Consider the following 72,089-nt stretch of genomic DNA (forward strand, 5'->3'; position numbering starts at 1 on the left):
AAACATGTGGACCCGAAGCCTAAGTGTACAGTGACCATAAAAAACTTTATCTGTTGAAAAAATCTCAAACGCTCACTTATTTATACTAAAAATGACTATTTTTGACAATATTTTGAGAAGAAAAAAAGTTTGCAGGACATTTTTACATTGTTCGATTTTTGAAAAAAAAGGTGTTGTTGGAAGCCTCTTGGGTTTAGGCCAAAGAAACAAAAGGAATTTTTGACATATGTATTTCAGATTTTTTTTTATAGCTGTTTCCGTTTTACAACTTAACCTTTCGTTGCACCAGTGCAACGGATGTTTTACATTGAGCTTGGGAAAAATGCAAAAAAATCAATATTGTGATTTTTTTTTTAGGGTATGTGATATATAAAATTAAGCCTTTTGTTATGTTGATTCTCAAGCCGCAAACGTTTTTTAAAAAAAATGTACCCTGACTCATTTATATGCAACTTTCTCAGGAGATGTTTTATGTAAGTGGTAAAATGCGGAAATTTGGGAATTTATTTTTTGTAAAGTAAAACATTGGTTTGACTTGTTTTCACATTAGGCTGCATAAACAGATGCAAAAACACCTCTATGTGTCATTTTCACTTTTTTATGGCACATTTTCTTATTACACATAAGCTAAAAGCTGCATAGGTGTAACAAGTCTTTTTCAATGAGGATTTTTAAGGTAAAAAAAACATGGTTTAGAATGCATTTTCATCTATTGTTCAATTGTAGCTCATTATAGACATGATAAGGATTAATGTGATGCATTATGAGCGTAATAGCATAAAAACTCACTTGATTATAAACAAAATTAGTTTCTATAGGGTGACCAGATGGCCGGAGATGTAAAATCGCCCAGTATGGAGTCAATGTTAGTTTTATGTACTTCCTCTACATCCTAAAGGCATGTAATTTGGCATCCTGCAGTGGGATATTCTATAGTATGTGTTGCATTTGCAAATGAAGCTCTATCTAGTATGGATCATGAATTATGACACAATATACGTGAAATATTTGAAATAAATTGAGAGTTTTTTGTATTTAAAACATGCATTTAATCACTGAATGATTCTCACCACTTCTAAACATGGCACAAGCATGAAAATGGACACAGAACAGTGGCATGATGTTAGCATTATGCTGCACTTTGAATTGAGGATCCAGATTGTATGGTTTCAGAATTATGGGCCAAAATGTACGGCATACTTTTTCGAACTTGTGATGTAATTGAAAAACATCATACATTCAACTTCACATTTTGACTACTATCCAATATGCCACATACATGATAATTCACATGGGTAAGTAGCACAAGACTAGGAACAATGTGTTGTTTAAATTATGTCTCTATCATATATAGATTGTGAATTATAGCCAAAAGCAAAAAGAGTTCTTCAACATACATGAAGGTGAAAAAGAAAAACCAACCTGAAGGTTACACTTGATTTGTACCTTGTCCCTATAAGCCACAAACATCAGAGTTGCCACTATAAAGTGTACATGTCTTAGCTACATACTGCAATTCGCCCATGTCGAAAAAAAAAATCGTGCTCAATCATCATATTTCGACGCCCTCTTTCATATGCACCCCCCTTTTTTCAGAAAAAAATATTCGGGCGTGCCTTTTTTCAGAGAGCTACACCAGTGCAGCTTTTTGAAAAAATATATTTTTTTTAGGTCAACCAAAAAATTGAAAACATGTGGACCCGAAGCCTAAGTGTACAGTGACCATAAAAAACTTTATCTGTTGAAAAAATCTCAAACGCTCACTTATTTATACTAAAAATGACTATTTTTGACAATATTTTGAGAAGAAAAAAAGTTCGCAGGACATTTTTACATTGTTCGATTTTTGAAAAAAAAGGTGTTGTTGGAAGCCTCTTGGGTTTAGGCCAAAGAAACAAAAGGAATTTTTGACATATGTATTTCAGATTTTTTTTATAGCTGTTTCCGTTTTACAACTTAACCTTTCGTTGCACCAGTGCAACGGATGTTTTACATTGAGCTTGGGAAAAATGCAAAAAAATCAATATTGTGATTTTTTTTTTAGGGTATGTGATATATAAAATTAAGCCTTTTGTCATGTTGATTCTCAAGCCGGAAACGTTTTTAAAAAAAATGTACCCTGACTCATTTATATGCAACTTTCTCAGGAGATGTTTTATGTAAGTGGTAAAATGCGGAAATTTGGGAATTTATTTTTTGTAAAGTAAAACATTGGTTTGACTTGTTTTCACATTAGGCTGCATAAACAGATGCAAAAACACCTCTATGTGTCATTTTCACTTTTTTATGGCACATTTTCTTATTACACATAAGCTAAAAGCTGCATAGGTGTAACAAGTCTTTTTCAATGAGGATTTTTAAGGTAAAAAAAAACATGGTTTAGAATGCATTTTCATCTATTGTTCAATTGTAGCTCATTATAGACATGATAAGGATTAATGTGATGCATTATGAGCGTAATAGCATAAAAACTCACTTGATTATAAACAAAATTTGTTTCTATAGGGTGACCAGATGGCCGGAGATGTAAAATCGCCCAGTATGGAGTCAATGTTAGTTTTATGTACTTTCTCTACATCCTAGAGGCATGTAATTTGGCATCCTGCAGTGGGATATTCTATAGCATGTGTTGCATATGCAAATGAAGCTGTATCTAGTATGGATCATGAATTATGACACAATATACGTGAAATATTTGAAATAAATTGAGATTTTTTGTATTTAAAACATGCATTTAATCACTGAAAGATTCTCACCACTTCTAAGCATGGCACAAGCATGAAAATGGACACAGAACAGTGGCATGATGTTGGCGTTATGCTGCACTTTGAATTGAGGATCCAGATTGTATGGTTTCAGAATTATGGGCCAAAATGTAAGGCATACTTTTTCGAACTGTGACGTAATTGAAAAAAATCATACATTCAACTTCACATTTTGACTACTATCCAATATGCCACATACATGATAATTCACATGGGTAAGTAGCACAAGACTAGGAACAATGTGTTGTTTAATTTATGTCTCTATCATATATAGATTGTGAATTATAGCCAAAAGCAAAAAGAGTTCTTCAACATACATGAAGGTGAAAAAGAAAAACCAACCTGAAGGTTACACTTGATTTGTTCCTTGTCCCTATAAGCCACAAACATGAGAGTTGCCACTATAAAGTGTACATGTCTTAGCTACATACTGCAATTTGCCCATGTCGGAAAAAAAAATCGTGCTCAATCATAATATTTCGACGCCCTCTTTCATATGCACCCTCCTTTTTTCAGAAAAAAATATTCGGGCGTGCCTTTTTTCAGAGAGCTACACCAGTGCAGCTTTTTGAAAAAAGAATTTTTTTTCTGGGTCAACCAAAAAATTGAAAACATGTGGACCCGAAGCCTAAGTGTACAGTGACCATAAAAAACTTTATCTGGTGAAAAAATCTCAAACGCTCACTTATTTACACTAGAAATGACCATTTTTGACAATATTTTCAGAAGAAAAAAAGTTCGCAGGACATTTTTACATTGTTCGATTTTTTAAACAAAAGGTGTTGTTGGAAGCCTCTTGGGTTTAGGCCAAAGAAACAAAAGGAATTTTTGACATATATATTTCAGATTTTTTTTTATAGCTGTTTTTGTTTTTCGACTTAACCTTTCGTTGCACTAGTGCAACGGATGTTTTACATTGAGCTTGGGAAAAATGCAAAAAAATCAATATTGTGATTTTTTTTTTAGGGTATGCGATATATCAAATTAAGCCTTTTGTTATGTTGATTCTCAAGCCGGAAACGTTTTAAAAAAAAAATGTACCCTGACTCATTTATATGCAACTTTCTCAGGAGATGTTTTATGTAAGTGGTAAAATGCGGAAATTTGGGAATTTATTTTTTGTAAAGTAAAACATTGGTTTGACTTGTTTTCACATTAGGCTGCATAAACAGATGCAAAAACACCTCTATGTGTCATTTTCACTTTTTTATGGCACATTTTCTTATTACACATAAGCTAAAAGCTGCATAGGTGTAACAAGTCTATTTCAATGAGGATTTTTAAGGTTAAAAAAAAATGGTTTAGAATGCATTTTCATCTATTGTTCAATTGTAGCTCATTATAGACATGATAAGGATTAATGTGATGCATTATGAGTGTAATAGCATAAAAACTCACTTGATTATAAACAAAATTAGTTTCTATAGGGTGACCAGATGGCCGGAGATGTAAAATCGCCCAGTATGGAGTCAATGTTAGTTTTATGTACTTTCTCTACATCCTAAAGGCATGTAATTTGGCATCCTGCAGTGGGATATTCTATAGTATGTGTTGCATTTGCAAATGAAGCTCTATCTAGTATGGAGCATGAATTATGACACAATATACGTGAAATATTTGAAATAAATTGAGATTTTTTGTATTTAAAACATGCATTTAATCACTGAATGATTCTCACCACTTCTAAGCATGGCACAAGCATGAAAATGGACACAGAACAGTGGCATGATGTTAGCTTTATGCTGCACTTTGAATTGAGGATCCAGATTGTATGGTTTCAGGATTATGGGCCAAAATGTAAGGCATATTTTTTCGAACTTGTAACGTAATTGAAAAACATCATACATTCAACTTCACATTTTGACTACTATCCAATATGCCACATACATGATAATTCACATGGGTAAGTAGCACAAGACTAGGAACAATGTGTTGTTTAAATTATGTCTCTATCATATATAGGTTGTGAATTATAGCCAAAAGCAAAAAGAGTTCGTCAACATACATGAAGGTGAAAAAGAAAAACCAACCTGAAGGTTACACTTGATTTGTACCTTGTCCCTATAAGCCACAAACATCAGAGTTGCCACTATAAAGTGTACATGTCTTAGCTACATACTGCAATTCGCCCATGTCAAAAAAAAAATCGTGCTCAATCATAATATTTTGATGCCCTCTTTCATATGCACCCCCCTTTTTTCAGAAAAAAATATTCGGGCGTGCCTTTTTTCAGAGAGCTACACCGGTGCAGCTTTTTGAAAAAAGAATTTTTTTTTCTGGTTCAACCAAAAAATTGAAAACATGTGGACCCGAAGCCTAAGTGTACAGTGACCATAAAAAACTTTATCTGGTGAAAAAATCTCAAACGCTCACTTATTTATACTGAAAATGACTATTTTTGACAATATTTTGAGAAGAAAAAAAGTTCGCAGGACATTTTTACATTGTTCGATTTTTGAAAAAAAAGGTGTTGTTGGAAGCCTCTTGGGTTTAGGCCAAAGAAACAAAAGGAATTTTCGACATATGTATTTCAGAGTTTTTTTTATAGCTGTTTCCGTTTTTCGACTTAACCTTTCGTTGCAGTAGTGCAACGGATGTTTTACATTGAGCTTGGGAAAAATGCAAAAAAATCAATATTGTGATTTCGTTTTTAGGGTATGTGATATATCAAATTAAGCCTTTTGTTATGTTGATTCTCAAGCCGGAAACGTTTTTTAAAAAAAATGTACCCTGACTCATTTATATGCAACTTACTCAGGAGATGTTTTATGTAAGTGGTAAAATGCGGAAATTTGGGAATTTATTTTTTGTAAAGTAAAACATTGGTTTGACTTGTTTTCACATTAGGCTGCATAAACAGATGCAAAAACACCTCTATGTGTCATTTTCACTTTTTTATGGCACATTTTCTTATTACACATAAGCTAAAAGCTGCATAGGTGTAACAAGTCTATTTCAATGAGGATTTTTAAGGTAAAAAAAAACATGGTTTAGAATGCATTTTCATCTATTGTTCAATTGTAGCTCATTATAGACATGATAAGGATTAATGTGATGCATTATGAGCGTAATAGCATAAAAACTCACTTGATTATAAACAAAATTTGTTTCTATAGGGTGACCAGATGGCCGGAGATGTAAAATCGCCCAGTATGGAGTCAATGTTAGTTTTATGTACTTTCTCTACATCCTAGAGGCATGTAATTTGGTATCCTGCAGTGGGATATTCTATAGCATGTGTTGCATATGCAAATGAAGCTGTATCTAGTATTGATCATGAATTATGACACAATATACGTGAAATATTTGAAATAAATTGAGATTTTTTGTATTTAAAACATGCATTTAATCACTGAAAGATTCTCACCACTTCTAAGCATGGCACAAGCATGAAAATGGACACAGAACAGTGGCATGATGTTAGCTTTATGCTGCACTTTGAATTGAGGATCCAGAGTGTATGGTTTCACAATTATGGGCCAAAATGTAAGGCATACTTTTTCGAACTGTGACGTAATTGAAAAACATCATACATTCAACTTCACATTTTGACTACTATCCAATATGCCACATACATGATAATTCAAATGGGTAAGTAGCACAAGACTAGGAACAATGTGTTGTTTAAATTATGTCTCTATCATATATAGATTGTGAATTATAGCCAAAAGCAAAAAGAGTTCTTCAACATACATGAAGGTGAAAAAGAAAAACCAACCTGAAGGTTACACTTGATTTGTACCTTGTCCCTATAAGCCACAAACATCAGAGTTGCCACTATAAAGTGTACATGTCTTAGCTACATACTGCAATTTGCCCATGTCGAAAAAAAAAATCGTGCTCAATCATCATATTTCGACGCCCTCTTTCATATGCACCCCCCTTTTTTCAGAAAAAAATATTCGGGCGTGCCTTTTTTCAGAGAGCTACACCAGTGCAGCTTTTTGAAAAAATATTTTTTTTTTTAGGTCAACCAAAAAATTGAAAACATGTGGACCCGAAGCCTAAGTGTACAGTGACCATAAAAAACTTTATCTGTTGAAAAAATCTCAAACGCTCACTTATTTATACTAAAAATGACTATTTTTGACAATATTTTGAGAAGAAAAAAAGTTCGCAGGACATTTTTACATTGTTCGATTTTTGAAAAAAAAGGTGTTGTTGGAAGCCTCTTGGGTTTAGGCCAAAGAAACAAAAGGAATTTTTGACATATGTATTTCAGATTTTTTTTTATAGCTGTTTCCGTTTTACAACTTAACCTTTCGTTGCACCAGTGCAACGGATGTTTTACATTGAGCTTGGGAAAAATGCAAAAAAATCAATATTGTGATTTTTTTTTTTTAGGGTATGTGATATATAAAATTAAGCCTTTTGTTATGTTGAGGTGTAACAAGTCTATTTCAATGAGGATTTTTAAGGTTAAAAAAAAATGGTTTAGAATGCATTTTCATCTATTGTTCAATTGTAGCTCATTATAGACATGATAAGGATTAATGTGATGCATTATGAGTGTAATAGCATAAAAACTCACTTGATTATAAACAAAATTAGTTTCTATAGGGTGACCAGATGGCCGGAGATGTAAAATCGCCCAGTATGGAGTCAATGTTAGTTTTATGTACTTTCTCTACATCCTAAAGGCATGTAATTTGGCATCCTGCAGTGGGATATTCTATAGTATGTGTTGCATTTGCAAATGAAGCTCTATCTAGTATGGATCATGAATTATGACACAATATACGTGAAATATTTGAAATAAATTGAGATTTTTTGTATTTAAAACATGCATTTAATCACTGAATGATTCTCACCACTTCTAAGCATGGCACAAGCATGAAAATGGACACAGAACAGTGGCATGATGTTAGCTTTATGCTGCACTTTGAATTGAGGATCCAGATTGTATGGTTTCAGGATTATGGGCCAAAATGTAAGGCATACTTTTTCGAACTTGTAACGTAATTGAAAAACATCATACATTCAACTTCACATTTTGACTACTATCCAATATGCCACATACATGATAATTCACATGGGTAAGTAAAGAGTTCGTCAACATACATGAAGGTGAAAAAGAAAAACCAACCTGAAGGTTACACTTGATTTGTACCTTGTCCCTATAAGCCACAAACATCAGAGTTGCCACTATAAAGTGTACATGTCTTAGCTACATACTGCAATTCGCCCATGTCAAAAAAAAAATCGTGCTCAATGATAATATTTTGATGCCCTCTTTCATATGCACCCCCCTTTTTTCAGAAAAAAATATTCGGGCGTGCCTTTTTTCAGAGAGCTACACCGGTGCAGCTTTTTGAAAAAAGAATTTTTTTTTCTGGTTCAACCAAAAAATTGAAAACATGTGGACCCGAAGCCTAAGTGTACAGTGACCATAAAAAACTTTATCTGGTGAAAAAATCTCAAACGCTCACTTATTTATACTGAAAATGACTATTTTTGACAATATTTTGAGAAGAAAAAAAGTTCGCAGGACATTTTTACATTGTTCGATTTTTGAAAAAAAAGGTGTTGTTGGAAGCCTCTTGGGTTTAGGCCAAAGAAACAAAAGGAATTTTTGACATATGTATTTCAGAGTTTTTTTTATAGCTGTTTCCGTTTTTCGACTTAACCTTTCGTTGCAGTAGTGCAACGGATGTTTTACATTGAGCTTGGGAAAAATGCAAAAAAATCAATATTGTGATTTTGTTTTTAGGGTATGTGATATATCAAATTAAGCCTTTTGTTATGTTGATTCTCAAGCCGGAAACGTTTTTTAAAAAAAATGTACCCTGACTCATTTATATGCAACTTACTCAGGAGATGTTTTATGTAAGTGGTAAAATGCGGAAATTTGGGAATTTATTTTTTGTAAAGTAAAACATTGGTTTGACTTGTTTTCACATTAGGCTGCATAAACAGATGCAAAAATACCTCTATGTGTCATTTTCACTTTTTTATGGCACATTTTCTTATTACACATAAGCTAAAAGCTGCATAGGTGTAAGAAGTCTATTTCAATGAGGATTTTTAAGGTAAAAAAAACATGGTTTAGAATGCATTTTCATCTATTGTTCAATTGTAGCTCATTATAGACATGATAAGGATTAATGTGATGCATTATGAGCGTAATAGCATAAAAACTCACTTGATTATAAACAAAATTTGTTTCTATAGGGTGACCAGATGGCCGGAGATGTAAAATCGCCCAGTATGGAGTCAATGTTAGTTTTATGTACTTTCTCTACATCCTAGAGGCATGTAATTTGGCATCCTGCAGTGGGATATTCTATAGCATGTGTTGCATATGCAAATGAAGCTGTATCTAGTATTGATCATGAATTATGACACAATATACGTGAAATATTTGAAATAAATTGAGATTTTTTGTATTTAAAACATGCATTTAATCACTGAAAGATTCTCACCACTTCTAAGCATGGCACAAGCATGAAAATGGACACAGAACAGTGGCATGATGTTAGCTTTATGCTGCACTTTGAATTGAGGATCCAGAGTGTATGGTTTCACAATTATGGGCCAAAATGTAAGGCATACTTTTTCGAACTGTGACGTAATTGAAAAACATCATACATTCAACTTCACATTTTGACTACTATCCAATATGCCACATACATGATAATTCAAATGGGTAAGTAGCACAAGACTAGGAACAATGTGTTGTTTAAATTATGTCTCTATCATATATAGATTGTGAATTATAGCCAAAAGCAAAAAGAGTTCTTCAACATACATGAAGGTGAAAAAGAAAAACCAACCTGAAGGTTACACTTGATTTGTACCTTGTCCCTATAAGCCACAAACATCAGAGTTGCCACTATAAAGTGTACATGTCTTAGCTACATACTGCAATTTGCCCATGTCGAAAAAAAAAAATTGTGCTCAATCATCATATTTCGACGCCCTCTTTCATATGCACCCCCCTTTTTTCAGAAAAAAATATTCGGGCGTGCCTTTTTTCAGAGAGCTACACCAGTGCAGCTTTTTGAAAAAATATTTTTTTTTTTAGGTCAACCAAAAAATTGAAAACATGTGGACCCGAAGCCTAAGTGTACAGTGACCATAAAAAACTTTATCTGTTGAAAAAATCTCAAACGCTCACTTATTTATACTAAAAATGACTATTTTTGACAATATTTTGAGAAGAAAAAAAGTTCGCAGGACATTTTTACATTGTTCGATTTTTGAAAAAAAAGGTGTTGTTGGAAGCCTCTTGGGTTTAGGCCAAAGAAACAAAAGGAATTTTTGACATATGTATTTCAGATTTTTTTTTATAGCTGTTTCCGTTTTACAACTTAACCTTTCGTTGCACCAGTGCAACGGATGTTTTACATTGAGCTTGGGAAAAATGCAAAAAAATCAATATTGTGATTTTTTTTTTAGGGTATGTGATATATAAAATTAAGCCTTTTGTTATGTTGATTCTCAAGCCGGAAATGTTTTTTAAAAAAAATGTACCCTGACTCATTTATATGCAACTTTCTCAGGAGATGTTTTATGTAAGTGGTAAAATGAGGAAATTTGGGAATTTATTTTTTGTAAAGTAAAACATTGGTTTGACTTGTTTTCACATTAGGCTGCATAAACAGATGCAAAAACACCTCTATGTGTCATTTTCACTTTTTTATGGCACATTTTCTTATTACACATAAGCTAAAAGCTGCATAGGTGTAACAAGTCTTTTTCAATGAGGATTTTTAAGGTAAAAAAAACATGGTTTAGAATGCATTTTCATCTATTGTTCAATTGTAGCTCATTATAGACATGATAAGGATTAATGTGATGCATTATGAGCGTAATAGCATAAAAACTCACTTGATTATAAACAAAATTAGTTTCTATAGGGTGACCAGATGGCCGGAGATGTAAAATCGCCCAGTATGGAGTCAATGTTAGTTTTATGTACTTTCTCTACATCCTAAAGGCATGTAATTTGGCATCCTGCAGTGGGATATTCTATAGTATGTGTTGCATTTGCAAATGAAGCTCTATCTAGTATGGATCATGAATTATGACACAATATACGTGAAATATTTGAAATAAATTGAGAGTTTTTTGTATTTAAAACATGCATTTAATCACTGAATGATTCTCACCACTTCTAAGCATGGCACAAGCATGAAAATGGACACAGAACAGTGGCATGATGTTAGCATTATGCTGCACTTTGAATTGAGGATCCAGATTGTATGGTTTCAGAATTATGGGCCAAAATGTACGGCATACTTTTTCGAACTTGTGATGTAATTGAAAAACATCATACATTCAACTTCACATTTTGACTACTATCCAATATGCCACATACATGATAATTCACATGGGTAAGTAGCACAAGACTAGGAACAATGTGTTGTTTAATTTATGTCTCTATTATATATAGATTGTGAATTATAGCCAAAAGCAAAAAGAGTTCTTCAACATACATGAAGGTGAAAATGAAAAACCAACCTGAAGGTTACACTTGATTTGTACCTTGTCCCTATAAGCCACAAACATGAGAGTTGCCACTATAAAGTGTACATGTCTTAGCTACATACTGCAATTCGCCCATGTCGGAAAAAAAAATCGTGCTCAATCATAATATTTTGACGCCCTCTTTCATATGCACCCCCCTTTTTTCAGAAAAAAATATTCGGACGTGCCTTTTTTCAGAGAGCTACACCAGTGCAGCTTTTTGAAAAAATAATTTTTTTTTCTGGTTCAACCAAAAAATTGAAAACACGTGGACCCGAAGCCTAAGTGTACAGTGACCATAAAAAACTTTATCTGGTGAAAAAATCTCAAACGCTCACTTATTTATACTAAAAATGACTATTTTCGACAATATTTTGAGAAGAAAAAAAGTTTGCAGGACATTTTTACATTGTTGGATTTTTGAAAAAAAAGGTGTTGTTGGAAGCCTTTTGGGTTTAGGCCAAAGAAACAAAAGGAATTTTTGAAATATATATTTCAGATTTTTTTTATAGCTGTTTCCGTTTTTCGACTTAACCTTTCGTTGCACTAGTGCAACGGATGTTTTACATTGGGCTTGGGAAAAATGCAAAAAAATCAATATTGAGATTTTTTTTTTAGGGTATGCGATATATCAAATTAAGCCTTTTGTTATGTTGATTCTCAAGCCGGAAACATTTTTTAAAAAAAATTTACCCCGACTCATTTATATGCAACTTTCTCAGGAGATGTTTTATGTAAGTGGTAAAATGCGGAAATTTGGGAATTTATTTTTTGTAAAGTAAAACATTGGTTGGACTTGTTTTCACAGTAGGCTGCATAAACAGATGCAAAAACAACTCTATGTGTCATTTTCACTTTTTTATGGCACATTTTCTTATTACACATCAGCTAAAAGCTGCATAGGTGTAACAAGTCTATTTCAATGAGGATTTTTAAGGTAAAAAAAAACATGGTTTAGAATGCATTTTCATCTATTGTTCAATTGTAGCTCATTATAGACATGATAAGGATTAATGTGATGCATTATGAGCGTAATAGCATAAAAACTCACTTGATTATAAACAAAATTTGTTTCTATAGGGTGACCAGTTGGCCGGAGATGTAAAATCGCCCAGTATGGAGTCAATGTTAGTTTTATGTACTTTCTCTACATCCTAGAGGCATGTAATTTGGCATCCTGCAGTGGGATATTCTATAGCATGTGTTGCATATGCAAATGAAGCTGTATCTAGTATGGATCATGAATTATGACACAATATACGTGAAATATTTGAAATAAATTGAGATTTTTTGTATTTAAAACATGCATTTAATCACTGAAAGATTCTCACCACTTCTAAGCATGGCACAAGCATGAAAATGGACACAGAACAGTGGCATGATGTTAGCTTTATGCTGCACTTTGAATTGAGGATCCAGAGTGTATGGTTTCACAATTATGGGCCAAAATGTAAGGCATACTTTTTCGAACTGTGACGTAATTGAAAAACATCATACATTCAACTTCACATTTTGACTACTATCCAATATGCCACATACATGATAATTCAAATGGGTAAGTAGCACAAGACTAGGAACAATGTGTTGTTTAAATTATGTCTCTATCATATATAGATTGTGAATTATAGCCAAAAGCAAAAAGAGTTCTTCAACATACATGAAGGTGAAAAAGAAAAACCAACCTGAAGGTTACACTTGATTTGTACCTTGTCCCTATAATCCACAAACATGAGAGTTGCCACTATAAAGTGTACATGTCTTAGCTACATACTGCAATTCGCCCATGTCGGAAAAAAAAATCGTGCTCAATCATAATATTTTGACGCCCTCTTTCATATGCACCCCCCTTTTTTCAGAAAAAAATATTCGGGCGTGCCTTTTTTCAGAGAGCTACACCAGTGCAGCTTTTTGAAAAAATAATTTTTTTTTCTGGTTCAACCAAAAAATTGAAAACATGTGGACCCGAAGCCTAAGTGTACAGTGACCATAAAAAACTGTATCTGGTGAAAAAATCTCAAACGCTCACTTATTTACACTAGAAATGACCATTTTTGACAATATTTTCAGAAGAAAAAAAGTTCGCAGGACATTTTTACATTGTTCGATTTTTGAAACAAAAGGTGTTGTTGGAAGCCTCTTGGGTTTAGGCCAAAGAAACAAAAGGAATTTTTGAAATATATATTTCAGATTTTTTTTTATAGCTGTTTTTGTTTTTCGACTTAACCTTTCGTTGCACTAGTGCAACGGATGTTTTACATTGAGCTTGGGAAAAATGCAAAAAAATCAATATTGTGATTTTTTTTTTAGGGTATGCGATATATCAAATTAAGCCTTTTGTTATGTTGATTCTCAAGCCGGAAACGTTTTTTAAAAAAAATGTACCCTGACTCATTTATATGCAACTTTCTCAGGAGATGTTTTATGTAAGTGGTAAAATGCGGAAATTTGGGAATTTATTTTTTGTAAAGTAAAACATTGGTTTGACTTGTTTTCACATTAGGCTGCATAAACAGATGCAAAAACACCTCTATGTGTCATTTTCACTTTTTTATGGCACATTTTCTTATTACACATTAGCTAAAAGCTGCATAGGTGTAACAAGTCTATTTCAATGAGGATTTTTAAGGTTAAAAAAAAATGGTTTAGAATGCATTTTCATCTATTGTTCAATTGTAGCTCATTATAGACATGATAAGGATTAATGTGATGCATTATGAGTGTAATAGCATAAAAACTCACTTGATTATAAACAAAATTAGTTTCTATAGGGTGACCAGATGGCCGGAGATGTAAAATCGCCCAGTATGGAGTCAATGTTAGTTTTATGTACTTTCTCTACATCCTAAAGGCATGTAATTTGGCATCCTGCGGTGGGATATTCTATAGTATGTGTTGCATTTGCAAATGAAGCTCTATCTAGTATGGATCATGAATTATGACACAATATACGTGAAATATTTGAAATAAATTGAGATTTTTTGTATTTAAAACATGCATTTAATCACTGAATGATTCTCACCACTTCTAAGCATGGCACAAGCATGAAAATGGACACAGAACAGTGGCATGATGTTAGCTTTATGCTGCACTTTGACGCGAGGATCCAGATTGCATGGTTTCAGGATTATGGGCCAAAATGTAAGGCATACTTTTTCGAACTTGTAACGTAATTGAAAAACATCATACATTCAACTTCACATTTTGACTACTATCCAATATGCCACATACATGATAATTCACATGGGTAAGTAGCACAAGACTAGGAACAATGTGTGGTTTAAATTATGTCTCTATCATATATAGGTTGTGAATTATAGCCAAAAGCAAAAAGAGTTCGTCAACATACATGAAGGTGAAAAAGAAAAACCAACCTGAAGGTTACACTTGATTTGTACCTTGTCCCTATAAGCCACAAACATCAGAGTTGCCACTATAAAGTGTACATGTCTTAGCTACATACTGCAATTCGCCCATGTCAAAAAAAAAATCGTGCTCAATCATAATATTTTGATGCCCTCTTTCATATGCACCCCCCTTTTTTCAGAAAAAAATATTCGGGCGTGCCTTTTTTCAGAGAGCTACACCGGTGCAGCTTTTTGAAAAAAGAATTTTTTTTTCTGGTTCAACCAAAAAATTGAAAACATGTGGACCCGAAGCCTAAGTGTACAGTGACCATAAAAAACTTTATCTGGTGAAAAAATCTCAAACGCTCACTTATTTATACTGAAAATGACTATTTTTGACAATATTTTGAGAAGAAAAAAAGTTCGCAGGACATTTTTACATTGTTCGATTTTTGAAAAAAAAGGTGTTGTTGGAAGCCTCTTGGGTTTAGGCCAAAGAAACAAAAGGAATTTTTGACATATGTATTTCAGAGTTTTTTTTATAGCTGTTTCCGTTTTTCGACTTAACCTTTCGTTGCAGTAGTGCAACGGATGTTTTACATTGAGCTTGGGAAAAATGCAAAAAAATCAATATTGTGATTTTGTTTTTAGGGTATGTGATATATCAAATTAAGCCTTTTGTTATGTTGATTCTCAATCCGGAAACGTTTTTTAAAAAAAATGTACCCTGACTCATTTATATGCAACTTACTCAGGAGATGTTTTATGTAAGTGGTAAAATGCGGAAATTTGGGAATTTATTTTTTGTAAAGTAAAACATTGGTTTGACTTGTTTTCACATTAGGCTGCATAAACAGATGCAAAAACACCTCTATGTGTCATTTTCACTTTTTTATGGCACATTTTCTTATTACACATAAGCTAAAAGCTGCATAGGTGTAACAAGTCTATTTCAATGAGGATTTTTAAGGTAAAAAAAACATGGTTTAGAATGCATTTTCATCTATTGTTCAATTGTAGCTCATTATAGACATGATAAGGATTAATGTGATGCATTATGAGCGTAATAGCATAAAAACTCACTTGATTATAAACAAAATTTGTTTCTATAGGGTGACCAGATGGCCGGAGATGTAAAATCGCCCAGTATGGAGTCAATGTTAGTTTTATGTACTTTCTCTACATCCTAGAGGCATGTAATTTGGCATCCTGCAGTGGGATATTCTATAGCATGTGTTGCATATGCAAATGAAGCTGTATCTAGTATGGATCATGAATTATGACACAATATACGTGAAATATTTGAAATAAATTGAGATTTTTTGTATTTAAAACATGCATTTAATCACTGAAAGATTCTCACCACTTCTAAGCATGGCACAAGCATGAAAATGGACACAGAACAGTGGCATGATGTTAGCTTTATGCTGCACTTTGAATTGAGGATCCAGAGTGTATGGTTTCACAATTATGGGCCAAAATGTAAGGCATACTTTTTTGAACTGTGACGTAATTGAAAAACATCATACATTCAACTTCACATTTTGACTACTATCCAATATGCCACATACATGATAATTCAAATGGGTAAGTAGCACAAGACTAGGAACAATGTGTTGTTTAAATTATGTCTCTATCATATATAGATTGTGAATTATAGCCAAAAGCAAAAAGAGTTCTTCAACATACATGAAGGTGAAAAAGAAAAACCAACCTGAAGGTTACACTTGATTTGTACCTTGTCCCTATAAGCCACAAACATGAGAGTTGCCACTATAAAGTGTACATGTCTTAGCTACATACTGCAATTCGCCCATGTCGGAAAACAAAATCGTGCTCAATCATAATATTTTGACGCCCTCTTTCATATGCACCCCCCTTTTTTCAGAAAAAAATATTCGGACGTGCCTTTTTTCAGAGAGCTACACCAGTGAAGCTTTTTGAAAAAATAATTTTTTTTTCTGGTTCAACCAAAAAATTGAAAACATGTGGACCCGAAGCCTAAGTGTACAGTGACCATAAAAAACTTTATCTGGTGAAAAAATCTCAAACGCTCACTTATTTATACTAAAAATGACTATTTTTGACAATATTTTGAGAAGAAAAAAAGTTTGCAGGACATTTTTACATTGTTGGATTTTTGAAAAAAAAGGTGTTGTTGGAAGCCTTTTGGGTTTAGGCCAAAGAAACAAAAGGAATTTTTGAAATATATATTTCAGATTTATTTTTATAGCTGTTTCCGTTTTTCGACTTAACCTTTCGTTGCACTAGTGCAACGGATGTTTTACATTGGGCTTGGGAAAAATGCAAAAAAATCAATATTGAGATTTTTTTTTTAGGGTATGCGATATATCAAATTAAGCCTTTTGTTATGTTGATACTCAAGCCGGAAACGTTTTAAAAAAAAAATGTACCCCGACTCATTTATATGCAACTTTCTCAGGAGATGTTTTATGTAAGTGGTAAAATGCGGAAATTTGGGAATTTATTTTTTGTAAAGTAAAACATTGGTTGGACTTGTTTTCACATTAGGCTGCATAAACAGATGCAAAAACAACTCTATGTGTCATTTTCACTTTTTTATGGCACATTTTCTTATTACACATAAGCTAAAAGCTGCATAGGTGTAACAAGTCTATTTCAATGAGGATTTTTAAGGTAAAAAAAACATGGTTTAGAATGCATTTTCATCTATTGTTCAATTGTAGCTCATTATAGACATGATAAGGATTAATGTGATGCATTATGAGCGTAATAGCATAAAAACTCACTTGATTATAAACAAAATTTGTTTCTATAGGATGACCAGATGGCCGGAGATGTAAAATCGCCCAGTATGGAGTCAATGTTAGTTTTATGTACTTTCTCTACATCCTAGAGGCATGTAATTTGGCATCCTGCAGTAGGATATTCTATAGCATGTGTTGCATATGCAAATGAAGCTGTATCTAGTATGGATCATGAATTATGACACAATATATGTGAAATATTTGAAATAAATTGAGATTTTTTGTATTTAAAACATGCATTTAATCACTGAAAGATTCTCACCACTTCTAAGCATGGCACAAGCATGAAAATGGACACAGAACAGTGGCATGATGTTAGCTTTATGCTGCACTTTGAATTGAGGATCCAGAGTGTATGGTTTCACAATTATGGGCCAAAATGTAAGGCATACTTTTTCGAACTGTGACGTAATTGAAAAACATCATACATTCAACTTCACATTTTGACTACTATCCAATATGCCACATACATGATAATTCAAATGGGTAAGTAGCACAAGACTAGGAACAATGTGTTGTTTAAATTATGTCTCTATCATATATAGATTGTGAATTATAGCCAAAAGCAAAAAGAGTTCTTCAACATACATGAAGGTGAAAAAGAAAAACCAACCTGAAGGTTACCCTTGATTTGTACCTTGTCCCTATAAGCCACAAACATGAGAGTTGCCACTATAAAGTGTACATGTCTTAGCTACATACTGCAATTCGCCCATGTCGGAAAAAAAAATCGTGCTCAATCATAATATTCTGACGCCCTCTTTCATATGCACCCCCCTTTTTTCAGAAAAAAATATTCGGGCGTGCCTTTTTTCAGTGAGCTACACCAGTGCAGCTTTTTGAAAAAATAATTTTTTTTTCTGGTTCAACCAAAAAATTGAAAACATGTGGACCCGAAGCCTAAGTGTACAGTGACCATAAAAAAATTTATCTGGTGAAAAAATCTCAAACGCTCACTTATTTATACTAAAAATGACTATTTTTGACAATATTTTGAGAAGAAAAAAAGTTTGCAGGACATTTTTACATTGTTGGATTTTTGAAAAAAAAGGTGTTGTTGGAAGCCTTTTGGGTTTAGGCCAAAGAAACAAAAGGAATTTTTGAAATATATATTTCAGATTTTTTTTTATAGCTGTTTCCGTTTTTCGACTTAACCTTTCGTTGCACTAGTGCAACGGATGTTTTACATTGGGCTTGGGAAAAATGCAAAAAAATCAATATTGAGATTTTTTTTTTAGGCTATGCGATATATCAAATTAAGCCTTTTGTTATGTTGATTCTCAAGCCGGAAACGTTTTAAAAAAAAAATTTACCCCGACTCATTTATATGCAACTTTCTCAGGAGATGTTTTATGTAAGTGGTAAAATGCGGAAATTTGGGAATTTATTTTTTGTAAAGTAAAACATTGGTTGGACTTGTTTTCACATTAGGCTGCATAAACAGATGCAAAAACAACTCTATGTGTCATTTTCACTTTTTTATGGCACATTTTCTTATTACACATAAGCTAAAAGCTGCATAGGTGTAACAAGTCTATTTCAATGAGGATTTTTAAGGTAAAAAAAAACATGGTTTAGAATGCATTTTCATCTATTGTTCAATTGTAGCTCATTATAGACATGATAAGGATTAATGTGATGCATTATGAGCGTAATAGCATAAAAACTCACTTGATTATAAACAAAATTTGTTTCTATAGGGTGACCAGTTGGCCGGAGATGTAAAATCGCCCAGTATGGAGTCAATGTTAGTTTTATGTACTTTCTCTACATCCTAGAGGCATGTAATTTGGCATCCTGCAGTGGGATATTCTATAGCATGTGTTGCATATGCAAATGAAGCTGTATCTAGTATGGATCATGAATTATGACACAATATACGTGAAATATTTGAAATAAATTGAGATTTTTTGTATTTAAAACATGCATTTAATCACTGAAAGATTCTCACCACTTCTAAGCATGGCACAAGCATGAAAATGGACACAGAACAGTGGCATGATGTTAGCTTTATGCTGCACTTTGAATTGAGGATCCAGAGTGTATGGTTTCACAATTATGGGCCAAACTGTAAGGCATACTTTTTCGAACTGTGACGTAATTGAAAAACATCATACATTCAACTTCACATTTTGACTACTATCCAATATGCCACATACATGATAATTCAAATGGGTAAGTAGCACAAGACTAGGAACAATGTGTTGTTTAAATTATGTCTCTATCATATATAGATTGTGAATTATAGCCAAAAGCAAAAAGAGTTCTTCAACATACATGAAGGTGAAAAAGAAAAACCAACCTGAAGGTTACACTTGATTTGTACCTTGTCCCTATAATCCACAAACATGAGAGTTGCCACTATAAAGTGTACATGTCTTAGCTACATACTGCAATTCGCCCATGTCGGAAAAATAAATCGTGCTCAATCATAATATTTTGACGCCCTATTTCATATGCACCCCCCTTTTTTCAGAAAACAATATTCGGGAGAGCTACACCAGTGCAGCTTTTTGAAAAAATATTTTTTTTTTCTGGTTCAACCAAAAAATTGAAAACATGTGGACCCGAAGCCTAAGTGTACAGTGACCATAAAAAACTTTATCTGGTGAAAAAATCTCAAACGCTCACTTATTTACACTAGAAATGACCATTTTTGACAATTTTTTCAGAAGAAAAAAAGTTCGCAGGACATTTTTACATTGTTCGATTTTTGAAACAAAAGGTGTTGTTGGAAGCCTCTTGGGTTTAGGCCAAAGAAACAAAAGGAATTTTTGAAATATATATTTCAGATTTTTTTTTATAGCTGTTTTTGTTTTTCGACTTAACCTTTCGTTGCACTAGTGCAACGGATGTTTTACATTGAGCTTGGGAAAAATGCAAAAAAATCAATATTGTGATTTTTTTTTTAGGGTATGCGATATATCAAATTAAGCCTTTTGTTATGTTGATTCTCAAGCCGGAAACGTTTTTAAAAAAAAATGTACCCTGACTCATTTATATGCAACTTTCTCAGGAGATGTTTTATGTAAGTGGTAAAATGCGGAAATTTGGGAATTTATTTTTTGTAAAGTAAAACATTGGTTTGACTTGTTTTCACATTAGGCTGCATAAACAGATGCAAAAACACCTCTATGTGTCATTTTCACTTTTTTATGGCACATTTTCTTATTACACATAAGCTAAAAGCTGCATAGGTGTAACAAGTCTATTTCAATGAGGATTTTTAAGGTAAAAAAAAAATGGTTTAGAATGCATTTTCATCTATTGTTCAATTGTAGCTCATTATAGACATGATAAGGATTAATGTGATGCATTATGAGCGTAATAGCATAAAAACTCACTTGATTATAAACAAAATTAGTTTCTATAGGGTGACCAGATGGCCAGAGATGTAAAATCGCCCAGTATGGAGTCAATGTTAGTTTTATGTACTTTCTCTACATCCTAAAGGCATGTAATTTGGCATCCTGCAGTGGGATATTCTATAGTATGTGTTGCATTTGCAAATGAAGCTCTATCTAGTATGGATCATGAATTATGACACAATATACGTGAAATATTTGAAATAAATTGAGATTTTTTGTATTTAAAACATGCATTTAATCACTGAATGATTCTCACCACTTCTAAGCATGGCACAAGCATGAAAATGGACACAGAACAGTGGCATGATGTTAGCTTTATGCTGCACTTTGAATTGAGGATCCAGATTGTATGGTTTCAGGATTATGGGCCAAAATGTAAGGCATACTTTTTCGAACTTGTAACATAATTGAAAAACATCATACATTCAACTTCACATTTTGACTACTATCCAATATGCCACATACATGATAATTCACATGGGTAAGTAGCACAAGACTAGGAACAATGTGTTGTTTAAATTATGTCTCTATCATATATAGGTTGTGAATTATAGCCAAAAGCAAAAAGAGTTCGTCAACATACATGAAGGTGAAAAAGAAAAACCAACCTGAAGGTTACACTTGATTTGTACCTTGTCCCTATAAGCCACACACATCAGAGTTGCGACTATAAAGTGTACATGTCTTAGCTACATACTGCAATTCGCCCATGTCGAAAAAAAAATCGTGCTCAATCATAACATTTTGACGCCCTCTTTCATATGCACCCCCCTTTTTTCAGAAAACAATATTCGGGCGTGCCTTATTTCAGAGAGCTACACCAGTGCAGCTTTTTGAAAAAAGAATTTTTTTTTCTGGTTCAACCAAAAAATTGAAAACATGTGGACCCGAAGCCTAAGTGTACAGTGACCATAAAAAACTTTATCTGGTGAAAAAATCTCAAACGCTCACTTATTTACACTAGAAATGACCATTTTTGACAATATTTTCAGAAGAAAAAAAGTTCGCAGGACATTTTTACATTGTTCGATTTTTGAAACAAAAGGTGTTGTTGGAAGCCTCTTGGGTTTAGGCCAAAGAAACAAAAGGAATTTTTGAAATATATATTTAAGATTTTTTTTTATAGCTGTTTTTGTTTTTCGACTTAACCTTTCGTTGCACTACTGCAACGGATGTTTTACATTGAGCTTGGGAAAAATGCAAAAAAATCAATATTGTGATTTTTTTTTTAGGGTATGCGATATATCAAATTAAGCCTTTTGTTATGTTGATTCTCAAGCCGGAAACGTTTTAAAAAAAAAATGTACCCTGACTCATTTATATGCAACTTTCTCAGGAGATGTTTTATGTAAGTGGTAAAATGCGGAAATTTGGGAATTTATTTTTTGTAAAGTAAAACATTGGTTTGACTTGTTTTCACATTAGGCTGCATAAACAGATGCAAAAACACCTCTATGTGTCATTTTCACTTTTTTATGGCACATTTTCTTATTACACATAAGCTAAAAGCTGCATAGGTGTAACAAGTCTATTTCAATGAGGATTTTTAAGGTTAAAAAAAAATGGTTTAGAAAGCATTTTCATCTATTGTTCAATTGTAGCTCATTATAGACATGATAAGGATTAATGTGATGCATTATGAGCGTAATAGCATAAAAACTCACTTGATTATAAACAAAATTAGTTTCTATAGGGTGACCAGATGGCCGGAGATGTAAAATCGCCCAGTATTGAGTCAATGTTAGTTTTATGTACTTTCTCTACATCCTAAAGGCATGTAATTTGGCATCCTGCAGTGGGATATTCTATAGTATGTGTTGCATTTGCAAATGAAGCTCTATCTAGTATGGATCATGAATTATGACACAATATACGTGAAATATTTGAAATAAATTGAGATTTTTTGTATTTAAAACATGCATTTAATCACTGAATGATTCTCACCACTTCTAAGCATGGCACAAGCATGAAAATGGACATAGAACAGTGGCATGATGTTAGCTTTATGCTGCACTTTGAATTGAGGATCCAGATTGTATGGTTTCAGGATTATGGGCCAAAATGTAAGGCATACTTTTTCGAACTTGTAACGTAATTGAAAAACATCATACATTCAACTTCACATTTTGACTACTATCCAATATGCCACATACATGATAATTCACATGGGTAAGTAGCACAAGACTAGGAACAATGTGTTGTTTAAATTATGTCTCTATCATATATAGGTTGTGAATTATAGCCAAAAGCAAAAAGAGTTCATCAACATACATGAAGGTGAAAAAGAAAAACCAACCTGAAGGTTACACTTGATTTGTACCTTGTCCCTATAAGCCACAAACATCAGAGTTGCCACTATAAAGTGTACATGTCTTAGCTACATACTGCAATTCGCCCATGTCAAAAAAAAAATCGTGCTCAATCATAATATTTTGATGCCCTCTTTCATATGCACCCCCCTTTTTTCAGAAAAAAATATTCGGGCGTGCCTTTTTTCAGAGAGCTACACCGGTGCAGCTTTTTGAAAAAAGAATTTTTGTTTATGGTTCAACCAAAAAATTGAAAACATGTGGACCCGAAGCCTAAGTGTACAGTGACCATAAAAAACTTTATCTGGTGAAAAAATCTCAAACGCTCACTTATTTATACTGAAAATGACTATTTTTGACAATATTTTGAGAAGAAAAAAAGTTCGCAGGACATTTTTACATTGTTCGATTTTTGAAAAAAAAGGTGTTGTTGGAAGCCTCTTGGGTTTAGGCCAAAGAAACAAAAGGAATTTTTGACATATGTATTTCAGAGTTTTTTTTATAGCTGTTTCCGTTTTTCGACTTAACCTTTCGTTGCAGTAGTGCAACGGATGTTTTACATTGAGCTTGGGAAAAATGCAAAAAAATCAATATTGTGATTTTGTTTTTAGGGTATGTGATATATCAAATTAAGCCTTTTGTTATGTTGATTCTCAAGCCGGAAACGTTTTTTAAAAAAAATGTACCCTGACTCATTTATATGCAACTTACTCAGGAGATGTTTTATGTAAGTGGTAAAATGCGGAAATTTGGGAATTTATTTTTTGTAAAGTAAAACATTGGTTTGACTTGTTTTCACATTAGGCTGCATAAACAGATGCAAAAACACCTCTATGTGTCATTTTCACTTTTTTATGGCACATTTTCTTATTACACATAAGCTAAAAGCTGCATAGGTGTAACAAGTCTATTTCAATGAGGATTTTTAAGGTAAAAAAAAACATGGTTTAGAATGCATTTTCATCTATTGTTCAATTGTAGCTCATTATAGACATGATAAGGATTAATGTGATGCATTATGAGCGTAATAGCATAAAAACTCACTTGATTATAAACAAAATTTGTTTCTATAGGGTGACCAGATGGCCGGAGATGTAAAATCGCCCAGTATGGAGTCAATGTTAGTTTTATGTACTTTCTCTACATCCTAGAGGCATGTAATTTGGCATCCTGCAGTGGGATATTCTATAGCATGTGTTGCATATGCAAATGAAGCTGTATCTAGTATGGATCATGAATTATCACACAATATACGTGAAATATTTGAAATAAATTTAGATTTTTTGTATTTAAAACATGCATTTAATCACTGAAAGATTCTCACCACTTCTAAGCATGGCACAAGCATGAAAATGGACACAGAACAGTGGCATGATGTTAGCTTTATGCTGCACTTTGAATTGAGGATCCAGAGTGTATGGTTTCACAATTATGGGCCAAAATGTAAGGCATACTTTTTCGAACTGTGACGTAATTGAAAAACATCATACATTCAACTTCACATTTTGACTACTATCCAATATGCCACATACATGATAATTCAAATGGGTAAGTAGCACAAGACTAGGAACAATGTGTTGTTTAAATTATGTCTCTATCATATATAGATTGTGAATTATAGCCAAAAGCAAAAAGAGTTCTTCAACATACATGAAGGTGAAAAAGAAAAACCAACCTGAAGGTTACACTTGATTTGTACCTTGTCCCTATAAGCCACAAACATGAGAGTTGCCACTATAAAGTGTACATGTCTTAGCTACATACTGCAATTCGCCCATGTCGGAAAAAAAAATCGTGCTCAATCATAATATTTTGACGCCCTCTTTCATATGCACCCCCCTTTTTTCAGAAAAAAATATTCGGGCGTGCCTTTTTTCAGAGAGCTACACCAGTGCAGCTTTTTGAAAAAATATTTTTTTTTTCTGGTTCAACCAAAAAATTGAAAACATGTGGACCCGAAGCCTAAGTGTACAGTGACCATAAAAAAACTTTATCTGGTGAAAAAATCTCAAACCCTCACTTATTTACACTAGAAATGACCATTTTTGACAATATTTTCAGAAGAAAAAAAGTTCGCAGGACATTTTTACATTGTTCGATTTTTGAAACAAAAGGTGTTGTTGGAAGCCTCTTGGGTTTAGGCCAAAGAAACAAAAGGAATTTTTGAAATATATATTTAAGATTTTTTTTTATAGCTGTTTTTGTTTTTCGACTTAACCTTTCGTTGCACTACTGCAACGGATGTTTTACATTGAGCTTGGGAAAAATGCAAAAAAATCAATATTGTGATTTTTTTTTTAGGGTATGCGATATATCAAATTAAGCCTTTTGTTATGTTGATTCTCAAGCCGGAAACGTTTTTAAAAAAAAATGTACCCTGACTCATTTATATGCAACTTTCTCAGGAGATGTTTTATGTAAGTGGTAAAATGCGGAAATTTGGGAATTTATTTTTTGTAAAGTAAAACATTGGTTTGACTTGTTTTCACATTAGGCTGCATAAACAGATGCAAAAACACCTCTATGTGTCATTTTCACTTTTTTATGGCACATTTTCTTATTACACATAAGCTAAAAGCTGCATAGGTGTAACAAGTCTATTTCAATGAGGATTTTTAAGGTTAAAAAAAAATGGTTTAGAATGCATTTTCATCTATTGTTCAATTGTAGCTCATTATAGACATGATAAGGATTAATGTGATGCATTATGAGCGTAATAGCATAAAAACTCACTTGATTATAAACAAAATTAGTTTCTATAGGGTGACCAGATGGCCGGAGATGTAAAATCGCCCAGTATTGAGTCAATGTTAGTTTTATGTACTTTCTCTACATCCTAAAGGCATGTAATTTGGCATCCTGCAGTGGGATATTCTATAGTATGTGTTGCATTTGCAAATGAAGCTCTATCTAGTATGGATCATGAATTATGACACAATATACGTGAAATATTTGAAATAAATTGAGATTTTTTGTATTTAAAACATGCATTTAATCACTGAATGATTCTCACCACTTCTAAGCATGGCACAAGCATGAAAATGGACATAGAACAGTGGCATGATGTTAGCTTTATGCTGCACTTTGAATTGAGGATCCAGATTGTATGGTTTCAGGATTATGGGCCAAAATGTAAGGCATACTTTTTCGAACTTGTAACGTAATTGAAAAACATCATACATTCAACTTCACATTTTGACTACTATCCAATATGCCACATACATGATAATTCACATGGGTAAGTAGCACAAGACTAGGAACAATGTGTTGTTTAAATTATGTCTCTATCATATATAGGTTGTGAATTATAGCCAAAAGCAAAAAGAGTTCATCAACATACATGAAGGTGAAAAAGAAAAACCAACCTGAAGGTTACACTTGATTTGTACCTTGTCCCTATAAGCCACAAACATCAGAGTTGCCACTATAAAGTGTACATGTCTTAGCTACATACTGCAATTCGCCCATGTCAAAAAAAAAATCGTGCTCAATCATAATATTTTGATGCCCTCTTTCATATGCACCCCCCTTTTTTCAGAAAAAAATATTCGGGCGTGCCTTTTTTCAGAGAGCTACACCGGTGCAGCTTTTTGAAAAAAGAATTTTTGTTTATGGTTCAACCAAAAAATTGAAAACATGTGGACCCGAAGCCTAAGTGTACAGTGACCATAAAAAACTTTATCTGGTGAAAAAATCTCAAACGCTCACTTATTTATACTGAAAATGACTATTTTTGACAATATTTTGAGAAGAAAAAAAGTTCGCAGGACATTTTTACATTGTTCGATTTTTGAAAAAAAAGGTGTTGTTGGAAGCCTCTTGGGTTTAGGCCAAAGAAACAAAAGGAATTTTTGACATATGTATTTCAGAGTTTTTTTTATAGCTGTTTCCGTTTTTCGACTTAACCTTTCGTTGCAGTAGTGCAACGGATGTTTTACATTGAGCTTGGGAAAAATGCAAAAAAATCAATATTGTGATTTTGTTTTTAGGGTATGTGATATATCAAATTAAGCCTTTTGTTATGTTGATTCTCAAGCCGGAAACGTTTTTTTAAAAAAATGTACCCTGACTCATTTATATGCAACTTACTCAGGAGATGTTTTATGTAAGTGGTAAAATGCGGAAATTTGGGAATTTATTTTTTGTAAAGTAAAACATTGGTTTGACTTGTTTTCACATTAGGCTGCATAAACAGATGCAAAAACACCTCTATGTGTCATTTTCACTTTTTTATGGCACATTTTCTTATTACACATAAGCTAAAAGCTGCATAGGTGTAACAAGTCTATTTCAATGAGGATTTTTAAGGTAAAAAAAAACATGGTTTAGAATGCATTTTCATCTATTGTTCAATTGTAGCTCATTATAGACATGATAAGGATTAATGTGATGCATTATGAGCGTAATAGCATAAAAACTCACTTGATTATAAACAAAATTTGTTTCTATAGGGTGACCAGATGGCCGGAGATGTAAAATCGCCCAGTATGGAGTCAATGTTAGTTTTATGTACTTTCTCTACATCCTAGAGGCATGTAATTTGGCATCCTGCAGTGGGATATTCTATAGCATGTGTTGCATATGCAAATGAAGCTGTATCTAGTATGGATCATGAATTATGACACAATATACGTGAAATATTTGAAATAAATTTAGATTTTTTGTATTTAAAACATGCATTTAATCACTGAAAGATTCTCACCACTTCTAAGCATGGCACAAGCATGAAAATGGACACAGAACAGTGGCATGATGTTAGCTTTATGCTGCACTTTGAATTGAGGATCCAGAGTGTATGGTTTCACAATTATGGGCCAAAATGTAAGGCATACTTTTTCGAACTGTGACGTAATTGAAAAACATCATACATTCAACTTCACATTTTGACTACTATCCAATATGCCACATACATGATAATTCAAATGGGTAAGTAGCACAAGACTAGGAACAATGTGTTGTTTAAATTATGTCTCTATCATATATAGATTGTGAATTATAGCCAAAAGCAAAAAGAGTTCTTCAACATACATGAAGGTGAAAAAGAAAAACCAACCTGAAGGTTACACTTGATTTGTACCTTGTCCCTATAAGCCACAAACATGAGAGTTGCCACTATAAAGTGTACATGTCTTAGCTACATACTGCAATTCGCCCATGTCGGAAAAAAAAATCGTGCTCAATCATAATATTTTGACGCCCTCTTTCATATGCACCCCCCTTTTTTCAGAAAAAAATATTCGGGCGTGCCTTTTTTCAGAGAGCTACACCAGTGCAGCTTTTTGAAAAAATATTTTTTTTTTCTGGTTCAACCAAAAAATTGAAAACATGTGGACCCGAAGCCTAAGTGTACAGTGACCATAAAAAAACTTTATCTGGTGAAAAAATCTCAAACCCTCACTTATTTATACTAAAAATGACTATTTTTGACAATATTTTGAGAAGAAAAAAAGTCTGCAGGACATTTTTACATTGTTGGATTTTTGAAAAAAAAGGTGTTGTTGGAAGCCTTTTGGGTTTAGGCCAAAGAAACAAAAGGAATTTTTGAAATATATATTTCAGATTTATTTTTATAGCTGTTTCCGTTTTTCGACTTAACCTTTCGTTGCACTAGTGCAACGGATGTTTTACATTGGGCTTGGGAAAAATGCAAAAAAATCAATATTGAGATTTTTTTTTTAGGGTATGCGATATATCAAATTAAGCCTTTTGTTATGTTGATTCTCAAGCCGGAAACGTTTTAAAAAAAAAATGTACCCTGACTCATTTATATGCAACTTTCTCAGGAGATGTTTTATGTAAGTGGTAAAATGCGAAAATTTGGGAATTTATTTTTTGTAAAGTAAAACATTGGTTGGACTTGTTTTCACATTAGGCTGCATAAACAGATGCAAAAACAACTCTATGTGTCATTTTCACTTTTTTATGGCACATTTTCTTATTACACATAAGCTAAAAGCTGCATAGGTGTAACAAGTCTATTTCAATGAGGATTTTTAAGGTAAAAAAAAACATGGTTTAGAATGCATTTTCATCTATTGTTCAATTGTAGCTCATTATAGACATCATAAGGATTAATGTGATGCATTATGAGCGTAATAGCATAAAAACTCACTTGATTATAAACAAAATTAGTTTCTATAGGGTGACCAGATGGCCGGAGATGTAAAATCGCCCAGTATGGAGTCAATGTTAGTTTTATGTACTTTCTCTACATCCTAAAGGCATGTAATTTGGCATCCTGCAGTGGGATATTCTATAGTATGTGTTGCATTTGCAAATGAAGCTCTATCTAGTATGGATCATGAATTATGACACAATATACGTGAAATATTTGAAATAAATTGAGATTTTTTGTATTTAAAACATGCATTTAATCACTGAATGATTCTCACCACTTCTAAGCATGGCACAAGCATGCAAATGGACACAGAACAGTGGCATGATGTTAGCTTTATGCTGCACTTTGAATTGAGGATCCAGATTGTATGGTTTCAGGATTATGCACCAAACTGTAAGGCATACTTTTTCGAACTTGTAACGTAATTGAAAAACATCATACATTCAACTTCACATTTTGACTACTATCCAATATGCCACATACATGATAATTCACATGGGTAAGTAGCACAAGACTAGGAACAATGTGTTGTTTAAATTATGTCTCTATCATATATAGGTTGTGAATTATAGCCAAAAGCAAAAAGAGTTCGTCAACATACATGAAGGTGAAAAAGAAAAACCAACCTGAAGGTTACACTTGATTTGTACCTTGTCCCTATAAGCCACAAACATCAGAGTTGCCACTATAAAGTGTACATGTCTTAGCTACATACTGCAATTCGCCCATGTCGAAAAAAAAATCGTGCTCAATCATAACATTTTGACGCCCTCTTTCATATGCACCCCCCTTTTTTCAGAAAACAATATTCGGGCGTGCCTTATTTCAGAGAGCTACACCAGTGCAGCTTTTTGAAAAAATAATTTTTTTTTCTGGTTCAACCAAAAAATTGAAAACATGTGGACCCGAAGCCTAAGTGTACAGTGACCATAAAAAACTTTATCTGGTGAAAAAATCTCAAACGCTCACTTATTTACACTAGAAATGACAATTTTTGAATATTTTCAGAAGAAAAAAAGTTTGCAGGACATTTTTACATTGTTCGATTTTTGAAACAAAAGGTGTTGTTGGAAGCCTCTTGGGTTAAGGCCAAAGAAACAAAAGGAATTTTTGAAATATATATTTCAGATTTTTTTTTATAGCTGTTTTTGTTTTTCTACTTAACCTTTCGTTGCACTAGTGCAACGGATGTTTTACATTGAGCTTGGGAAAAATGCAAAAAAATCAATATTGTGATGTTTTTTTTAGGGTATGCGATATATCAAATTAAGCCTTTTGTTATGTTGATTCTCAAGCCGGAAACGTTTTTAAAAAAAAATGTACCCTGACTCATTTATATGCAACTTTCTCAGGAGATGTTTTATGTAAGTGGTAAAATGCGGAAATTTGGGAATTTATTTTTTGTAAAGTAAAACATTGGTTTGACTTGTTTTCACATTAGGCTGCATAAACAGATGCAAAAACACCTCTATGTGTCATTTTCACTTTTTTATGGCACATTTTCTTATTACACATAAGCTAAAAGCTGCATAGGTGTAACAAGTCTATTTCAATGAGGATTTTTAAGGTTAAAAAAAAATGGTTTAGAATGCATTTTCATCTATTGTTCAATTGTAGCTCATTATAGACATGATAAGGATTAATGTGATGCATTATGAGCGTAATAGCATAAAAACTCACTTGATTATAAACAAAATTAGTTTCTATAGGGTGACCAGATGGCCGGAGATGTAAAATCGCCCAGTATGGAGTCAATGTTAGTTTTATGTACTTTCTCTACATCCTAAAGGCATGTAATTTGGCATCCTGCAGTGGGATATTCTATAGTATGTGTTGCATTTGCAAATGAAGCTCTATCTAGTATGGATCATGAATTATGACACAATATACGTGGAATATTTGAAATAAATTGAGATTTTTTGTATTTAAAACATGCATTTAATCACTGAATGATTCTCACCACTTCTAAGCATGGCACAAGCATGAAAATGGACACAGAACAGTGGCATGATGTTAGCTTTATGCTGCACTTTGAATTGAGGATCCAGATTGTATGGTTTCAGGATTATGGGCCAAAATGTAAGGCATACTTTTTCGAACTTGTAACATAATTGAAAAACATCATACATTCAACTTCACATTTTGACTACTATCCAATATGCCACATACATGATAATTCACATGGGTAAGTAGCACAAGACTAGGAACAATGTGTTGTTTAAATTATGTCTCTATCATATATAGGTTGTGAATTATAGCCAAAAGCAAAAAGAGTTCGTCAACATACATGAAGGTGAAAAAGAAAAACCAACCTGAAGGTTACACTTGATTTGTACCTTGTCCCTATAAGCCACAAACATCAGAGTTGCCACTATAAAGTGTACATGTCTTAGCTACATACTGCAATTCGCCCATGTCGAAAAAAAGAAATCGTGCTCAATCATAATATTTCGACGCCCTCTTTCATATGTACCCCCCTTTTTTCAGAAAAAAATATTCGGGCGTGCCTTTTTTCAGAGAGCTACACCAGTGCAGCTTTTTGAAAAAATAATATTTGTTTTCTGGGTCAACCAAAAAATTGAAAACATGTGGACACATAGCCTAAGTGTACAGTGACCATAAAAAACTTTATCTGGTGAAAAAATCTCAAACGCTCACTTATTTATACTAAAAATGACTATTTTTGACAATATTTTGAGAAGAAAAAAAGTTTGCAGGACATTTTTACATTGTTCGATTTTTGAAAAAAAGGTGTTGTTGGAAGCCTTTTGGGTTTAGGCCAAAGAAACAAAAGGAATTTTTGAAATAGATATTTCAGATTTTTTTTTATAGCTGTTTCCGTTTTTCAACTTAACCTTTCGTTGCACCAGTGCAACGGATGTTTTACATTGAGCTTGGGAAAAATGCAAAGAAATCAATATTGTGATTTTTTTTTAGGGTATGTGATATATCAAATTAAGCCTTTTGTTATGTTGATTCTCAAGCCGGAAACGTTTTTAAAAAAAACTGTACCCTGACTCATTTATATGCAACTTTCTCAGGAGATGTTTAATGTAAGTGGTAAAATGCGGAAATTTGGGAATTTATTTTTTGTAAAGTAAAACATTGGTTTGACTTGTTTTCACATTAGGCTGCATAAACAGATGCAAAAACACCTCTATGTGTCATTTTCACTTTTTTATGGCACATTTTCTTATTACACATAAGCTAAAAGCTGCATAGGTGTAACAAGTCTATTTCAATGAGGATTTTTAAGGTTAAAAAAACATGGTTTAGAATGCATTTTCATCTATTGTTCAATTGTAGCTCATTATAGACATCATAAGGATTAATGTGATGCATTATGAGCGTAATAGCATAAAAACTCACTTGATTATAAACAAAATTAGTTTCTATAGGGTGACCAGATGGCCGGAGATGTAAAATCGCCCAGTATGGAGTCAATGTTAGTTTTATGTACTTTCTCTACATCCTAAAGGCATGTAATTTGGCATCCTGCAGTGGGATATTCTATAGTATGTGTTGCATTTGCAAATGAAGCTCTATCTAGTATGGATCATGAATTATGACACAATATACGTGAAATATTTGAAATAAATTGAGATTTTTTGTATTTAAAACATGCATTTAATCACTGAATGATTCTCACCACTTCTAAGCATGGCACAAGCATGCAAATGGACACAGAACAGTGGCATGATGTTAGCTTTATGCTGCACTTTGAATTGAGGATCCAGATTGTATGGTTTCAGGATTATGCGCCAAACTGTAAGGCATACTTTTTCGAACTTGTAACGTAATTGAAAAACATCATACATTCAACTTCACATTTTGACTACTATCCAATATGCCACATACATGATAATTCACATGGGTAAGTAGCACAAGACTAGGAACAATGTGTTGTTTAAATTATGTCTCTATCATATATAGGTTGTGAATTATAGCCAAAAGCAAAAAGAGTTCGTCAACATACATGAAGGTGAAAAAGAAAAACCAACCTGAAGGTTACACTTGATTTGTACCTTGTCCCTATAAGCCACAAACATCAGAGTTGCCACTATAAAGTGTACATGTCTTAGCTACATACTGCAATTCGCCCATGTCGAAAAAAAAATCGTGCTCAATCATAACATTTTGACGCCCTCTTTCATATGCACCCCCCTTTTTTCAGAAAACAATATTCGGGCGTGCCTTATTTCAGAGAGCTACACCAGTGCAGCTTTTTGAAAAAATAATTTTTTTTTCTGGTTCAACCAAAAAATTGAAAACATGTGGACCCGAAGCCTAAGTGTACAGTGACCATAAAAAACTTTATCTGGTGAAAAAATCTCAAACGCTCACTTATTTACACTAGAAATGACAATTTTTGAATATTTTCAGAAGAAAAAAAGTTTGCAGGACATTTTTACATTGTTCGATTTTTGAAACAAAAGGTGTTGTTGGAAGCCTCTTGGGTTAAGGCCAAAGAAACAAAAGGAATTTTTGAAATATATATTTCAGATTTTTTTTTATAGCTGTTTTTGTTTTTCTACTTAACCTTTCGTTGCACTAGTGCAACGGATGTTTTACATTGAGCTTGGGAAAAATGCAAAAAAATCAATATTGTGATGTTTTTTTTAGGGTATGCGATATATCAAATTAAGCCTTTTGTTATGTTGATTCTCAAGCCGGAAACGTTTTTAAAAAAAAATGTACCCTGACTCATTTATATGCAACTTTCTCAGGAGATGTTTTATGTAAGTGGTAAAATGCGGAAATTTGGGAATTTATTTTTTGTAAAGTAAAACATTGGTTTGACTTGTTTTCACATTAGGCTGCATAAACAGATGCAAAAACACCTCTATGTGTCATTTTCACTTTTTTATGGCACATTTTCTTATTACACATAAGCTAAAAGCTGCATAGGTGTAACAAGTCTATTTCAATGAGGATTTTTAAGGTTAAAAAAAAATGGTTTAGAATGCATTTTCATCTATTGTTCAATTGTAGCTCATTATAGACATGATAAGGATTAATGTGATGCATTATGAGCGTAATAGCATAAAAACTCACTTGATTATAAACAAAATTAGTTTCTATAGGGTGACCAGATGGCCGGAGATGTAAAATCGCCCAGTATGGAGTCAATGTTAGTTTTATGTACTTTCTCTACATCCTAAAGGCATGTAATTTGGCATCCTGCAGTGGGATATTCTATAGTATGTGTTGCATTTGCAAATGAAGCTCTATCTAGTATGGATCATGAATTATGACACAATATACGTGGAATATTTGAAATAAATTGAGATTTTTTGTATTTAAAACATGCATTTAATCACTGAATGATTCTCACCACTTCTAAGCATGGCACAAGCATGAAAATGGACACAGAACAGTGGCATGATGTTAGCTTTATGCTGCACTTTGAATTGAGGATCCAGATTGTATGGTTTCAGGATTATGGGCCAAAATGTAAGGCATACTTTTTCGAACTTGTAACATAATTGAAAAACATCATACATTCAACTTCACATTTTGACTACTATCCAATATGCCACATACATGATAATTCACATGGGTAAGTAGCACAAGACTAGGAACAATGTGTTGTTTAAATTATGTCTCTATCATATATAGGTTGTGAATTATAGCCAAAAGCAAAAAGAGTTCGTCAACATACATGAAGGTGAAAAAGAAAAACCAACCTGAAGGTTACACTTGATTTGTACCTTGTCCCTATAAGCCACAAACATCAGAGTTGCCACTATAAAGTGTACATGTCTTAGCTACATACTGCAATTCGCCCATGTCAAAAAAAAAATCGTGCTCAATCATAATATTTTGATGCCCTCTTTCATATGCACCCCCCTTTTTTCAGAAAAAAATATTCGGGCGTGCCTTTTTTCAGAGAGCTACACCGGTGCAGCTTTTTGAAAAAAGAATTTTTGTTTCTGGTTCAACCAAAAAATTGAAAACATGTGGACCCGAAGCCTAAGTGTACAGTGACCATAAAAAACTTTATCTGGTGAAAAAATCTCAAACGCTCACTTATTTATACTGAAAATGACTATTTTTGACAATATTTTGAGAAGAAAAAAAGTTCGCAGGACATTTTTACATTGTTCGATTTTTGAAAAAAAAGGTGTTGTTGGAAGCCTCTTGGGTTTAGGCCAAAGAAACAAAAGGAATTTTTGACATATGTATTTCAGAGTTTTTTTTATAGCTGTTTCCGTTTTTCGACTTAACCTTTCGTTGCAGTAGTGCAACGGATGTTTTACATTGAGCTTGGGAAAAATGCAAAAAAATCAATATTGTGATTTTGTTTTTAGGGTATGTGATATATCAAATTAAGCCTTTTGTTATGTTGATTCTCAAGCCGGAAACGTTTTTTAAAAAAAATGTACCCTGACTCATTTATATGCAACTTACTCAGGAGATGTTTTATGTAAGTGGTAAAATGCGGAAATTTGGGAATTTATTTTTTGTAAAGTAAAACATTGGTTTGACTTGTTTTCACATTAGGCTGCATAAACAGATGCAAAAACACCTCTATGTGTCATTTTCACTATTTTATGGCACATTTTCTTATTACAAATAAGCTAAAAGCTGCATAGGTGTAACAAGTCTATTTCAATGAGGATTATTAAGGTAAAAAAAAACATGGTTTAGAATGCATTTTCATCTATTGTTCAATTGTAGCTCATTATAGACATGATAAGGATTAATGTGATGCATTATGAGCGTAATAGCATAAAAACTCACTTGATTATAAACAAAATTTGTTTCTATAGGGTGACCAGATGGCCGGAGATGTAAAATCGCCCAGTATGGAGTCAATGTTAGTTTTATGTACTTTCTCTACATCCTAGAGGCATGTAATTTGGCATCCTGCAGTGGGATATTCTATAGCATGTGTTGCATATGCAAATGAAGCTGTATCTAGTATGGATCATGAATTATGACACAATATACGTGAAATATTTGAAATAAATTTAGATATTTTGTATTTAAAACATGCATTTAATCACTGAAATATTCTCACCACTTCTAAGCATGGCACAAGCATGATAATGGACACAGAACAGTGGCATGATGTTAGCTTTATGCTGCACTTTGAATTGAGGATCCAGAGTGTATGGTTTCACAATTATGGGCCAAAATGTAAGGCATACTTTTTCGAACTGTGACGTAATTGAAAAACATCATACATTCAACTTCACATTTTGACTACTATCCAATATGCCACATACATGATAATTCAAATGGGTAAGTAGCACAAGACTAGGAACAATGTGTTGTTTAAATTATGTCTCTATCATATATAGGTTGTGAATTATAGCCAAAAGCAAAAAGAGTTTGTCAACATACATGAAGGTGAAAAAGAAAAACCAACCTGAAGGTTACACTTGATTTGTACCTTGTCCCTATAAGCCACAAACATCAGAGTTGCCACTATAAAGTGTACATGTCTTAGCTACATACTGCAATTCGCCCATGTCGAAAAAAAAATCGTGCTCAATCATAACATTTTGACGCCCTCTTTCATATGCACCCCCCTTTTTTCAGAAAACAATATTCGGGCGTGCCTTATTTCAGAGAGCTACACCAGTGCAGCTTTTTGAAAAAAGAATTTTTTTTTCTGGTTCAACCAAAAAATTGAAAACATGTGGACCCGAAGCCTAAGTGTACAGTGACCATAAAAAACTTTATCTGGTGAAAAAATCTCAAACGCTCACTTATTTACACTAGAAATGACCATTTTTGACAATATTTTCAGAAGAAAAAAAGTTCGCAGGACATTTTTACATTGTTCGATTTTTGAAACAAAAGGTGTTGTTGGAAGCCTCTTGGGTTTAGGCCAAAGAAACAAAAGGAATTTTTGAAATATATATTTCAGATTTTTTTTTATAGCTGTTTTTGTTTTTCGACTTAACCTTTCGTTGCACTAGTGCAACGGATGTTTTACATTGAGCTTGGGAAAAATGCAAAAAAATCAATATTGTGATTTTTTTTTTAGGGTATGCGATATATCAAATTAAGCCTTTTGTTATGTTGATTCTCAAGCCGGAAACGTTTTTAAAAAAAAATGTACCCTGACTCATTTATATGCAACTTTCTCAGGAGATGTTTTATGTAAGTGGTAAAATGCGGAAATTTGGGAATTTATTTTTTGTAAAGTAAAACATTGGTTTGACTTGTTTTCACATTAGGCTGCATAAACAGATGCAAAAACACCTCTATGTGTCATTTTCACTTTTTTATGGCACATTTTCTTATTACACATAAGCTAAAAGCTGCATAGGTGTAACAAGTCTATTTCAATGAGGATTTTTAAGGTAAAAAAAAAATGGTTTAGAATGCATTTTCATCTATTGTTCAATTGTAGCTCATTATAGACATGATAAGGATTAATGTGATGCATTATGAGCGTAATAGCATAAAAACTCACTTGATTATAAACAAAATTAGTTTCTATAGGGTGACCAGATGGCCGGAGATGTAAAATCGCCCAGTATGGAGTCAATGTTAGTTTTATGTACTTTCTCTACATCCTAAAGGCATGTAATTTGGCATCCTGCAGTGGGATATTCTATAGTATGTGTTGCATTTGCAAATGAAGCTCTATCTAGTATGGATCATGAATTATGACACAATATACGTGAAATATTTGAAATAAATTGAGATTTTTTGTATTTAAAACATGCATTTAATCACTGAATGATTCTCACCACTTCTAAGCATGGCACAAGCATGAAAATGGACACAGAACAGTGGCATGATGTTAGCTTTATGCTGCACTTTGAATTGAGGATCCAGATTGTATGGTTTCAGGATTATGGGCCAAAATGTAAGGCATACTTTTTCGAACTTGTAACATAATTGAAAAACATCATACATTCAACTTCACATTTTGACTACTATCCAATATGCCACATACATGATAATTCACATGGGTAAGTAGCACAAGACTAGGAACAATGTGTTGTTTAAATTATGTCTCTATCATATATAGGTTGTGAATTATAGCCAAAAGCAAAAAGAGTTTGTCAACATACATGAAGGTGAAAAAGAAAAACCAACCTGAAGGTTACACTTGATTTGTACCTTGTCCCTATAAGCCACACACATCAGAGTTGCCACTATAAAGTGTACATGTCTTAGCTACATACTGCAATTCGCCCATGTCGAAAAAAAAATCGTGCTCAATCATAACATTTTGACGCCCTCTTTCATATGCACCCCCCTTTTTTCAGAAAACAATATTCGGGCGTGCCTTATTTCAGAGAGCTACACCAGTGCAGCTTTTTGAAAAAAGAATTTTTTTTTCTGGTTCAACCAAAAAATTGAAAACATGTGGACCCGAAGCCTAAGTGTACAGTGACCATAAAAAACTTTATCTGGTGAAAAAATCTCAAACGCTCACTTATTTACACTAGAAATGACCATTTTTGACAATATTTTCAGAAGAAAAAAAGTTCGCAGGACATTTTTACATTGTTCGATTTTTGAAACAAAAGGTGTTGTTGGAAGCCTCTTGGGTTTAGGCCAAAGAAACAAAAGGAATTTTTGAAATATATATTTCAGATTTTTTTTTATAGCTGTTTTTGTTTTTCGACTTAACCTTTCGTTGCACTACTGCAACGGATGTTTTACATTGAGCTTGGGAAAAATGCAAAAAAATCAATATTGTGATTTTTTTTTTAGGGTATGCGATATATCAAATTAAGCCTTTTGTTATGTTGATTCTCAAGCCGGAAACGTTTTTAAAAAAAAATGTACCCTGACTCATTTATATGCAACTTTCTCAGGAGATGTTTTATGTAAGTGGTAAAATGCGGAAATTTGGGAATTTATTTTTTGTAAAGTAAAACATTGGTTTGACTTGTTTTCACATTAGGCTGCATAAACAGATGCAAAAACACCTCTATGTGTCATTTTCACTTTTTTATGGCACATTTTCTTATTACACATAAGCTAAAAGCTGCATAGGTGTAACAAGTCTATTTCAATGAGGATTTTTAAGGTTAAAAAAAAATGGTTTAGAATGCATTTTCATCTATTGTTCAATTGTAGCTCATTATAGACATGATAAGGATTAATGTGATGCATTATGAGCGTAATAGCATAAAAACTCACTTGATTATAAACAAAATTAGTTTCTATAGGGTGACCAGATGGCCGGAGATGTAAAATCGCCCAGTATTGAGTCAATGTTAGTTTTATGTACTTTCTCTACATCCTAAAGGCATGTAATTTGGCATCCTGCAGTGGGATATTCTATAGTATGTGTTGCATTTGCAAATGAAGCTCTATCTAGTATGGATCATGAATTATGACACAATATACGTGAAATATTTGAAATAAATTGAGATTTTTTGTATTTAAAACATGCATTTAATCACTGAATGATTCTCACCACTTCTAAGCATGGCACAAGCATGAAAATGGACATAGAACAGTGGCATGATGTTAGCTTTATGCTGCACTTTGAATTGAGGATCCAGATTGTATGGTTTCAGGATTATGGGCCAAAATGTAAGGCATACTTTTTCGAACTTGTAACGTAATTGAAAAACATCATACATTCAACTTCACATTTTGACTACTATCCAATATGCCACATACATGATAATTCACATGGGTAAGTAGCACAAGACTAGGAACAATGTGTTGTTTAAATTATGTCTCTATCATATATAGGTTGTGAATTATAGCCAAAAGCAAAAAGAGTTCATCAACATACATGAAGGTGAAAAAGAAAAACCAACCTGAAGGTTACACTTGATTTGTACCTTGTCCCTATAAGCCACAAACATCAGAGTTGCCACTATAAAGTGTACATGTCTTAGCTACATACTGCAATTCGCCCATGTAAAAAAAAAAATCGTGCTCAATCATAATATTTTGATGCCCTCTTTCATATGCACCCCCCTTTTTTCAGAAAAAAATATTCGGGCGTGCCTTTTTTCAGAGAGCTACACCGGTGCAGCTTTTTGAAAAAAGAATTTTTGTTTATGGTTCAACCAAAAAATTGAAAACATGTGGACCCGAAGCCTAAGTGTACAGTGACCATAAAAAACTTTATCTGGTGAAAAAATCTCAAACGCTCACTTATTTATACTGAAAATGACTATTTTTGACAATATTTTGAGAAGAAAAAAAGTTCGCAGGACATTTTTACATTGTTCGATTTTTGAAAAAAAAGGTGTTGTTGGAAGCCTCTTGGGTTTAGGCCAAAGAAACAAAAGGAATTTTTGACATATGTATTTCAGAGTTTTTTTTATAGCTGTTTCCGTTTTTCGACTTAACCTTTCGTTGCAGTAGTGCAACGGATGTTTTACATTGAGCTTGGGAAAAATGCAAAAAAATCAATATTGTGATTTTGTTTTTAGGGTATGTGATATATCAAATTAAGCCTTTTGTTATGTTGATTCTCAAGCCGGAAACGTTTTTTAAAAAAAATGTACCCTGACTCATTTATATGCAACTTACTCAGGAGATGTTTTATGTAAGTGGTAAAATGCGGAAATTTGGGAATTTATTTTTTGTAAAGTAAAACATTGGTTTGACTTGTTTTCACATTAGGCTGCATAAACAGATGCAAAAACACCTCTATGTGTCATTTTCACTTTTTTATGGCACATTTTCTTATTACACATAAGCTAAAAGCTGCATAGGTGTAACAAGTCTATTTCAATGAGGATTAAAAGGTAAAAAAAAACATGGTTTAGAATGCATTTTCATCTATTGTTCAATTGTAGCTCATTATAGACATGATAAGGATTAATGTGATGCATTATGAGCGTAATAGCATAAAAACTCACTTGATTATAAACAAAATTTGTTTCTATAGGGTGACCAGATGGCCGGAGATGTAAAATCGCCCAGTATGGAGTCAATGTTAGTTTTATGTACTTTCTCTACATCCTAGAGGCATGTAATTTGGCATCCTGCAGTGGGATATTCTATAGCATGTGTTGCATATGCAAATGAAGCTGTATCTAGTATGGATCATGAATTATGACACAATATACGTGAAATATTTGAAATAAATTTAGATTTTTTGTATTTAAAACATGCATTTAATCACTGAAAGATTCTCACCACTTCTAAGCATGGCACAAGCATGAAAATGGACACAGAACAGTGGCATGATGTTAGCTTTATGCTGCACTTTGAATTGAGGATCCAGAGTGTATGGTTTCACAATTATGGGCCAAAATGTAAGGCATACTTTTTCGAACTGTGACGTAATTGAAAAACATCATACATTCAACTTCACATTTTGACTACTATCCAATATGCCACATACATGATAATTCAAATGGGTAAGTAGCACAAGACTAGGAACAATGTGTTGTTTAAATTATGTCTCTATCATATATAGATTGTGAATTATAGCCAAAAGCAAAAAGAGTTCTTCAACATACATGAAGGTGAAAAAGAAAAACCAACCTGAAGGTTACACTTGATTTGTACCTTGTCCCTATAAGCCACAAACATGAGAGTTGCCACTATAAAGTGTACATGTCTTAGCTACATACTGCAATTCGCCCATGTCGGAAAAAAAAATCGTGCTCAATCATAATATTTTGACGCCCTCTTTCATATGCACCCCCCTTTTTTCAGAAAAAAATATTCGGGCGTGCCTTTTTTCAGAGAGCTACACCAGTGCAGCTTTTTGAAAAAATATTTTTTTTTTCTGGTTCAACCAAAAAATTGAAAACATGTGGACCCGAAGCCTAAGTGTACAGTGACCATAAAAAAACTTTATCTGGTGAAAAAATCTCAAACCCTCACTTATTTACACTAGAAATGACCATTTTTGACAATATTTTCAGAAGAAAAAAAGTTCGCAGGACATTTTTACATTGTTCGATTTTTGAAACAAAAGGTGTTGTTGGAAGCCTCTTGGGTTTAGGCCAAAGAAACAAAAGGAATTTTTGAAATATATATTTAAGATTTTTTTTTATAGCTGTTTTTGTTTTTCGACTTAACCTTTCGTTGCACTACTGCAACGGATGTTTTACATTGAGCTTGGGAAAAATGCAAAAAAATCAATATTGTGATTTTTTTTTTAGGGTATGCGATATATCAAATTAAGCCTTTTGTTATGTTGATTCTCAAGCCGGAAACGTTTTTAAAAAAAAATGTACCCTGACTCATTTATATGCAACTTTCTCAGGAGATGTTTTATGTAAGTGGTAAAATGCGGAAATTTGGGAATTTATTTTTTGTAAAGTAAAACATTGGTTTGACTTGTTTTCACATTAGGCTGCATAAACAGATGCAAAAACACCTCTATGTGTCATTTTCACTTTTTTATGGCACATTTTCTTATTACACATAAGCTAAAAGCTGCATAGGTGTAACAAGTCTATTTCAATGAGGATTTTTAAGGTTAAAAAAAAATGGTTTAGAATGCATTTTCATCTATTGTTCAATTGTAGCTCATTATAGACATGATAAGGATTAATGTGATGCATTATGAGCGTAATAGCATAAAAACTCACTTGATTATAAACAAAATTAGTTTCTATAGGGTGACCAGATGGCCGGAGATGTAAAATCGCCCAGTATTGAGTCAATGTTAGTTTTATGTACTTTCTCTACATCCTAAAGGCATGTAATTTGGCATCCTGCAGTGGGATATTCTATAGTATGTGTTGCATTTGCAAATGAAGCTCTATCTAGTATGGATAATGAATTATGACACAATATACGTGAAATATTTGAAATAAATTGAGATTTTTTGTATTTAAAACATGCATTTAATCACTGAATGATTCTCACCACTTCTAAGCATGGCACAAGCATGAAAATGGACATAGAACAGTGGCATGATGTTAGCTTTATGCTGCACTTTGAATTGAGGATCCAGATTGTATGGTTTCAGGATTATGGGCCAAAATGTAAGGCATACTTTTTCGAACTTGTAACGTAATTGAAAAACATCATACATTCAACTTCACATTTTGACTACTATCCAATATGCCACATACATGATAATTCACATGGGTAAGTAGCACAAGACTAGGAACAATGTGTTGTTTAAATTATGTCTCTATCATATATAGGTTGTGAATTATAGCCAAAAGCAAAAAGAGTTCATCAACATACATGAAGGTGAAAAAGAAAAACCAACCTGAAGGTTACACTTGATTTGTACCTTGTCCCTATAAGCCACAAACATCAGAGTTGCCACTATAAAGTGTACATGTCTTAGCTACATACTGCAATTCGCCCATGTCAAAAAAAAAATCGTGCTCAATCATAATATTTTGATGCCCTCTTTCATATGCACCCCCCTTTTTTCAGAAAAAAATATTCGGGCGTGCCTTTTTTCAGAGAGCTACACCGGTGCAGCTTTTTGAAAAAAGAATTTTTGTTTATGGTTCAACCAAAAAATTGAAAACATGTGGACCCGAAGCCTAAGTGTACAGTGACCATAAAAAACTTTATCTGGTGAAAAAATCTCAAACGCTCACTTATTTATACTGAAAATGACTATTTTTGACAATATTTTGAGAAGAAAAAAAGTTCGCAGGACATTTTTACATTGTTCGATTTTTGAAAAAAAAGGTGTTGTTGGAAGCCTCTTGGGTTTAGGCCAAAGAAACAAAAGGAATTTTTGACATATGTATTTCAGAGTTTTTTTTATAGCTGTTTCCGTTTTTCGACTTAACCTTTCGTTGCAGTAGTGCAACGGATGTTTTACATTGAGCTTGGGAAAAATGCAAAAAAATCAATATTGTGATTTTGTTTTTAGGGTATGTGATATATCAAATTAAGCCTTTTGTTATGTTGATTCTCAAGCCGGAAACGTTTTTTAAAAAAAATGTACCCTGACTCATTTATATGCAACTTACTCAGGAGATGTTTTATGTAAGTGGTAAAATGCGGAAATTTGGGAATTTATTTTTTGTAAAGTAAAACATTGGTTTGACTTGTTTTCACATTAGGCTGCATAAACAGATGCAAAAACACCTCTATGTGTCATTTTCACTTTTTTATGGCACATTTTCTTATTACACATAAGCTAAAAGCTGCATAGGTGTAACAAGTCTATTTCAATGAGGATTAAAAGGTAAAAAAAAACATGGTTTAGAATGCATTTTCATCTATTGTTCAATTGTAGCTCATTATAGACATGATAAGGATTAATGTGATGCATTATGAGCGTAATAGCATAAAAACTCACTTGATTATAAACAAAATTTGTTTCTATAGGGTGACCAGATGGCCGGAGATGTAAAATCGCCCTGTATGGAGTCAATGTTAGTTTTATGTACTTTCTCTACATCCTAGAGGCATGTAATTTGGCATCCTGCAGTGGGATATTCTATAGCATGTGTTGCATATGCAAATGAAGCTGTATCTAGTATGGATCATGAATTATGACACAATATACGTGAAATATTTGAAATAAATTTAGATTTTTTGTATTTAAAACATGCATTTAATCACTGAAAGATTCTCACCACTTCTAAGCATGGCACAAGCATGAAAATGGACACAGAACAGTGGCATGATGTTAGCTTTATGCTGCACTTTGAATTGAGGATCCAGAGTGTATGGTTTCACAATTATGGGCCAAAATGTAAGGCATACTTTTTCGAACTGTGACGTAATTGAAAAACATCATACATTCAACTTCACATTTTGACTACTATCCAATATGCCACATACATGATAATTCAAATGGGTAAGTAGCACAAGACTAGGAACAATGTGTTGTTTAAATTATGTCTCTATCATATATAGATTGTGAATTATAGCCAAAAGCAAAAAGAGTTCTTCAACATACATGAAGGTGAAAAAGAAAAACCAACCTGAAGGTTACACTTGATTTGTACCTTGTCCCTATAAGCCACAAACATGAGAGTTGCCACTATAAAGTGTACATGTCTTAGCTACATACTGCAATTCGCCCATGTCGGAAAAAAAAATCGTGCTCAATCATAATATTTTGACGCCCTCTTTCATATGCACCCCCCTTTTTTCAGAAAAAAATATTCGGGCGTGCCTTTTTTCAGAGAGCTACACCAGTGCAGCTTTTTGAAAAAATATTTTTTTTTTCTGGTTCAACCAAAAAATTGAAAACATGTGGACCCGAAGCCTAAGTGTACAGTGACCATAAAAAAACTTTATCTGGTGAAAAAATCTCAAACCCTCACTTATTTACACTAGAAATGACCATTTTTGACAATATTTTCAGAAGAAAAAAAGTTCGCAGGACATTTTTACATTGTTCGATTTTTGAAACAAAAGGTGTTGTTGGAAGCCTCTTGGGTTTAGGCCAAAGAAACAAAAGGAATTTTTGAAATATATATTTAAGATTTTTTTTATAGCTGTTTTTGTTTTTCGACTTAACCTTTCGTTGCACTACTGCAACGGATGTTTTACATTGAGCTTGGGAAAAATGCAAAAAAATCAATATTGTGATTTTTTTTTTAGGGTATGCGATATATCAAATTAAGCCTTTTGTTATGTTGATTCTCAAGCCGGAAACGTTTTTAAAAAAAAATGTACCCTGACTCATTTATATGCAACTTTCTCAGGAGATGTTTTATGTAAGTGGTAAAATGCGGAAATTTGGGAATTTATTTTTTGTAAAGTAAAACATTGGTTTGACTTGTTTTCACATTAGGCTGCATAAACAGATGCAAAAACACCTCTATGTGTCATTTTCACTTTTTTATGGCACATTTTCTTATTACACATAAGCTAAAAGCTGCATAGGTGTAACAAGTCTATTTCAATGAGGATTTTTAAGGTTAAAAAAAAATGGTTTAGAATGCATTTTCATCTATTGTTCAATTGTAGCTCATTATAGACATGATAAGGATTAATGTGATGCATTATGAGCGTAATAGCATAAAAACTCACTTGATTATAAACAAAATTAGTTTCTATAGGGTGACCAGATGGCCGGAGATGTAAAATCGCCCAGTATTGAGTCAATGTTAGTTTTATGTACTTTCTCTACATCCTAAAGGCATGTAATTTGGCATCCTGCAGTGGGATATTCTATAGTATGTGTTGCATTTGCAAATGAAGCTCTATCTAGTATGGATCATGAATTATGACACAATATACGTGAAATATTTGAAATAAATTGAGATTTTTTGTATTTAAAACATGCATTTAATCACTGAATGATTCTCACCACTTCTAAGCATGGCACAAGCATGAAAATGGACATAGAACAGTGGCATGATGTTAGCTTTATGCTGCACTTTGAATTGAGGATCCAGATTGTATGGTTTCAGGATTATGGGCCAAAATGTAAGGCATACTTTTTCGAACTTGTAACGTAATTGAAAAACATCATACATTCAACTTCAAATTTTGACTACTATCCAATATGCCACATACATGATAATTCACATGGGTAAGTAGCACAAGACTAGGAACAATGTGTTGTTTAAATTATGTCTCTATCATATATAGGTTGTGAATTATAGCCAAAAGCAAAAAGAGTTCATCAACATACATGAAGGTGAAAAAGAAAAACCAACCTGAAGGTTACACTTGATTTGTACCTTGTCCCTATAAGCCACAAACATCAGAGTTGCCACTATAAAGTGTACATGTCTTAGCTACATACTGCAATTCGCCCATGTCAAAAAAAAAATCGTGCTCAATCATAATATTTTGATGCCCTCTTTCATATGCACCCCCCTTTTTTCAGAAAAAAATATTCGGGCGTGCCTTTTTTCAGAGAGCTACACCGGTGCAGCTTTTTGAAAAAAGAATTTTTGTTTATGGTTCAACCAAAAAATTGAAAACATGTGGACCCGAAGCCTAAGTGTACAGTGACCATAAAAAACTTTATCTGGTGAAAAAATCTCAAACGCTCACTTATTTATACTGAAAATGACTATTTTTGACAATATTTTGAGAAGAAAAAAAGTTCGCAGGACATTTTTACATTGTTCGATTTTTGGAAAAAAAGGTGTTGTTGGAAGCCTCTTGGGTTTAGGCCAAAGAAACAAAAGGAATTTTTGACATATGTATTTCAGAGTTTTTTTTATAGCTGTTTCCGTTTTTCGACTTAACCTTTCGTTGCAGTAGTGCAACGGATGTTTTACATTGAGCTTGGGAAAAATGCAAAAAAATCAATATTGTGATTTTGTTTTTAGGGTATGTGATATATCAAATTAAGCCTTTTGTTATGTTGATTCTCAAGCCGGAAACGTTTTTTTAAAAAAATGTACCCTGACTCATTTATATGCAACTTACTCAGGAGATGTTTTATGTAAGTGGTAAAATGCGGAAATTTGGGAATTTATTTTTTGTAAAGTAAAACATTGGTTTGACTTGTTTTCACATTAGGCTGCATAAACAGATGCAAAAACACCTCTATGTGTCATTTTCACTTTTTTATGGCACATTTTCTTATTACACATAAGCTAAAAGCTGCATAGGTGTAACAAGTCTATTTCAATGAGGATTTTTAAGGTAAAAAAAAACATGGTTTAGAATGCATTTTCATCTATTGTTCAATTGTAGCTCATTATAGACATGATAAGGATTAATGTGATGCATTATGAGCGTAATAGCATAAAAACTCACTTGATTATAAACAAAATTTGTTTCTATAGGGTGACCAGATGGCCGGAGATGTAAAATCGCCCAGTATGGAGTCAATGTTAGTTTTATGTACTTTCTCTACATCCTAGAGGCATGTAATTTGGCATCCTGCAGTGGGATATTCTATAGCATGTGTTGCATATGCAAATGAAGCTGTATCTAGTATGGATCATGAATTATGACACAATATACGTGAAATATTTGAAATAAATTTAGATTTTTTGTATTTAAAACATGCATTTAATCACTGAAAGATTCTCACCACTTCTAAGAATGGCACAAGCATGAAAATGGACACAGAACAGTGGCATGATGTTAGCTTTATGCTGCACTTTGAATTGAGGATCCAGAGTGTATGGTTTCACAATTATGGGCCAAAATGTAAGGCATACTTTTTCGAACTGTGACGTAATTGAAAAACATCATACATTCAACTTCACATTTTGACTACTATCCAATATGCCACATACATGATAATTCAAATGGGTAAGTAGCACAAGACTAGGAACAATGTGTTGTTTAAATTATGTCTCTATCATATATAGATTGTGAATTATAGCCAAAAGCAAAAAGAGTTCTTCAACATACATGAAGGTGAAAAAGAAAAACCAACCTGAAGGTTACACTTGATTTGTACCTTGTCCCTATAAGCCACAAACATGAGAGTTGCCACTATAAAGTGTACATGTCTTAGCTACATACTGCAATTCGCCCATGTCGGAAAAAAAAATCGTGCTCAATCATAATATTTTGACGCCCTCTTTCATATGCACCCCCCTTTTTTCAGAAAAAAATATTCGGGCGTGCCTTTTTTCAGAGAGCTACACCAGTGCAGCTTTTTGAAAAAATATTTTTTTTTTCTGGTTCAACCAAAAAATTGAAAACATGTGGACCCGAAGCCTAAGTGTACAGTGACCATAAAAAAACTTTATCTGGTGAAAAAATCTCAAACCCTCACTTATTTATACTAAAAATGACTATTTTTGACAATATTTTGAGAAGAAAAAAAGTCTGCAGGACATTTTTACATAGTTGGATTTTTGAAAAAAAAGGTGTTGTTGGAAGCCTTTTGGGTTTAGGCCAAAGAAACAAAAGGAATTTTTGAAATATATATTTCAGATTTATTTTTATAGCTGTTTCCGTTTTTCGACTTAACCTTTCGTTGCACTAGTGCAACGGATGTTTTACATTGGGCTTGGGAAAAATGCAAAAAAATCAATATTGAGATTTTTTTTTTAGGGTATGCGATATATCAAATTAAGCCTTTTGTTATGTTGATTCTCAAGCCGGAAACGTTTTTAAAAAAAAATGTACCCTGACTCATTTATATGCAACTTTCTCAGGAGATGTTTTATGTAAGTGGTAAAATGCGGAAATTTGGGAATTTATTTTTTGTAAAGTAAAACATTGGTTGGACTTGTTTTCACATTAGGCTGCATAAACAGATGCAAAAACAACTCTATGTGTCATTTTCACTTTTTTATGGCACATTTTCTTATTACACATAAGCTAAAAGCTGCATAGGTGTAACAAGTCTATTTCAATGAGGATTTTTAAGGTAAAAAAAAACATGGTTTAGAATGCATTTTCATCTATTGTTCAATTGTAGCTCATTATAGACATCATAAGGATTAATGTGATGCATTATGAGCGTAATAGCATAAAAACTCACTTGATTATAAACAAAATTAGTTTCTATAGGGTGACCAGATGGCCGGAGATGTAAAATCGCCCAGTATGGAGTCAATGTTAGTTTTATGTACTTTCTCTACATCCTAAAGGCATGTAATTTGGCATCCTGCAGTGGGATATTCTATAGTATGTGTTGCATTTGCAAATGAAGCTCTATCTAGTATGGATCATGAATTATGACACAATATACGTGAAATATTTGAAATAAATTGAGATTTTTTGTATTTAAAACATGCATTTAATCACTGAATGATTCTCACCACTTCTAAGCATGGCACAAGCATGAAAATGGACACAGAACAGTGGCATGATGTTAGCTTTATGCTGCACTTTGAATTGAGGATCCAGATTGTATGGTTTCAGGATTATGCGCCAAAATGTAAGGCATACTTTTTCGAACTTGTAACGTAATTGAAAAACATCATACATTCAACTTCACATTTTGACTACTATCCAATATGCCACATACATGATAATTCACATGTGTAAGTAGCACAAGACTAGGAACAATGTGTTGTTTAAATTATGTCTCTATCATATATAGGTTGTGAATTATAGCCAAAAGCAAAAAGAGTTCGTCAACATACATGAAGGTGAAAAAGAAAAACCAACCTGAAGGTTACACTTGATTTGTACCTTGTCCCTATAAGCCACAAACATCAGAGTTGCCACTATAAAGTGTACATGTCTTAGCTACATACTGCAATTCGCCCATGTCGAAAAAAAAATCGTGCTCAATCATAACATTTTGACGCCCTCTTTCATATGCACCCCCCTTTTTTCAGAAAACAATATTCGGGCGTGCCTTATTTCAGAGAGCTACACCAGTGCAGCTTTTTGAAAAAATAATTTTTTTTTCTGGTTCAACCAAAAAATTGAAAACATGTGGACCCGAAGCCTAAGTGTACAGTGACCATAAAAAACTTTATCTGGTGAAAAAATCTCAAACGCTCACTTATTTACACTAGAAATGACAATTTTTGAATATTTTCAGAAGAAAAAAAGTTTGCAGGACATTTTTACATTGTTCGATTTTTGAAACAAAAGGTGTTGTTGGAAGCCTCTTGGGTTTAGGCCAAAGAAACAAAAGGAATTTTTGAAATATATATTTCAGATTTTTTTTTATAGCTGTTTTTGTTTTTCGACTTAACCTTTCGTTGCACTAGTGCAACGGATGTTTTACATTGAGCTTGGGAAAAATGCAAAAAAATCAATATTGTGATGTTTTTTTTAGGGTATGCGATATATCAAATTAAGCCTTTTGTTATGTTGATTCTCAAGCCGGAAACGTTTTTAAAAAAAAATGTACCCTGACTCATTTATATGCAACTTTCTCAGGAGATGTTTTATGTAAGTGGTAAAATGCGGAAATTTGGGAATTTATTTTTTGTAAAGTAAAACATTGGTTTGACTTGTTTTCACATTAGGCTGCATAAACAGATGCAAAAACACCTCTATGTGTCATTTTCACTTTTTTATGGCACATTTTCTTATTACACATAAGCTAAAAGCTGCATAGGTGTAACAAGTCTATTTCAATGAGGATTTTTAAGGTTAAAAAAAAATGGTTTAGAATGCATTTTCATCTATTGTTCAATTGTAGCTCATTATAGACATGATAAGGATTAATGTGATGCATTATGAGCGTAATAGCATAAAAACTCACTTGATTATAAACAAAATTAGTTTCTATAGGGTGACCAGATGGCCGGAGATGTAAAATCGCCCAGTATTGAGTCAATGTTAGTTTTATGTACTTTCTCTACATCCTAAAGGCATGTAATTTGGCATCCTGCAGTGGGATATTCTATAGTATGTGTTGCATTTGCAAATGAAGCTCTATCTAGTATGGATCATGAATTATGACACAATATACGTGAAATATTTGAAATAAATTGAGATTTTTTGTATTTAAAACATGCATTTAATCACTGAATGATTCTCACCACTTCTAAGCATGGCACAAGCATGAAAATGGACATAGAACAGTGGCATGATGTTAGCTTTATGCTGCACTTTGAATTGAGGATCCAGATTGTATGGTTTCAGGATTATGGGCCAAAATGTAAGGCATACTTTTTCGAACTTGTAACGTAATTGAAAAACATCATACATTCAACTTCACATTTTGACTACTATCCAATATGCCACATACATGATAATTCACATGGGTAAGTAGCACAAGACTAGGAACAATGTGTTGTTTAAATTATGTCTCTATCATATATAGGTTGTGAATTATAGCCAAAAGCAAAAAGAGTTCATCAACATACATGAAGGTGAAAAAGAAAAACCAACCTGAAGGTTACACTTGATTTGTACCTTGTCCCTATAAGCCACAAACATCAGAGTTGCCACTATAAAGTGTACATGTCTTAGCTACATACTGCAATTCGCCCATGTCAAAAAAAAAATCGTGCTCAATCATAATATTTTGATGCCCTCTTTCATATGCACCCCCCTTTTTTCAGAAAAAAATATTCGGGCGTGCCTTTTTTCAGAGAGCTACACCGGTGCAGCTTTTTGAAAAAAGAATTTTTGTTTATGGTTCAACCAAAAAATTGAAAACATGTGGACCCGAAGCCTAAGTGTACAGTGACCATAAAAAACTTTATCTGGTGAAAAAATCTCAAACGCTCACTTATTTATACTGAAAATGACTATTTTTGACAATATTTTGAGAAGAAAAAAAGTTCGCAGGACATTTTTACATTGTTCGATTTTTGAAAAAAAAGGTGTTGTTGGAAGCCTCTTGGGTTTAGGCCAAAGAAACAAAAGGAATTTTTGACATATGTATTTCAGAGTTTTTTTTATAGCTGTTTCCGTTTTTCGACTTAACCTTTCGTTGCAGTAGTGCAACGGATGTTTTACATTGAGCTTGGGAAAAATGCAAAAAAATCAATATTGTGATTTTGTTTTTAGGGTATGTGATATATCAAATTAAGCCTTTTGTTATGTTGATTCTCAAGCCGGAAACGTTTTTTTAAAAAAATGTACCCTGACTCATTTATATGCAACTTACTCAGGAGATGTTTTATGTAAGTGGTAAAATGCGGAAATTTGGGAATTTATTTTTTGTAAAGTAAAACATTGGTTTGACTTGTTTTCACATTAGGCTGCATAAACAGATGCAAAAACACCTCTATGTGTCATTTTCACTTTTTTATGGCACATTTTCTTATTACACATAAGCTAAAAGCTGCATAGGTGTAACAAGTCTATTTCAATGAGGATTTTTAAGGTAAAAAAAAACATGGTTTAGAATGCATTTTCATCTATTGTTCAATTGTAGCTCATTATAGACATGATAAGGATTAATGTGATGCATTATGAGCGTAATAGCATAAAAACTCACTTGATTATAAACAAAATTTGTTTCTATAGGGTGACCAGATGGCCGGAGATGTAAAATCGCCCAGTATGGAGTCAATGTTAGTTTTATGTACTTTCTCTACATCCTAGAGGCATGTAATTTGGCATCCTGCAGTGGGATATTCTATAGCATGTGTTGCATATGCAAATGAAGCTGTATCTAGTATGGATCATGAATTATGACACAATATACGTGAAATATTTGAAATAAATTTAGATTTTTTGTATTTAAAACATGCATTTAATCACTGAAAGATTCTCACCACTTCTAAGCATGGCACAAGCATGAAAATGGACACAGAACAGTGGCATGATGTTAGCTTTATGCTGCACTTTGAATTGAGGATCCAGAGTGTATGGTTTCACAATTATGGGCCAAAATGTAAGGCATACTTTTTCGAACTGTGACGTAATTGAAAAACATCATACATTCAACTTCACATTTTGACTACTATCCAATATGCCACATACATGATAATTCAAATGGGTAAGTAGCACAAGACTAGGAACAATGTGTTGTTTAAATTATGTCTCTATCATATATAGATTGTGAATTATAGCCAAAAGCAAAAAGAGTTCTTCAACATACATGAAGGTGAAAAAGAAAAACCAACCTGAAGGTTACACTTGATTTGTACCTTGTCCCTATAAGCCACAAACATGAGAGTTGCCACTATAAAGTGTACATGTCTTAGCTACATACTGCAATTCGCCCATGTCGGAAAAAAAAATCGTGCTCAATCATAATATTTTGACGCCCTCTTTCATATGCACCCCCCTTTTTTCAGAAAAAAATATTCGGGCGTGCCTTTTTTCAGAGAGCTACACCAGTGCAGCTTTTTGAAAAAATATTTTTTTTTTCTGGTTCAACCAAAAAATTGAAAACATGTGGACCCGAAGCCTAAGTGTACAGTGACCATAAAAAAACTTTATCTGGTGAAAAAATCTCAAACCCTCACTTATTTATACTAAAAATGACTATTTTTGACAATATTTTGAGAAGAAAAAAAGTCTGCAGGACATTTTTACATTGTTGGATTTTTGAAAAAAAAGGTGTTGTTGGAAGCCTTTTGGGTTTAGGCCAAAGAAACAAAAGGAATTTTTGAAATATATATTTCAGATTTATTTTTATAGCTGTTTCCGTTTTTCGACTTAACCTTTCGTTGCACTAGTGCAACGGATGTTTTACATTGGGCTTGGGAAAAATGCAAAAAAATCAATATTGAGATTTTTTTTTTAGGGTATGCGATATATCAAATTAAGCCTTTTGTTATGTTGATTCTCAAGCCGGAAACGTTTTTAAAAAAAAATGTACCCTGACTCATTTATATGCAACTTTCTCAGGAGATGTTTTATGTAAGTGGTAAAATGCGGAAATTTGGGAATTTATTTTTTGTAAAGTAAAACATTGGTTGGACTTGTTTTCACATTAGGCTGCATAAACAGATGCAAAAACAACTCTATGTGTCATTTTCACTTTTTTATGGCACATTTTCTTATTACACATAAGCTAAAAGCTGCATAGGTGTAACAAGTCTATTTCAATGAGGATTTTTAAGGTAAAAAAAAACATGGTTTAGAATGCATTTTCATCTATTGTTCAATTGTAGCTCATTATAGACATCATAAGGATTAATGTGATGCATTATGAGCGTAATAGCATAAAAACTCACTTGATTATAAACAAAATTAGTTTCTATAGGGTGACCAGATGGCCGGAGATGTAAAATCGCCCAGTATGGAGTCAATGTTAGTTTTATGTACTTTCTCTACATCCTAAAGGCATGTAATTTGGCATCCTGCAGTGGGATATTCTATAGTATGTGTTGCATTTGCAAATGAAGCTCTATCTAGTATGGATCATGAATTATGACACAATATACGTGAAATATTTGAAATAAATTGAGATTTTTTGTATTTAAAACATGCATTTAATCACTGAATGATTCTCACCACTTCTAAGCATGGCACAAGCATGAAAATGGACACAGAACAGTGGCATGATGTTAGCTTTATGCTGCACTTTGAATTGAGGATCCAGATTGTATGGTTTCAGGATTATGCGCCAAAATGTAAGGCATACTTTTTCGAACTTGTAACGTAATTGAAAAACATCATACATTCAACTTCACATTTTGACTACTATCCAATATGCCACATACATGATAATTCACATGGGTAAGTAGCACAAGACTAGGAACAATGTGTTGTTTAAATTATGTCTCTATCATATATAGGTTGTGAATTATAGCCAAAAGCAAAAAGAGTTCGTCAACATACATGAAGGTGAAAAAGAAAAACCAACCTGAAGGTTACACTTGATTTGTACCTTGTCCCTATAAGCCACAAACATCAGAGTTGCCACTATAAAGTGTACATGTCTTAGCTACATACTGCAATTCGCCCATGTCGAAAAAAAAATCGTGCTCAATCATAACATTTTGACGCCCTCTTTCATATGCACCCCCCTTTTTTCAGAAAACAATATTCGGGCGTGCCTTATTTCAGAGAGCTACACCAGTGCAGCTTTTTGAAAAAATAATTTTTTTTTCTGGTTCAACCAAAAAATTGAAAACATGTGGACCCGAAGCCTAAGTGTACAGTGACCATAAAAAACTTTATCTGGTGAAAAAATCTCAAACGCTCACTTATTTACACTAGAAATGACAATTTTTGAATATTTTCAGAAGAAAAAAAGTTTGCAGGACATTTTTACATTGTTCGATTTTTGAAACAAAAGGTGTTGTTGGAAGCCTCTTGGGTTTAGGCCAAAGAAACAAAAGGAATTTTTGAAATATATATTTCAGATTTTTTTTTATAGCTGTTTTTGTTTTTCGACTTAACCTTTCGTTGCACTAGTGCAACGGATGTTTTACATTGAGCTTGGGAAAAATGCAAAAAAATCAATATTGTGATGTTTTTTTTAGGGTATGCGATATATCAAATTAAGCCTTTTGTTATGTTGATTCTCAAGCCGGAAACGTTTTTAAAAAAAAATGTACCCTGACTCATTTATATGCAACTTTCTCAGGAGATGTTTTATGTAAGTGGTAAAATGCGGAAATTTGGGAATTTATTTTTTGTAAAGTAAAACATTGGTTTGACTTGTTTTCACATTAGGCTGCATAAACAGATGCAAAAACACCTCTATGTGCCTTTTCACTTTTTTATGGCACATTTTCTTATTACACATAAGCTAAAAGCTGCATAGGTGTAACAAGTCTATTTCAATGAGGATTTTTAAGGTTAAAAAAAAATGGTTTAGAATGCATTTTCATCTATTGTTCAATTGTAGCTCATTATAGACATGATAAGGATTAATGTGATGCATTATGAGCGTAATAGCATAAAAACTCACTTGATTATAAACAAAATTAGTTTCTATAGGGTGACCAGATGGCCGGAGATGTAAAATCGCCCAGTATGAAGTCAATGTTAGTTTTATGTACTTTCTCTACATCCTAAAGGCATGTAATTTGGCATCCTGCAGTGGGATATTCTATAGTATGTGTTGCATTTGCAAATGAAGCTCTATCTAGTATGGATCATGAATTATGACACAATATACGTGGAATATTTGAAATAAATTGAGATTTTTTGTATTTAAAACATGCATTTAATCACTGAATGATTCTCACCACTTCTAAGCATGGCACAAGCATGAAAATGGACACAGAACAGTGGCATGATGTTAGCTTTATGCTGCACTTTGAATTGAGGATCCAGATTGTATGGTTTCAGGATTATGGGCCAAAATGTAAGGCATACTTTTTCGAACTTGTAACATAATTGAAAAACATCATACATTCAACTTCACATTTTGACTACTATCCAATATGCCACATACATGATAATTCACATGGGTAAGTAGCACAAGACTAGGAACAATGTGTTGTTTAAATTATGTCTCTATAATATATAGGTTGTGAATTATAGCCAAAAGCAAAAAGAGTTTGTCAACATACATGAAGGTGAAAAAGAAAAACCAACCTGAAGGTTACACTTGATTTGTACCTTGTCCCTATAAGCCACAAACATCAGAGTTGCCACTATAAAGTGTACATGTCTTAGCTACATACTGCAATTAGCCCATGTCAAAAAAAAAATCGTGCTCAATCATAATATTTTGATGCCCTCTTTCATATGCACCCCCCTTTTTTCAGAAAAAGTATTCGGGCGTGCCTTTTTTCAGAGAGCTACACCGGTGCAGCTTTTTGAAAAAAGAATTTTTGTTTCTGGTTCAACCAAAAAATTGAAAACATGTGGACCCGAAGCCTAAGTGTACAGTGACCATAAAAAACTTTATCTGGTGAAAAAATCTCAAACGCTCACTTATTTATACTGAAAATGACTATTTTTGACAATATTTTGAGAAGAAAAAAAGTTCGCAGGACATTTTTACATTGTTCGATTTTTGAAAAAAAAGGTGTTGTTGGAAGCCTCTTGGGTTTAGGCCAAAGAAACAAAAGGAATTTTTGACATATGTATTTCAGAGTTTTTTTTATAGCTGTTTCCGTTTTTCGACTTAACCTTTCGTTGCAGTAGTGCAACGGATGTTTTACATTGAGCTTGGGAAAAATGCAAAAAAATCAATATTGTGATTTTGTTTTTAGGGTATGTGATATATCAAATTAAGCCTTTTGTTATGTTGATTCTCAAGCCGGAAACGTTTTTTTAAAAAAATGTACCCTGACTCATTTATATGCAACTTACTCAGGAGATGTTTTATGTAAGTGGTAAAATGCGGAAATTTGGGAATTTATTTTTTGTAAAGTAAAACATTGGTTTGACTTGTTTTCACATTAGGCTGCATAAACAGATGCAAAAACACCTCTATGTGTCATTTTCACTTTTTTATGGCACATTTTCTTATTACACATAAGCTAAAAGCTGCATAGGTGTAACAAGTCTATTTCAATGAGGATTTTTAAGGTAAAAAAAAACATGGTTTAGAATGCATTTTCATCTATTGTTCAATTGTAGCTCATTATAGACATGATAAGGATTAATGTAATGCATTATGAGCGTAATAGCATAAAAACTCTATTGATTATAAACAAAATTTGTTTCTATAGGGTGACCAGATGGCCGGAGATGTAAAATCGCCCAGTATGGAGTCAATGTTAGTTTTATGTACTTTCTCTACATCCTAGAGGCATGTAATTTGGCATCCTGCAGTGGGATATTCTATAGCATGTGTTGCATATGCAAATGAAGCTGTATCTAGTATGGATCATGAATTATGACACAATATACGTGAAATATTTGAAATAAATTGAGATTTTTTGTATTTAAAACATGCATTTAATCACTGAAAGATTCTCACCACTTCTAAGCATGGCACAAGCATGAAAATGGACACAGAACAGTGGCATGATGTTAGCTTTATGCTGCACTTTGAATTGAGGATCCAGAGTGTATGGTTTCACAATTATGGGCCAAAATGTAAGGCATACTTTTTCGAACTGTGACGTAATTGAAAAACATCATACATTCAACTTCACATTTTGACTACTATCCAATATGCCACATACATGATAATTCAAATGGGTAAGTAGCACAAGACTAGGAACAATGTGTTGTTTAAATTATGTCTATCATATATAGATTGTGAATTATAGCCAAAAGCAAAAAGAGTTCTTCAACATACATGAAGGTGAAAAAGAAAAACCAACCTGAAGGTTACACTTGATTTGTACCTTGTCCCTATAAGCCACAAACATGAGAGTTGCCACTATAAAGTGTACATGTCTTAGCTACATACTGCAATTTGCCCATGTCGGGAAAAAAAATCGTGCTCAATCATAATATTTTGACGCCCTCTTTCATATGCACCCCCCTTTTTTCAGAAAAAAATATTCGGGCGTGCCTTTTTTCAGAGAGCTACACCAGTGCAGCTTTTTGAAAAAATAAATTTTTTTTCTGGTTCAACCAAAAAATTGAAAACATGTGGACCCGAAGCCTAAGTGTACAGTGACCATAAAAAACTTTATCTGGTGAAAAAATCTCAAACGCTCACTTATTTATACTAAAAATGACTATTTTTGACAATATTTTGAGAAGAAAAAAAGTCTGCAGGACATTTTTACATTGTTGGATTTTTGAAAAAAAAGGTGTTGTTGGAAGCCTTTTGGGTTTAGGCCAAAGAAACAAAAGGAATTTTTGAAATATATATTTCAGATTTTTTTTTATAGCTGTTTCCGTTTTTCGACTTAACCTTTCGTTGCACTAGTGCAACGGATGTTTTACATTGGGCTTGGGAAAAATGCAAAAAAATCAATATTGAGATTTTTTTTTTAGGGTATGCGATATATCAAATTAAGCCTTTTGTTATGTTGATTCTCAAGTCGGAAACGTTTTTAAAAAAAAATGTACCCCGACTCATTTATATGCAACTTTCTCAGGAGATGTTTTATGTAAGTGGTAAAATGCGGAAATTTGGGAATTTATTTTTTGTAAAGTAAAACATTGGTTGGACTTGTTTTCACATTAGGCTGCATAAACAGATGCAAAAACAACTCTATGTGTCATTTTCACTTTTTTATGGCACATTTTCTTATTACACATAAGCTAAAAGCTGCATAGGTGTAACAAGTCTATTTCAATGAGGATTTTTAAGGTAAAAAAAAACATGGTTTAGAATGCATTTTCATCTATTGTTCAATTGTAGCTCATTATAGACATCATAAGGATTAATGTGATGCATTATGAGCGTAATAGCATAAAAACTCACTTGATTATAAACAAAATTTGTTTCTATAGGGTGACCAGATGGCCGGAGATGTAAAATCGCCCAGTATGGAGTCAATGTTAGTTTTATGTACTTTCTCTACATCCTAGAGGCATGTAATTTGGCATCCTGCAGTGGGATATTCTATAGCATGTGTTGCATATGCAAATGAAGCTGTATCTAGTATGGATCATGAATTATGACACAATATACGTGAAATATTTGAAATAAATTGAGATTTTTGTATTTAAAACATGCATTTAATCACTGAAAGATTCTCACCACTTCTAAGCATGGCACAAGCATGAAAATGGACACAGAACAGTGGCATGATGTTAGCTTTATGCTGCACTTTGAATTGAGGATCCAGAGTGTATGGTTTCACAATTATGGGCCAAAATGTAAGGCATACTTTTTCGAACTGTGACGTAATTGAAAAACATCATACATTCAACTTCACATTTTGACTACTATCCAATATGCCACATACATGATAATTCAAATGGGTAAGTAGCACAAGACTAGGAACAATGTGTTGTTTAAATTATGTCTCTATCATATATAGATTGTGAATTATAGCCAAAAGCAAAAAGAGTTCTTCAACATACATGAAGGTGAAAAAGAAAAACCAACCTGAAGGTTACACTTGATTTGTACCTTGTCCCTATAAGCCACAAACATGAGAGTTGCCACTATAAAGTGTACATGTCTTAGCTACATACTGCAATTCGCCCATTTTGGAAAAAAAAATCGTGCTCAATCATAATATTTTGACGCCCTCTTTCATATGCACCCCCCTTTTTTCAGAAAAAAATATTCGGGCGTGCCTTTTTTCAGAGAGCTACACCAGTGCAGCTTTTTGAAAAAATAAAAAAACTTTCTGGTTCAACCAAAAAATTGAAAACATGTGGACCCGAAGCCTAAGTGTACAGTGACCATAAAAAACTTTATCTGGTGAAAAAATCTCAAACGCTCACTTATTTATACTAAGAATGACTATTTTTGACAATATTTTGAGAAGAAAAAAAGTTTGCAGGACATTTTTACATTGTTCGATTTTTGAAAAAAAGGTGTTGTTGGAAGCCTTTTGGGTTTAGGCCAACGAAACAAAAGGAATTTTTGAAATAGATATTTCAGATTTTTTTTTATAGCTGTTTCCGTTTTTCAACTTAACATTTCGTTGCACCAGTGCAACGGATGTTTTACATTAAGCTTGGGAAAAATGCCAAAAAATCAATATTGTGATTTTTTTTTTAGGGTATGTGATATATCAAATTAAGCCTTTTGTTATGTTGATTCTCAAGCCGGAAACATTTAAAAAAAAAAATATACCCTGACTCATTTATATGCAACTTTCTCAGGAGATGTTTTATGTAAGTGGTAAAATGCGGAAATTTGGGAATTTATTTTTTGTAAAGTAAAACATTGGTTGGACTTGTTTTCACATTAGGCTGCATAAACAGATGCAAAAACAACTCTATGTGTCATTTTCACTTTTTTATGGCACATTTTCTTATTACACATAAGCTAAAAGCTGCATAGGTGTAACAAGTCTATTTCAATGAGGATTTTTAAGGTAAAAAAAAACATGGTTTAGAATGCATTTTCATCTATTGTTCAATTGTAGCTCATTATAGACATGATAAGGATTAATGTGATGCATTATGAGCGTAATAGCATAAAAACTCACTTGATTATAAACAAAATTTGTTTCTATAGGGTGACCAGATGGCCGGAGATGTAAAATCGCCCAGTATGGAGTCAATGTTAGTTTTATGTACTTTCTCTACATCCTAGAGGCATGTAATTTGGCATCCTGCAGTGGGATATTCTATAGCATGTGTTGCATATGCAAATGAAGCTGTATCTAGTATGGATCATGAATTATGACACAATATATGTGAAATATTTGAAATAAATTGAGATTTTTTGTATTTAAATCATGCATTTAATCACTGAAAGATTCTCACCACTTCTAAGCATGGCACAAGCATGAAAATGGACACAGAACAGTGGCATGATGTTAGCTTTATGCTGCACTTTGAATTGAGGATCCAGAGTGTATGGTTTCACAATTATGGGCCAAAATGTAAGGCATACTTTTTCGAACTGTGACGTAATTGAAAAACATCATACATTCAACTTCACATTTTGACTACTATCCAATATGCCACATACATGATAATTCAAATGGGTAAGTAGCACAAGACTAGGAACAATGTGTTGTTTAAATTATGTCTCTATCATATATAGATTGTGAATTATAGCCAAAAGCAAAAAGAGTTCTTCAACATACATGAAGGTGAAAAAGAAAAACCAACCTGAAGGTTACACTTGATTTGTACCTTGTCCCTATAAGCCACAAACATGAGAGTTGCCACTATAAAGTGTACATGTCTTAGCTACATACTGCAATTCGCCCATGTCGGAAAAAAAAAATCGTGCTCAATCATAATATTTTGACGCCCTCTTTCATATGCACCCCCCTTTTTTCAGAAAAAAATATTCGGGCGTGCCTTTTTTCAGAGAGCTACACCAGTGCAGCTTTTTGAAAAAATAAAAAAATTTTCTGGTTCAACCAAAAAATTGAAAACATGTGGACCCGAAGCCTAAGTGTACAGTGACCATAAAAAACTTTATCTGGTGAAAAAATCTCAAACGCTCACTTATTTATACTAAAAATGACTATTTTTGATAATATTTTGAGAAGAAAAAAAGTCTGCAGGACATTTTTACATTGTTGGATTTTTGAAAAAAAAGGTGTTGTTGGAAGCCTTTTGGGTTTAGGCCAAAGAAACAAAAGGAATTTTTGAAATATATATTTCAGATTTTTTTTTATAGCTGTTTCCGTTTTTCGACTTAACCTTTCGTTGCACTAGTGCAACGGATGTTTTACATTGGGCTTGGGAAAAATGCAAAAAAATCAATATTGAGATTTTTTTTTTAGGGTATGCGATATATCAAATTAAGCCTTTTGTTATGTTGATTCTCAAGTCGGAAACGTTTTAAAAAAAAAATGTACCCCGACTCATTTATATGCAACTTTCTCAGGAGATGTTTTATGTAAGTGGTAAAATGCGGAAATTTGGGAATTTATTTTTTGTAAAGTAAAACATTGGTTGGACTTGTTTTCACATTAGGCTGCATAAACAGATGCAAAAACAACTCTATGTGTCATTTTCACTTTTTTATGGCACATTTTCTTATTACACATAAGCTAAAAGCTGCATAGGTGTAACAAGTCTATTTCAATGAGGATTTTTAAGGTAAAAAAAAACATGGTTTAGAATGCATTTTCATCTATTGTTCAATTGTAGCTCATTATAGACATCATAAGGATTAATGTGATGCATTATGAGCGTAATAGCATAAAAACTCACTTGATTATAAACAAAATTTGTTTCTATAGGGTGACCAGATGGCCGGAGATGTAAAATCGCCCAGTATGGAGTCAATGTTAGTTTTATGTACTTTCTCTACATCCTAGAGGCATGTAATTTGGCATCCTGCAGTGGGATATTCTATAGCATGTGTTGCATATGCAAATGAAGCTGTATCTAGTATGGATCATGAATTATGACACAATATACGTGAAATATTTGAAATAAATTGAGATTTTTTGTATTTAAAACATGCATTTAATCACTGAAAGATTCTCACCACTTCTAAGCATGGCACAAGCATGAAAATGGACACAGGACAGTGGCATGATGTTAGCTTTATGCTGCACTTTGAATTGAGGATCCAGAGTGTATGGTTAGACAATTATGGGCCAAAATGTAAGGCATACTTTTTCGAACTGTGACGTAATTGAAAAACATCATACATTCAACTTCACATTTTGACTACTATCCAATATGCCACATACATGATAATTCAAATGGGTAAGTAGCACAAGACTAGGAACAATGTGTTGTTTAAATTATGTCTCTATCATATATAGATTGTGAATTATAGCCAAAAGCAAAAAGAGTTCTTCAACATACATGAAGGTGAAAAAGAAAAACCAACCTGAAGGTTACACTTGATTTGTACCTTGTCCCTATAAGCCACAAACATGAGAGTTGCCACTATAAAGTGTACATGTCTTAGCTACATACTGCAATTCGCCCATGTCGGAAAAAAAAATCGTGCTCAATCATAATATTTTGACGCCCTCTTTCATATGCACCCCCCTTTTTTCAGAAAAAAATATTCGGGCGTGCCTTTTTTCAGAGAGCTACACCAGTGCAGCTTTTTGAAAAAATAAAAAAATTTTCTGGTTCAACCAAAAAATTGAAAACATGTGGACCCGAAGCCTAAGTGTACAGTGACCATAAAAAACTTTATCTGGTGAAAAAATCTCAAACGCTCACTTATTTATACTAAAAATGACTATTTTTGATAATATTTTGAGAAGAAAAAAAGTCTGCAGGACATTTTTACATTGTTGGATTTTTGAAAAAAAAGGTGTTGTTCGAAGCTTTTTGGGTTTAGGCCAAAGAAACAAAAGGAATTTTTGAAATATATATTTCAGATTTTTTTTTATAGCTGTTTCCGTTTTTCGACTTAACCTTTCGTTGCACTAGTGCAACGGATGTTTTACATTGGGCTTGGGAAAAATGCAAAAAAATCAATATTGAGATTTTTTTTTTAGGGTATGCGATATATCAAATTAAGCCTTTTGTTATGTTGATTCTCAAGCCGGAAACGTTTTTAAAAAAAAATGTACCCCGACTCATTTATATGCAACTTTCTCAGGAGATGTTTTATGTAAGTGGTAAAATGCGGAAATTTGGGAATTTATTTTTTGTAAAGTAAAACATTGGTTGGACTTGTTTTCACATTAGGCTGCATAAACAGATGCAAAAACAACTCTATGTGTCATTTTCACTTTTTTATGGCACATTTTCTTATTACACATAAGCTAAAAGCTGCATAGGTGTAACAAGTCTATTTCATTGAGGATTTTTAAGGTAAAAAAAAACATGGTTTAGAATGCATTTTCATCTATTGTTCAATTGTAGCTCATTATAGACATGATAAGGATTAATGTGATGCATTATGAGCGTAATAGCATAAAAACTCACTTGATTATAAACAAAATTTGTTTCTATAGGGTGACCAGATGGCCGGAGATGTAAAATCGCCCAGTATGGAGTCAATGTTAGTTTTATGTACTTTCTCTACATCCTAGAGGCATGTAATTTGGCATCCTGCAGTGGGATATTCTATAGCATGTGTTGCATATGCAAATGAAGCTGTATCTAGTATGGATCATGAATTATGACACAATATACGTGAAATATTTGAAATAAATTGAGATTTTTTGTATTTAAAACATGCATTTAATCACTGAAAGATTCTCACCACTTCTAAGCATGGCACAAGCATGAAAATGGACACAGAACAGTGGCATGATGTTAGCTTTATGCTTCACTTTGAATTGAGGATCCAGAGTGTATGGTTTCACAATTATGGGCCAAAATGTAAGGCATACTTTTTCGAACTGTGACGTAATTGAAAAACATCATACATTCAACTTCACATTTTGACTACTATCCAATATGCCACATACATGATAATTCAAATGGGTAAGTAGCACAAGACTAGGAACAATGTGTTGTTTAAATTATGTCTCTATCATATATAGATTGTGAATTATAGCCAAAAGCAAAAAGAGTTCTTCGACATACATGAAGGTGAAAAAGAAAAACCAACCTGAAGGTTACACTTGATTTGTACCTTGTCCCTATAAGCCACAAACATGAGAGTTGCCACTATAAAGTGTACATGTCTTAGCTACATACTGCAATTCGCCCATGTCGGAAAAAAAAATCGTGCTCAATCATAATATTTTGACGCCCTCTTTCATATGCACCCCCCTTTTTTCAGAAAAAAATATTCGGGCGTGCCTTTTTTCAGAGAGCTACACCAGTGCAGCTTTTTGAAAAAATAATTTTTTTTTCTGGTTCAACCAAAAAATTGAAAACATGTGGACCCGAAGCCTAAGTGTACAGTGACCATAAAAAACTTTATCTGGTGAAAAAATCTCAAACGCTCACTTATTTATACTAAAAATGACTATTTTTGACAATATTTTGAGAAGAAAAAAAGTCTGCAGGACATTTTTACATTGTTGGATTTTTGAAAAAAAAGGTGTTGTTGGAAGCCTTTTGGGTTTAGGCCAAAGAAACAAAAGGAATTTTTGAAATATATATTTCAGATTTTGTTTTATAGCTGTTTCCGTTTTTCGACTTAACCTTTCGTTGCACTAGTGCAACGGATGTTTTACATTGAGCTTGGGAAAAATGCAAAAAAATCAATATTGAGATTTTTTTTTTAGGGTATGCGATATATCAAATTAAGCCTTTTGTTATGTTGATTCTCAAGCCGGAAACGTTTTTAAAAAAAATGTACCCTGACTCATTTATATGCAACTTTCTCAGGAGATGTTTTATGTAAGTGGTAAAATGCGGAAATTTGGGAATTTATTTTTTGTAAAGTAAAACATTGGTTGGACTTGTTTTCACATTAGGCTGCATAAACAGATGCAAAAACAACTCTATGTGTCATTTTCACTTTTTTATGGCACATTTTCTTATTACACATAAGCTAAAAGCTGCATAGGTGTAACAAGTCTATTTCAATGAGGATTTTTAAGGTAAAAAAAAACATGGTTTACAATGCATTTTCATCTATTGTTCAATTGTAGCTCATTATAGACATGATAAGGATTAATGTGATGCATTATGAGCCTAATAGCATAAAAACTCACTTGATTATAAACAAAATTTGTTTCTATAGGGTGACCAGATGGCCGGAGATGTAAAATCGCCCAGTATGGAGTCAATGTTAGTTTTATGTACTTTCTCTACATCCTAGAGGCATGTAATTTGGCATCCTGCAGTGGGATATTCTATAGCATGTGTTGCATATGCAAATGAAGCTGTATCTAGTATGGATCATGAATTATGACACAATATATGTGAAATATTTGAAATAAATTGAGATATTTTGTATTTAAAACATGCATTTAATCACTGAAAGATTCTCACCACTTCTAAGCATGGCACAAGCATGAAAATGGACACAGAACAGTGGCATGATGTTAGCTTTATGCTGCACTTTGAATTGAGGATCCAGAGTGTATAGTTTCACAATTATGGGCCAAAATGTAAGGCATACTTTTTCGAACTGTGACGTAATTGAAAAACATCATACATTCAACTTCACATTTTGACTACTATCCAATATGCCACATACATGATAATTGAAATGGGTAAGTAGCACAAGACTAGGAACAATGTGTTGTTTAAATTATGTCTCTATCATATATAGATTGTGAATTATAGCCAAAAGCAAAAAGAGTTCTTCAACATACATGAAGGTGAAAAAGAAAAACCAACCTGAAGGTTACACTTGATTTGTACCTTGTCCCTATAAGCCACAAACATGAGAGTTGCCACTATAAAGTGTACATGTCTTAGCTACATACTGCAATTCGCCCATGTCGGAAAAAAAAATCGTGCTCAATCATAATATTTTGACGCCCTCTTTCATATGCACCCCCCTTTTTTCAGAAAAAAATATTCGGGCGTGCCTTTTTTCAGAGAGCTACACCAGTGCAGCTTTTTGAAAAAATAATTTTTTTTTCTGGTTCAACCAAAAAATTGAAAACACGTGGACCCGAAGCCTAAGTGTACAGTGACCATAAAAAACTTTATCTGGTGAAAAAATCTCAAACGCTCACTTATTTATACTAAAAATGACTATTTTTGACAATATTTTGAGAAGAAAAAAAGTCTGCAGGACATTTTTACATTGTTGGATTTTTGAAAAAAAAGGTGTTGTTGGAAGCCTTTTGGGTTTAGGCCAAAGAAACAAAAGGAATTTTTGAAATATATATTTCAGATTTTGTTTTATAGCTGTTTCCGTTTTTCGACTTAACCTTTCGTTGCCCTAGTGCAACGGATGTTTTACATTGAGCTTGGGAAAAAAGCAAAAAAATCAATATTGAGATTTTTTTTTTAGGGTATGCGATATATCAAATTAAGCCTTTTGTTATGTTGATTCTCAAGCCGGAAACGTTTTTAAAAAAAATGTACCCTGACTCATTTATATGCAACTTTCTCAGGAGATGTTTTATGTAAGTGGTAAAATGCGGAAATTTGGGAATTTATTTTTTGTAAAGTAAAACATTGGTTGGACTTGTTTTCACATTAGGCTGCATAAACAGATGCAAAAACAACTCTATGTGTCATTTTCACTTTTTTATGGCACATTTTCTTATTACACATAAGCTAAAAGCTGCATAGGTGTAACAAGTCTATTTCAATGAGGATTTTTAAGGTAAAAAAAAACATGGTTTAGAATGCATTTTCATCTATTGTTCAATTGTAGCTCATTATAGACATGATAAGGATTAATGTGATGCATTATGAGCCTAATAGCATAAAAACTCACTTGATTATAAACAAAATTTGTTTCTATAGGGTGACCAGATGGCCGGAGATGTAAAATCGCCCAGTATGGAGTCAATGTTAGTTTTATGTACTTTCTCTACATCCTAGAGGCATGTAATTTGGCATCCTGCAGTGGGATATTCTATAGCATGTGTTGCATATGCAAATGAAGCTGTATCTAGTATGGATCATGAATTATGACACAATATATGTGAAATATTTGAAATAAATTGAGATTTTTTGTATTTAAAACATGCATTTAATCACTGAAAGATTCTCACCACTTCTAAGCATGGCACAAGCATGAAAATGGACACAGAACAGTGGCATGATGTTAGCTTTATGCTGCACTTTGAATTGAGGATCCAGAGTGTATAGTTTCACAATTATGGGCCAAAATGTAAGGCATACTTTTTCTAACTGTGACGTAATTGAAAAACATCATACATTCAACTTCACATTTTGACTACTATCCAATATGCCACATACATGATAATTGAAATGGGTAAGTAGCACAAGACTAGGAACAATGTGTTGTTTAAATTATGTCTCTATCATATATAGATTGTGAATTATAGCCAAAAGCAAAAAGAGTTCTTCAACATACATGAAGGTGAAAAAGAAAAACCAACCTGAAGGTTACACTTGATTTGTACCTTGTCCCTATAAGCCACAAACATGAGAGTTGCCACTATAAAGTGTACATGTCTTAGCTACATACTGCAATTCGCCCATGTCGGAAAAAAAAATCGTGCTCAATCATAATATTTTGACGCCCTCTTTCATATGCACCCCCCTTTTTTCAGAAAAAAATATTCGGGCGTGCCTTTTTTCAGAGAGCTACACCAGTGCAGCTTTTTGAAAAAATAATTTTTTTTTCTGGTTCAACCAAAAAATTGAAAACATGTGGACCCGAAGCCTAAGTGTACAGTGACCATAAAAAACTTTATCTGGTGAAAAAATCTCAAACGCTCACTTATTTATACTAAAAATGACTATTTTTGACAATATTTTGAGAAGAAAAAAAGTCTGCAGGACATTTTTACACTGTTGGATTTTTGAAAAAAAAGGTGTTGTTCGAAGCCTTTTGAGTTTAGGCCAAAGAAACAAAAGGAATTTTTGAAATATATATTTCAGATTTTTTTTTATAGCTGTTTCCGTTTTTCGACTTAACCTTTCGTTGCACTAGTGCAACGGATGTTTTACATTGGGCTTGGGAAAAATGCAAAAAAATCAATATTGAGATTTTTTTTTTAGGGTATGCGATATATCAAATTAAGCCTTTTGTTATGTTGATTCTCAAGTCGGAAACGTTTTAAAAAAAAAATGTACCCCGACTCATTTATATGCAACTTTCTCAGGAGATGTTTTATGTAAGTGGTAAAATGCGGAAATTTGGGAATTTATTTTTTGTAAAGTAAAACATTGGTTGGACTTGTTTTCACATTAGGCTGCATAAACAGATGCAAAAACAACTCTATGTGTCATTTTCACTTTTTTATGGCACATTTTCTTATTACACATAAGCTAAAAGCTGCATAGGTGTAACAAGTCTATTTCAATGAGGATTTTTAAGGTAAAAAAAACATGGTTTAGAATTCATTTTCATCTATTGTTCAATTGTAGCTCATTATAGACATCATAAGGATTAATGTGATGCATTATGAGCGTAATAGCATAAAAACTCACTTGATTATAAACAAAATTTGTTTCTATAGGGTGACCAGATGGCCGGAGATGTAAAATCGCCCAGTATGGAGTCAATGTTAGTTTTATGTACTTTCTCTACATCCTAGAGGCATGTAATTTGGCATCCTGCAGTGGGATATTCTATAGCATGTGTTGCATATGCAAATGAAGCTGTATCTAGTATGGATCATGAATTATGACACAATATACGTGAAATATTTGAAATAAATTGAGATTTTTTGTATTTAAAACATGCATTTAATCACTGAAAGATTCTCACCACTTCTAAGCATGGCACAAGCATGAAAATGGACACAGAACAGTGGCATGATGTTAGCTTTATGCTGCACTTTGAATTGAGGATCCAGAGTGTATGGTTTCACAATTATGGGCCAAAATGTAAGGCATACTTTTTCGAACTGTGACGTAATTGAAAAACATCATACATTCAACTTCACATTTTGACTACTATCCAATATGCCACATACATGATAATTCACATGGGTAAGTAGCACAAGACTAGGAACAATGTGTTGTTTAAATTATGTCTCTATCATATATAGATTGTGAATTATAGCCAAAAGCAAAAAGAGTTCTTCAACATACATGAAGGTGAAAAAGAAAAACCAACCTGAAGGTTACACTTGATTTGTACCTTGTCCCTATAAGCCACAAACATGAGAGTTGCCACTATAAAGTGTACATGTCTTAGCTACATACTGCAATTCGCCCATGTCGGAAAAAAAAATCGTGCTCAATCATAATATTTTGACGCCCTCTTTCATATGCACCCCCCTTTTTTCAGAAAAAAATATTCGGGCGTGCCTTTTTTCAGAGAGCTACACCAGTGCAGCTTTTTGAAAAAATAATTTTTTTTTCTGGTTCAACCAAAAAATTGAAAACATGTGGACCCGAAGCCTAAGTGTACAGTGACCATAAAAAACTTTATCTGGTGAAAAAATCTCAAACGCTCACTTATTTATACTAAAAATGACTATTTTTGACAATATTTTGAGAAGAAAAAAAGTCTGCAGGACATTTTTACATTGTTGGATTTTTGAAAAAAAAGGTGTTGTTGGAAGCCTTTTGGGTTTAGGCCAAAGAAACAAAAGGAATTTTTGAAATATATATTTCAGATTTTGTTTTATAGCTGTTTCCGTTTTTCGACTTAACCTTTCGTTGCACTAGTGCAACGGATGTTTTACATTGAGCTTGGGAAAAATGCAAAAAAATCAATATTGAGATTTTTTTTTTAGGGTATGCGATATATCAAATTAAGCCTTTTGTTATGTTGATTCTCAAGCCGGAAACGTTTTAAAAAAAAAATGTACCCTGACTCATTTATATGCAACTTTCTCAGGAGATGTTTTATGTAAGTGGTAAAATGCGGAAATTTGGGAATTTATTTTTTGTAAAGTAAAACATTGGTTGGACTTGTTTTCACATTAGGCTGCATAAACAGATGCAAAAACAACTCTATGTGTCATTTTCACTTTTTTATGGCACATTTTCTTATTACACATAAGCTAAAAGCTGCATAGGTGTAACAAGTCTATTTCAATGAGGATTTTTAAGGTAAAAAAAAACATGGTTTAGAATGCATTTTCATCTATTGTTCAATTGTAGCTCATTATAGACATGATAAGGATTAATGTGATGCATTATGAGCCTAATAGCATAAAAACTCACTTGATTATAAACAAAATTTGTTTCTATAGGGTGACCAGATGGCCGGAGATGTAAAATCGCCCAGTATGGAGTCAATGTTAGTTTTATGTACTTTCTCTACATCCTAGAGGCATGTAATTTGGCATCCTGCAGTGGGATATTCTATAGCATGTGTTGCATATGCAAATGAAGCTGTATCTAGTATGGATCATGAATTATGACACAATATATGTGAAATATTTGAAATAAATTGAGATTTTTTGTATTTAAAACATGCATTTAATCACTGAAAGATTCTCACCACTTCTAAGCATGGCACAAGCATGAAAATGGACACAGAACAGTGGCATGATGTTAGCTTTATGCTGCACTTTGAATTGAGGATCCAGAGTGTATAGTTTCACAATTATGGGCCAAAATGTAAGGCATACTTTTTCGAACTGTGACGTAATTGAAAAACATCATACATTCAACTTCACATTTTGACTACTATCCAATATGCCACATACATGATAATTGAAATGGGTAAGTAGCACAAGACTAGGAACAATGTGTTGTTTAAATTATGTCTCTATCATATATAGATTGTGAATTATAGCCAAAAGCAAAAAGAGTTCTTCAACATACATGAAGGTGAAAAAGAAAAACCAACCTGAAGGTTACACTTGATTTGTACCTTGTCCCTATAAGCCACAAACATGAGAGTTGCCACTATAAAGTGTACATGTCTTAGCTACATACTGCAATTCGCCC

This window comes from Triturus cristatus, chromosome 11 (assembly GCF_964204655.1).
Source record: "Triturus cristatus chromosome 11, aTriCri1.1, whole genome shotgun sequence".
NCBI lineage: Eukaryota > Metazoa > Chordata > Amphibia > Caudata > Salamandridae > Triturus > Triturus cristatus.